The sequence below is a fragment of the Nicotiana tomentosiformis genome, chromosome 4, assembly GCF_000390325.3.
Source record: "Nicotiana tomentosiformis chromosome 4, ASM39032v3, whole genome shotgun sequence".
NCBI classification, from domain to species: domain Eukaryota; kingdom Viridiplantae; phylum Streptophyta; class Magnoliopsida; order Solanales; family Solanaceae; genus Nicotiana; species Nicotiana tomentosiformis.
Genome location: NC_090815.1, coordinates 103,187,716 through 103,259,804, shown reverse-complemented (window position 1 = coordinate 103,259,804; position 72,089 = coordinate 103,187,716). Strand labels below are relative to the sequence as shown.

Below are 72,089 nucleotides of genomic sequence, written 5' to 3'. Positions count from 1 at the left end.
TTTCGGGATGTTAACTGCCCAACTGATCAGTGATAACTTCCCGACCAGCCGTAGCGCGGTGGTAAATGCATGACTGTCTGACCGGTCATAGCTCGGTGGCAAATATGTAATTACCCGACCGGCCGTAGCTCTGTGGTAAATGAATATGCATGTTTTCCCAATTAGTCGTAGCACGATGGTAAATGTACGAAGATGCATGTAATATCATTATGAACATTAATATCTTTATCAAATACCTCAATAGGGAACTAGATACATACTTAGACATGCTTGAATATCATTTTACAGGAATGAATAACGTAGACCTTCTTAGTTACTAAGAGTAGAACCATTTATGAAATAATACTACGTTTACGTATTGTTACTTGGATCATGCCAAAAGGAAAGAAGGGATAGCCTTAACATACCTGAGTCGATTCTCTGAACAATCCCTCTAACACCTGTCTTTTGCGAAAAAACACGTGGCGGCAAGATCGGAGTAGGAAACTATTTGTATGATATTCTTGAGAAAGATTGCACCGCACTCCCTTAAAATTGCAAAATCTCACGTTTCTTAAGATGCTATGAAATCTTTGTCTGAATTATTGAAGATCAGTATCTTAGAGTCATTAATTGTTGAAAATCAAGTTGCTTAAAATTACACTGTACTTTAGAGTCTTTGCTATGAATTGTTGAAAGATATGTATCTCCCTTTGAATTAGAAAAGCTTTATATTTGAATGGGTGTGGTCCCCAATCCATGTGGTGGCTTAACCACCACACTTAATCCTTAATCTTGCCTCATAACCCATAATGACTTAAGAGTCATATATCTTGGGTGGCTTGCTGCCACGTGTGGGGGGGAGGGGGGAGGTTGTCTTAACCAAATTCTTTAATTAATCACCCACAACTCCTTAATTAACTAGGTAATCTCCCAATTACCCAATAATTAATCAATTATCCATATAATTAAGAATTATCTCAATTTACTTAAAATACTACTCACTTTCAACATACCTTATACACCTTACTATAATGGTCATGTAGTACCCTGTATGGCACTAGTCTATAAATACCGGGTATTATAGCTCGGACCGTATTTTATCCCAAATCGATAATCTTCAACGAAACTCATTTTCTTTGATTCGTTTACCCTTTAACCTTCACGGCACTTTACTTATCGCGTGTTATAAGTAGCATAAATACTTACAACCTCAAAAATAATCTCATCCCCGAGTCTACGTCGTTTAACTTGCGACAAAACTTTAACGTACGAAAACGCGAAACGTAACATCCTTCCCCCTTAGAAACATTCGTCCTCAAATGTTTAAACTTGCAAGATGTACATAACAAACTCATCAATTATAAATGTATATACCTTCCCGCACTATACCCCAATGAAACAAATATTGGGCTCTCACAGGATCAGGACATCGTCCCTCCATAAAATTACTTCCTAATCCATTCGTCACCTATGATTCTGTTAATCTATCTTCTAGGCGTTAACACCTACTAATTGTAATCTTAATAACCGTGTTCATAACTTTCTATTCCATTATACTAACTTTCCCAAAATCTTGCGTACTATATGTTGTTTCCTCCCTTAGTCCACTATCCTCGGGTTCTTACTTTGCTTTCAAGCTAGACTTGGTTTCCCTCAACCCTTCGGACGTAATGCCAACTCACTCTTATATTAATCATATTTACTAGGCAATTTGCATTAATAAGATTGAACATTACTCATAGTCATAGTACCTGACACATCATCCGGTATAGCCTTTGGGTCCTGATGACCTGCCAAAGCATACATGCACTTCTGACTACCGCCGGAGCTAGATGCTCCACCCCTGCCTCTACCTCTACCAGCCGATGACTAAAGGCCTCACTCTAGAGGGTGTACTGAAGAAGAGGAGACTGTTATAGATCTGGGCGGCTGAACCATCCCGCCTCTGTCCTTCATAGGACAATCCCTCATGTAATGACTAGGGTCTCCACAGGTATAGAATACATTAGATCCCTGACGACATTTTCCAGAATGCGCTCTACCACATTGACTGCACCGCGGAGGAGGTGCCCGTATCTATGCTAAATCCCTCCGATTCTGGAAACCAAAAATTCTCGAGGCCTAACCTGATTCAGAATAAACAGATCCATCATAATACGGCCTCTGCAACTGTCGGACACTATCAACAAGATATGGTGGCATAGGATTGCCTGAAAAATCCTCAGGTTGTCTAGCAGACCTAGCCTTTTTACGCTGACCCTTATCATGATTCTCGTATTGCTGCCGTTTCCGATCCTCCATATTCTGAGCATAAGCCTGGATATGGGAAATATCCATACTATCGAGCAGAGCGGCTGTGAAACACTCATTAATCAGGTGCGACCCAAGTCCTACCACAAACCAATGCACTCGGTCAGTCATCTCAGCCACAATCGACGGGGCATACCTCGCCAAGGAATCAAACTGGAGACTATACTCCCTCATACTCATATTCCATTATTTAAGAGCCAAGAACCTCTCTACCCTTGCCTAACGAATCTCTGCCGGCAAGTAATGACGCAAGAAAGTCCCGTTGAAGGTAAATTTGTCCCTCTAGACAATTCCCAAGTTTCATACCACTGAACCGCAACATCCTGCAATTGGTAAGAGGCCAACTCTACTGACTCAGTGTCTGATGCATGCATCACCCTCAAAGTCCTCTGCATCCTATCAATAAAGCTTTATGGGTCCTCGTCCTTGTTGGATCCGGTAAACACTGGAGGATCCAGGTTGATGAAGTCTCGAACTCTCGTGCTAATAACCATGTCAACGTAACCAACACATGTACCTACTAGCGCTGAGCCTGAGCGGCTACCAATCTAGTCAACAATCGTACCGCACTCTGCATATCCATATTCTCATCATGTGCAATAGGTGGAGGTACTGGGTTCCTCCTCATCTCCTCAGGTTCTGACGAAATAGGAGAACTATGCGTGGGTGTCACACTTCCCCTCGGGGCCTCACTCTGGCCCTCACTAGACATTGGTGCTCTACTCATGCCCTTATCTACCACTGCTTTACCCTTATGACTAGCTGTAGCTTTCCTGGTCATAGGCATCGCTATATATATAAAATAAGTCAAAGGTTAAGGGCTTTATTCCCTACGACTCTGCTCTATTGCACAATCTAATATCAAGAAGGAAGGGTAACCGGTCCCTAAATGCCATGTAGTTTTCTGTTTATACAACGTGGTGCACAACACATTTATAAATAATATTCTACTAGACACGGCTTGCAGACAACCCTAGGACAGATCTGCTCTGATACCAAGTTTGTCACGATCCAAATCGGAAGGCCACGACTGGCACCCGGTGCCTACTCAACCGAGCACCGTGTACCTTATCTTTCTTTACTATAAGACTCATCACGGGCCATGATAGGCCACATCTATATATATAAGTAACAATATTAGAACTAAACTCACATAACTAATTCAAAAAGATTTACATAGGGTCTGACAAGGCCGTTGACATGTCATACCTAAAACTATACACAAGATAGTATCTGCAAAACCTCTAAGAAAACATCACCATAATATATAAGTCGGGACAGGGTTCCCGACATTCTCATAAAACTAAATAACATATATAGATCTTGACTCGGCAATACTCCAGGAAGAAGTGGAGCTCACCAATCAAAAGTTGATATCTGGAGGCAGCCTACAGTGGAGGGTCCTCACCTCGCCTATCTACACTTGCGTTGCATGAATCACAGCGCCCCAGAAAAAAGGACGTCAGTAAAAAGAATGTACCAAGTATGTAAGGCAGAAATGAAACGTAATAATAAGATACTATCCCGGGGAGGGATAAGAGTTAACTTATAACATCTGACTTGCCGCTGAGGGCCATAGCATATAAAATAAGACCCATCTCGTATATATAAATAAAACTACAATATAATAATTCTGATTGCATCATTTTCATGATGTTAACTACCCAACTGATCAGTGGTAACTGCCCGCCCGGCAGTAGCGCGGTGGTAAATTCATGACTGCCCGACCGTCCGTAACATGGAGGTAAATGTGTAACTGCCCGACCGACCGTAGCTCAGTGGTAAATGAATATGCATGTTTTCCCAATCGGCTGTAGCACGATGGTAAATGCACGAAGATGCATGTAATATCATTATGAACATTATCATCCTTATCAAATACCTCAATAGGGAACTAGATACATACTTAGACATGCTTGAATATCATTTTACAGGAATGAATAACCTAGACCTTCTTAGTTACTAAGAGTAGAACCATTTATGAAATAATATTACGTTTATGTATCGTTACTTGGATCATGCCAAAAGGAAAGAAGAGATAGCCTTAACATACCTGAGTCGATTCTCTGGACAATCCCTCTAACACCCGTCTTTTGCGAAAAAACGCGTGGCAGCAAGATCGGAGTAAAAACAAATCCATATGATATTCTTGAGAAAGATTGCACCGTACTCCTTTAAAATTGCAAAATCTCACGTTGCTTAAGATGATATGAAATCTTTGTTTGAATTATTGAAGATGAGTACCTTAGAGTCATTAATTGTTGAAGATCATGTTGCTTAAAATTGCACCGTACTTTAGAGTCTTTGCTATGAATTGTTGAAAGATATGTATCTCTCTCTTTGAATTAGAAAAGCCTTATATTTGAATGGGTGTGGGCCCCACTCCATGTGGTGGCTTAACCACACCCATAATGACTTAAGAGTCATATATCTTGGGGTGGCTTGCTGCCACGTGGGGGGTTGGGGAGGTCTTAACCAAATTCTTTAATTAATCACCCACAACTCCTTAAATAACTAAGTAATCTTCCATTACCCAATAATTAACCAATTACCCACATAATTAAGAATTATCTCAATTTACTTAAAATACTACTCACTTTTAACATACCTTATACACCTTACTATCATGGTCATGTAGTACCTTATTTGGCACTAGTCCATAAATACCGGGTATTATAGCTCGGACTGTATTTTATCCCAAATCGACAATCTTCAACGAAATTCATTTTCTTTGATTCGTTTACCCTTTAACCTTCACGGCACTTTACTTATCGCCTATTATAAGTAGCATAAATGCTTATAACCTCAAAAATAATCTCATCCCCAAGTCTACGTCAATTAACTTACGATGAAATTTTAACGTACGAAAATGCGAAATGTAACACTTTAACTCTGATGGTTCCATACGGTAGGGTGAAATAGAAATGGGCTGAGTGCCCTTTAGCAAGTCAATGCCAAAGTCGATATCTTTATTGGACGGCATGCCCGAAAGATCTGCTGGAAATACATATGGGAAGTCTCTCAATATCGGAACTGAATCAACGATAGGAGTATCAGCACTGACATCTCTCACGAAGGCTAGATATGAATCACACCCCTTCTCAACCATCTACTGAGCCTTTATAAAGGACACAAACCTGCTAGGAACATAATCCAATGTACCCCTCCACTCTAACAGCACCAAACCCGTCATAGCCAGTGTCACAGTCTTGGCGTGACAATCCAGAATAGCATGATAGGGTGACAATGGGTACATACCCAAGATCACATCAAAGTATACCATATTGAGTAGCAATAGGTCAACTTTGGTTTCAAAACCACCAATAACGAAAAAACACGACTAATACACATGGTCCGCAATAATAAAATCTCCCTCGGGCGTTGACACATAAACATGAGAACTCAAAGAATCACGAGATATATCCAAATACAGAGCAAAGTAAGATGACACATATGAATAAGTGGATGCCGGATCAAATAAGACTGATGCATACCTATAACAAATTAGAACCATACTTGTGATAATTGCGTCTGATGCGACCGCCTCTGTCCTGCCTGAAAAAGCATAGAATTTGGCTTGGCCTCCCTATCTAGGGTAACCTCCACCTACCTCACCTCTACCCCTAGATGGTTGTGCAGGTGGAGTGGCAACTGGAGCATCCATCATGGCCTGTAAAGTATGTGGACCAAGTGAAATCTAGGGAGATTGAGTAGTTTGTGGAGGCGCACCCCTCCGAAGTCTGGGGCAATCCCTCACCATATGTCTGGTGTCACCACACTCAAAATAAGCTCTCGGTGGATGTGGCTGCTGAAACTGACCCTGACCTAGTCGGTTATACTGACCACTAAACGCACTCTATGAAGGAAGTGCACTAGATAGTGGTTGAGCAAAATATGCAACTTGAGACCTCAGAATAGCCAGAGTACCACCAGAAGCTAGAATTGCTGAATGAACTGGGCGGCTCACATAGCCTCTACCATGACGGGCTGCAACTGGGGCGCGGGAACCACTATATCATCCAGATTCTCGAGGCCTCTTGGCCTCCCTGTCCTCTCTCTTACGGCCCCGCATACCCTCTAACCTCCGTGCGGTCTCTACCACTTGCTGGTACATATTATCTGTCTCCAACTCTTGAGCCATACTGAATCTAATACCATAGTTGAGCCCCTCGACAAATAGGCGAACTCGCTATCTGATTGTAGAAACCAAGGTAAGTGCATGTATGGACAACTCACTGAATCTGATGGCATACTCTGACACTATCATAGTATCCTAGCGTAGCTGCTCAAACTCCACGCGCCATGCATCCTGAAGGGTCTGGGGAACAAACTCTCTCAAGAACATCTCTAAAAATTGAGTCCATGTGAGTGAATCTGCATCGGCTGGGCTACCCTCCTCGTAAGCCCGCCACCACTGTTACACTGCTCCTGACAGTTGAAATATAGTAAAAGCAACTCTGCTCGCCTTCACATTACCCATGGTGCGGAGACTACGATTGCACTTCTCTAAAAAATCTTGCGCATCCTCTGAAGCTAGGCCACTGTAAGAGGAGGATGGTACTTCTTGAACATCTCAAGTCTAAGCTGCTCCTCCTAAAATACTACTGCCCTAACCTCGGGTTGAACTGGAATAATAGGCTGCGCTGGCATAACCTCCGAGACCTGATTAACATGGACATGCTGCTCTAGAATACGGTTCGCGAGAGTCTGAGATCCTCCCCCAGCATGAGATATGGCTGGTGCAAGTGGAATCATCCCCGCCTAAGGTAGAGTACCAAACATGCTCAAAAACTGTGCTAGGATCTCCTTAAGTGTAGGGGTGACAACAGGTGCCTCGGGTGCCTGTCCACCAACCGGAGCTACTGGTGGCTCCTCAGTCGTTGTTCGGGAAGGTGCTCTCGCTGCACCACGTGCGTTTCCTCGGCCTATGCCCCGACCCCGGTCTCTTGCGGCTCTAGCAGGGGGCGCAGGTGTTTGTTCGTCGGATCCAACAGTGCGTGTCCTCATCATCTGTGAGAGAATAGAAAGTCAAAGATTCAGATTTCGAAGTCAACAAATTCGCACGATAAGGAATCAAAGAAGTAGAGCTTTCCTAACAGTATTGTAGCCTCTCGAAGATAAGTACAGACGTCTCTGTACCGATTCGCAAGACTCTACTAAACCTTCTTATGACTCGTAACATCTATGAACCTAGAGCTCTGATATTAACTTTTCACAACCCCAATTTCCCACCTTAGGATGTCGCGATATTACCTAGTCTCTAAGACTAGGTAAGCCTAACATTCAATAATAACATAATATAAATAACCAGACTACGATACTTACAAAATATAACCTCAACAACATAACTTTCAAAACCAGTGGAACTGAGTCATAAGCTCTACTGAATATTTTAAAACGTTTGCTACAATACTGTCAGATAAAGAAAACAACAAAATGAAGAGATACTGAAAGTTGACTCCGAGGCCTGCGGATGCTGAACAGGTATACCTTGAATTCTCCGGAAGGTAACTAACAAGTCAATCACTAATATCCAGAACGGGCAGACGTACCTCGATCCGCACAAAAATATGCAGAAGAGTAGTATGCGTACACCATAATGACACCCAATACGTATCAAGTCTAACCTCGATAGAATAGTGATGAGGCCAGGTTAAGACACCTACTAGGATATTATAAACAGAATAAAAATATAATAACGAGAAATGAAAAGCAGAGAAATGAATGATAACAAGCAGTTTAATAACGTAAACAAATGATAGAATTGTAAGAAGAGAAACAACAAGAAGGAAACAATTAGCGAGCACCTCAAATAATCAAATACAGACAAAACTGGTAAGACAAGGAAGAATAACAGCAACAAAAACGATCCAACCAATAACTCATTTGCAATATGAAGTGCTCAACAAGAATCACAACCGAGATACCACCTCGTATTCACATTTTACAATTTCAATCACAATCTTTTCTTATATCACCGTGATCCTTACATTTAGTTTTGAAAATTATTTTTTCCGAAATAGCTACCCGCGTTTTAGCCCACCTTATCACACTACGTGGCTTTAAGTAGTTCCCCTACTAGCAACACGCATATTAAGCTCACCTTATCTCACCGTATGCGTATCAACCCCTAGCCTTATACCACCACATGCATATCAATATCATAGCATAATCAACACTCGCACCACAAGTGACCATATACCACAACTTTCCAAAAAAATCACCAATACTAATATTTCCACAAAATATAGCCTATGGCTCAACCACAATGTGTACAAGAATCTCAACAATTATATTATATTAAAAGCACGAAGGCCCTTAGCCAAATGTCGTTCGTCTTTTTTACCCTCTAAAATAAATTTTATATTGGATAAAATAGACATTTAATTATTTTCCTAATAATTAGGAGTTTTAAATCAACTAAATTTTAATTATTAATTCTTATTTCCATATTTAGATTATGTAAGAAATCTAATATTTAAGATCATTTAAATCCCACGAAACTAAAAACTGCCTTCCAAAAACCCTAACAAATCAACAAAGCATAATTCACCCAAGAAAGTTCTTGGAGGAAAAAAATCAAAGATTTATAATTTGGAACCCTCAACAACATAATAAGGTTGGTTATAAAAAAAGAGCATATGTGTTTTGTATATAGGTAGGTGCAATTCTCCTTATATTTTTGTATAGATAGTTATTTATTTGATAAATGTATAATTCATATATATAATTCTTTAGGACGGGAGTGTTGTTACAAATAGACTATATAACTACGTAAACTAATTATATTCATTAGCTTCTGACCAAAAATATATATATTCATTAGCTTGGAACATATCGTTCGTCTTTTTTACCCTTCAAATATCGAGTTCATATTGGACAAAATTATAATTTAATTATAATCCTAATATATAAGATTTTAGAATTAGTTGCATCCCTAATATTTAGGACCTTGTAAGAAATACTAATATTTGGAGTTTTAAATGAGTAATATTATTTTTCCACGTTTAGATCTTCTTGAAGTTGTAAAAATATTAACAACAAAAAAGAGTAATATTATTATTTACAAGTTTAGTCCTTGTAGAAGTTGTATAAATAACAACCATGATTCCCGGAAATATATACAAGCAAACTTTTATAATAGATCAAAGTGAAAATTCTATATGAGATAATGGGTAATACTATAGAAGTTACCCCTTTCTTGAAATCACCTAAAATATTTACTAAATTTTTATATTGGACTTTAAAACCAATTAATATTTTATTATCTAATTTTTTTTTAAAAAATTTAACAGTGTAACATTATTGTAATTCCTTTCACGAGTCGAATGGGGAGCCCACAGGCCAGCGCCCGGAGCGCGCAGATGCCGAAGCACGCCAGAGGCATAATTTATTTGAGTTGTGATTCTTCTATAAATTTTTTATTAATTGACGCGAGATACACGTGCAACGCACGTATACAAAGACTAGTAACAAAATAAAAGTGAATATCACAACAAGAACAATATCTCAACAATTAACAATTTCGCCTCAATGTGATAACGATTTTTACAACTTCAACACCAATAACTCAACAAGAAGATATTTCATGAAATAACATCTCCAAGTAAGTAATTCAACAATTAAAGAAGTAACAAGACAATAAAGAAGCAATAACTTCAACTAATGAATATCAAAGCAAATTAGCTATTAAGAGGTAAAACAAATGTTAACAATACCAAATAAAGCATATAAGGGTATATTAACACATGCAAGTGTGGATTAACAATGAAAGATATAACATGTTATGACAAGTCAATTAAAGGCATGAAAAGAGTCTAAATAGCCTAAATCGATCAAATACCAAATATAGCATGTAAACTCACTCGTCACCTTGCGTACACGGCTTTCACATAACATAATTAGCACAAACAAACTAATTCCTAAGGGGTAGTTCTCCCACATATTATTAGGCAAGATACTTACCTAAACTAGGTCAACTCTACCCTCGAAAATAGCTTTTTCCCTAAAATTCTCCTCCACATGGCTCAAGTCTAACCAAAAGTGACTCAACGTCATTAACATATACAAGGGAAAGCAATTACGATAGATAAAGCTTTGATCTTTACAAAATTTTTAAAAAGTCAACAAAAGTCAACCACGGTCTCGCCCAGTCAAAACCCCGTCCAAGGGTAGATTCCGACTACCCATAACCTGACGAGTCCATAGATGTGATTAGTTTTCAAATTCGAGTCCAAATCGATTCCCAAAACTCAAATTCTCATTTTTTAAAACTTAGGCAAAATTCCTCAAATTTTCACTTTGATTCACATGAATTTGATGTTAAATCTAAGATATGTTAATGAAATATAGTTGAAAATTGATTTGAATCACTTACCCAATATTTGTAGATAAAAACTATGTTGCTCGGCCTCTCCGAAAATTATACCAGGTGCATGTCGTATCCTCCAAATTTTTTTGGAGGATCCGACACTAGTGCGGCATCATTTTGGAGAGTCCGCGCAACATAGGATAAAAATCTCCTCTACAAATCGCCTCTTACCGAGCCTAAAATTTTAAAATATGAGAAATGAGACTAAATCCTGACTTTCTAACTTTTTGTTCAGTTGCAGATGTCGCAATTACAAAAAATTCTTCGCAAATACGACAACGCGAACCCTATTCCATCGCAAATGTGAAAATTTCATCGCAATTGCGAACTACCCAGCTTAGGCCTAACCTTCGCAAATACGAACAAGGTATCGTAATTGCGACACCTGAGACCCCCTGCTATGTTCACAAATGCGAGGCTGGTGCTCGTAATTGCGACATCAGAGCACCAGCACACCATATTTTTTGTTTTCAGTCCAAAACATTTCGAAGCATGTCTGAAACTCATCTGAGACTTCGGGGCTCCAAATCAAAGGTCCACACAAGTCTAAAAAAATCATACGAATTCACTCGCGATATTAAAACACAAAAAAAATATCTAGAACTACGAATCAGACACCAAAACGCATAAATTTCAAAGTAAAGTTCAAGAACTTGTAGAATTGCAAACAAGCGTCCGAATACTATCAAATCAACTCTTAACGATACCAAATTTTGCACACAAGTTCTAAATAGCATAACAGACCTATTCTAATTCCCAAAATCCAATTCTGAACCAGATAGCTAAAAGTCAATCTACGATCAAACTCCAAAATCTCAAATTGTTAATTTTTGGCAAATCAACACAAATCAACCTACAGACTTCTGAATTCAATTCTAGGCATACGCCCAAGTTCAAATCATGATACAAAGCTATCAGAGTCATCAAAATACTATTCCGGGGTCGTTTTCACAAAAGTCAATAATTAGTCAACATAAACAACTTAGACTTCTAAGCCAAGAATCAAATGGTCTAAATCAACCCAAAACCTTCCCGGAACAATACCGATCAACCCCGTAAGTCATAAAATCAAAATTACACATGTGTGAAGCATCGAAAGAAAAAATTTGGCACAAATACACAAAAATGACCGGTCGGACCGTTACACTTTATTTCTTTTCTTTTTTTAGTTCACGGGCCAAGTACATGACTAGATAACTGAAGCTTACTTCGTTCCAATTTATGCGATACAATTTTTGTTTAGTATATTTAAAAAAGTATAATACTCCCTCCATTTACTTTTAATTATCACTTTTAGAAATAATTTGACTTTGAACGTCATATTTTGCCCATAAAGAGATAATTTATAATTACATTATTATCTGTAGTATAGAATGGGAGCCTTGAATCAATAGTAAAGTTTTCTACGTATGACCTATAAGTTACGGTTTGAACTGAGAATAACCCACTAATGTTTGCATCAAGGTAGACTGCTTATATCACACATGTTAGGATGTGGCCCTTCCTCGAAATTTGAGACAGAAAAAGTAATTCCGTAATAAAATTAAATTATTACAAAATAAATTATTTAATTGAGAGGAGGTGAAGCAAAGTCATAATGAAACAGAGCAAGCTTTTGTAACCGTACTCCATTTGGGATATTGTTCTTTTAGGCGCATTGTGAAATTTGGTAAATACAGAATAATCGTACCCAAATAAAAAATTTTGGTATTTTATATTCGATATTTTGATATTTGGTTTAAGTTTATTAAAAAAAATGATACTATTAGGTATGATATTCAATAGTTAACAATAGAATACCGAAATACCAATATCGTACCAAAATATATACTAAGTTACACAATTCGCATATTATTTATAATAACATAAATATTAAAGTTCTAAATTTTACTTTTAGTTATTTTTATACTTTTCTTTTAACTTTTACCACTTTTTTCCCACTATACTTGTCTTTCCCCCTTTTTTTAGTTGCCTACTGATGTTTCAACCTTTCTCTCATCTAGGTTTAGTATTTTTGGTTTTCATTGTTTTTTCACTATATTATTTTCGCATTTTTGAGTATCTTACTTCAGAATATTACAATCTATGGCTTCATACACTAGTTAATATTCGAACAGAACAAATACAATTCACCAGACCGAATAAACCGAAACCGAAAGGAGAAAAGCTGAATCATATAGAATTTAATTATGTATAATATTGATATAACATTTTAAATTTTAAGCCTCAAACAAATGAATGAATCAAAAATTACAGTATTCACTACACTAGATTAGCTTCGTGTCCAATAGTAACCCTCTAGTCTACAGCGATCGATTTTCTAGACCAAAGTTGAACATGTAGATGTAGTAGGATCGTATAAAGCAGGAAGCAAGTATTTCCTTCCATTTGTACCGTGTGCATTGTAGCTTGCACCTGTAGTTTTGTCCACCAACAAATCTCCAGCATAGCCAGGGTAAGCACCTTTGGCATAGACACCAGGACAAGCAGAAGCAGCTTCCAGTGGTGCATCTGCCTCTCCCTGGTAATAACCATTTCCAAATGGGTTCGTCGCGGTTCCAGCCAATAAGCTAGCCAAGTTAATCACCATTCCGTCAATACCCACATCGTTGTTCGGTGCACCCAGTGGTGGGCTCTGTGGTCCGTAGATTGGCTGGTGGAATGGCCAGGCACAATAGCCAGGACATTGCGTCTCTGAATTACCAACCCAAATATAAGCAAATTTGTAAGTCTTGCCCCTAATAATAGAACCTTTAGAAGACCCATGGGTTCCACAGCGATTGACACAGAACCCATCGACTGCAACATCAGAGGCGGTCAAAACAACGTTAATGGCATCTTTTTGTTCACCCTTTGATGCCAATTGTACAATTTGTTTCTGGGTCAGTGATTTTCCTAAGGAGTAATTTTCGACAAGCACTTGTTTGCCCAAATAGAGGGAAAGGGATTTTTTGGAATTGGCGAGATGATAGTATTTTCCAGTGGTCTTCCACCATTTGGCTACTGATGGATCGGTTTTAGATGGAGTTGAAGAAGAAAGGGAAGTGATGAAATCAGAGACTATTGCTCTTTGGGATGGCTTGAATTTGCCATACCAAATTAAATTGACAGAGATTTTGCCGGAAAGAAGTGCACCTTTGTGGTACTGCAATAGTTGATTTTGTGGGTCTTGGACTAAAGCAGTAAGCTTTCTTGAAGCAAAGCACACATTGATGAAAGAAATCAATAGAAAGAGTTTTAAAATGAAATGGGTCGATTTCAAACCGAAGGAAGAAGACATTGTTTTTTCTTTTAGGTACTTAGTATATGTTTTTGAAGGCTATAGTGAGAAACTAATGCTTTGATGGAAGTTTTGTGTGTTGTACGTAGCTTGGATGAAATGCAAGGGAAGAGAGAGGGCTATTTATACAACAGGGAGAGGGTGTACCGTTTGTAATGAAGCTGCTGAGAAAGCAGGAAGAAAATGTGGAATAGTGGAAAATTGACTTTAAAAAAAACGCGTCATCATCTTCACCAACTGGACTACTTGAGCTAGCTGCTATGCAGCACAAGAGAGGTAATCTTTACTGCTTGACTTATGGGTTACTGTAAGGATGTACATAGATCGGGTTTGTTCGATTTTTATTAAAATTAAATTAAATCAACTATATCGATTTAGATTGATTCGGTTTGTCGGATTTTTTGAGTTTTTTGGATTTTTTGTCACATGAATAATATGTCAATCTTACTTTATTAATTTTTTGATAAATAAATATATATTTAATAAAAATTAAAAAAATTGACGAACATATGATCTATTAAAATATTCTTTTGGGAGAATTTTCTTAGTAGCACATGATTTATTTTTTAGTTGTCTCACAATAACTTTTCGTTGATATACAATTTCAAGGTTAACCGGATTTAATAATTAAATATAAAAAATAATATGATGCCTAAATAATGATATGTTCTATTTAATTTTCAATTATCGAAATATCACTTCAAGTTCGAAAAAGATATAAGAATTTAATAGATCTTGACATATGAATATGGAAGAACAAAGAGATTGACGTATTTCAATAACACTCGATAAGAAAGTGATCATACAAAATATTATTTAAAGTTAATAAAAATAGAACACTTCATATTCTATTAAATATTACATCCCATAAGAGAATCCGAAATATTTCTAGATATTTTTTGAAGAAAATTCTATATAAAGTTTTAAAAGTATATATAAAAATTATATATTAATATGTCTGTGAGCACCTAATTTTTGACTATATTTGAATTTTTATCACCTTCTACTATGTAAATATTTTCAGAATTTAATATATATTTTTTAGCTTATATATATTTTTTAGCTTATATATATATATATATATATATATATATATAAGAGAGAGAGAGAGAGAGAGAGAGAGAGAGAGAGAGAAATTATTAATAATTTAAAAGGTCAACTATTACTATTAGTATTATTTTTATTATTATTATTTTTATCTTTATTTTTAAATAAAATGAATTAAAACCGAAAATAAATAAAAAATAATTATTTTTTTTTAAAACAAATTTCGGATGGGAATTAAAAAATAGAAAAAGTAGAAATATAAAATTAAAAAGTAAAAGTAAAAGTAGGTTGAAATTGTTTAATAAAAAAAAGTAAGAGAAAATAAAAAATTAAAAAAATAAAAGTAAAAGAATGTGGAAATTTAAAAAATAAAAAGTAAAATAAAGTTAAAATTAAAAAATAAAAGTAAGGGTATCTGATTTTTTTTATTGTTTTTTAAGTAAAAGTAATGGGAAATAAAAAAGAAAAAGTAAAAAAGTGAGATTTTAAATATATTAAAAGTAAAAAAAGTAAGAAATTAAAAAATAAAAGTAAAGAAAAGTGGAAAAATATTTTTTTAAAAAAATAAGAAATATGGGAAGATGAAATTCTTTTTAATTAAAAATAAAATATAAAATAAAAAATAAAAAATAAAAATCTGAAAATTCCGAAATTTTTTTCTATAAATAGAAGAGAAATGTGATGAAAAAAAGAGGGGGAGAGAAAGGAAAAAAGAGAGGGGAGGGAATTGAGAGAAATATTTTTGCTAATTCTACGCTAAGAGAATTTCTATTCGTGTCATTCTTTCTTCGGCTTTCTTTCGAAAAATCTAGCAATCCATCACCCAAATCTAACCCCGAAACCAACTGGAAACCAAGCTAAAAAGAACGACAAAAACGAGCCGAAAACTCAGCAAAATAGTCCCCTTTTGTACAGAAAACAACAACTTAAAAGTTGAGTCGTCGAGTTCGAGCTCCGTTTATCGATTTTGATCGAGGCTCCATTTGCATCCTTGTCCATTATCCGAGCTTCAAAACAGTCTTGTAAAGGTCCATTTCTCCCATCATTGTTTTGTTGATATTACGCTTGAATATATAATTTGATCTTATTTAGCTTCATGCAGATTGATTTTTTTTTCTGTATTAATTGTTAGGTCTCATTAGCTTTGTTAAATGTTGTTACTTTCTTGTTTGATTAACATGAAGATTTATGGAAAATATGATTTTTGGGTACGTAGTGAATGTTTGAACTTTGGGGATAAAATCCATGTCTCCTAGTTGAAATTGAAAAATGAGGTTTGGACTTTAAAAAAAAGATGATTGGGCTCGGTGGTTGAGCTTTGCTTAATGAAACATGTACTACTACAATTGACTAATGGATAGTGGAGTAGGGCATACTCATTAATTGGCTTTTAAAAGTCAATTGTGCTATGATCAATTTTAAGTTATCTGGGCTAGAATAATTAAGAGCAAAAGGTGATCCTTTTCCACAATTGATTTCATAATTCATGGCCTCACTAATCTCAAATCTTAGGAGAATAAATAATATCCGAACCTCGTAGCTTGTTTTAGGCGTGATTCATAATAAATCATTGTGACTATGGGTACGGTTCCCGTGACATAGTCACGATATGTAAACCCCAACTCAAGTGCGCGTTTCACGCGACTTGACTTCAACTTCGAATAATAATAAAAATAAGCATGTTGTAAATCGCGGGTGCGTTTCACGTGACGCGATTCACAATATATACAAATATAAATGAGTGTGCGACATCGCGACTTGTTCAAATAAGTTCCACAAATAATTAAAAACGGCTGAAAGTTAAAAATGTATAATAGGTTTTAAGCATGTATTAAATAAGATAATTAGGCCAATCATTAATAGTTGAGCGACCGTGCTAAAACCACGGAACTTGGGAGTGCCTCACACCTTCTCCCGGGTTAACAGAATTTCTGATCTAGTCTTCTATGTTTGCGGACCATAAATAGAGTCAATTTCCTTGATTTGAAATTTTAAAATAAATCGGTGACTTGGGACACCATAACTTATTCCAAGTGGCGACTCTGAATTAAATAAATAATCTCATTTCGATTAATGTCACTTTAATTGAAAAAACTCCCCTACCCCTACCCCTTGGGAAAAAGGAGGTGTGACAACTTTGGCGACTCTGCTGGGGACGAACCCAGAATCTCTGGTTCAGGGTTCAGAATTCGAGCTTAGATGACTTTTATACTTGATTTTTGTTTATTATCTGATTTTTTTACGTGTTTGAGTATAATGTGCTAATTGCTGCTCTTTACCGCTTTGATATTGCCGTGAACCGTATATAAACTGTTACGAAAACCCTTATTCTCTCTCAGTCTTCTAAATCTTCTGGGAAGCGTGCGCTTCGCGTGACTTCTTTTCTGTTAGAATCATACCCTAATTTTAGAACGAGGATCGGACAAATTGCAAAGCCGGTGAAGCTTCTGTATTCCTGGTACGCTGTCCCACTTTGGCTCGAGTTGTCCGCTCGGGTAAGCCAGGTCTAGAACAATACACCCAGGATTTAAACTTAGAATGACATAACCTCATGCCGGATCCCTAGTAGATACGTTTGTTTGCATCACGCGCATTTGACTTTGGGGACTCAACATACGGGTTGTGTCCGTCTAGGATAGGTGTACCCAATATAAAAGACCATCCTGATGCATTTTTACGTGCTACTTGTGCATATGTTTGTTTCGGCTTGCATGTTGACCGGTTTCTGAAATAGGGAAAGAAAACTAAAAAAACAAAAAATCAAAAAAAAAAAAAAAGAGTGAAAGGTAAGTATTCGAAAATTTTCGAAACTCTGCAGAATTTTTTTCTTTAAAAAAAAGAAAAAAAATAAGCCAATGTTTACAAAAGTTATGTTTTCTTGTTGTGTCAAAATTGACCGAACTACGCGGTTCTGATTCTCACCGGATGTGAGATACGTAGGCAAACCTCATCGGTTCCGGTCCCAATTTTCAAAAATCCAAAAATATTTTTATTTAATTCCTTCTTTAGAAGTCTTTCCTTAGAAAATTCCAAATAAAAAAAATTAAAACCAAAAATATTTTCTTTCTTTTTAGAAGTCTTTTATTCGAAAAAACAAATCAAATCAAAATCCAAAAATATATTTTTTTTCTTTTTTAGAAGTCTTTCTTCGGAAAAAATAAAATATAAATCGAAATTCAAAAAAACAAATTCTTTCTTCTTTAGAAGTCTTTCTTTTCAAAAATTCTCAAAAAAAGAAAGAAATATATTTAAAAAAAACATAACAAAAAAAAAAATTCAAAATCCAAAAATATTTTCTTTACTCTTAAAGAAGTTTTCCTTTCAAAAATGCCCCTCCAAAAAAAGAATATCAAAAATTTGTTCCTATTAGAAGTTTTCGTGGTCTGTTTTGTGTATGAGTAAAAACAAATAAAGGAAAAAAGTGTTAGTTTGTTTACTTTATTCCTTATCTTTCCCGAACTACGCGAGATCTGATTCATGCGGTGTCATGATACGTAGGCAATCCCCATCGGATTCGAGTATAGCTATAAACAAATTGAGTGAAAAAATAAACCGAAAAAAATTGAGTGAAAAAGAAAGAAAAGAGTAACAAAAAAATAACAGAGAAAAAAAAGAGAAAGAAAAAGAAATCAAGATATGAAAAAAAAAAGAAAAAAAAAAAAGAAAAAAAAAAGAGTCTCCCGAGATGGAATCAGTTCACCCCTGTTGGTGAATCATTCTCGAGCTTATTCTAAAATCTAGTCAGGCTAGGTCTACTGCAGCCATTAGCCCCGAACAGGCCAAACCCCGAGTCCCCCTTGCACCGAGCTGATGCTAGATGTAAATACCACTCCGGAGCAGTGGAACATGATACTAAAGATTGTTGGACTCTCAAAAGAGCAGTGGAAGAAAAGGACCCTAATATGATGAACAATCCTCTGCCTACTCACACCAATGTGCCATTAGTCGGAATGATTTGTGAAGATGAAGAATTTGATCCGGCATGGAAGGCCATTGCATCCATTGCCGAGACAGAAGAAAAGCTAAAAAAAGTTCGCCAAGCCTGAAAGTTTCTCATCAGACGGGAGTCTCGGGAGCTAGTCTTGCTATCCTTTCTACGTCCGGATTATCTCAGGGTGTGATCCAGATGTTTTACTTTATTGTCTTACTTTTCGATGTAAACCCTTCTATCTTCAAAATTCAAAAAAAAAAAGAATAAAAAAAAATCAAATGAAATTAATATTTCATTGTCTAGGAATGTCTATTTTTTGTTTTTAATCTTGTCACTTTTCTTATTCTCTTTTTAGTTTTGATTCATGTAGATTTTAATAACATGACATGCTTGCGGACTTCATGACTAGATCCTAAAACTCTGTCAGACTTCGAAACAATGAATCAAGAAGCAGAATGCAATAAAAATGAGGTTAAGAAAATAAAACAAAAAATCGGAACAGTATGAGAATAAGCCTATGCCAAGCCCGATTGAAACCTGCAGAAGTTGAAATTCCCTCTCTCCGGGTCATTGTCGAAGCCGAGATTGAGGATAATGATTGGGTCACGAACCGATTGGAACAATTGACACTAATTGATAAAAATGATTGGCCACAATTTGCCACATGCAGTTGTACCAACAAAGAATAGCCCGTGTCTATAACAAAAAAGTACGGCCCATGAAATTTGAAATAGAACAACTCATTTTGAGACGTATCCTCCCACCTCATGAAGAAGCTAAAGGAAAATAGGCTCCAAATTGGAAAGGTCCATACATTGTAACGAGAGTACTACAAAAGAGAGTGTTGTACCTGGAAAGCAACAAAGAAAATGTCCCTGAAACAACTGTCAACGCGGATGTAGTCAAAAGGTATTATGTTTGACCCTCTATGTGGCATTAATGTTCTCTGATTGGGATGATGAAGGTTTTCATTCTCGCTATCCAAACATCATTAACCCTTTTGCTAACCATTTTGAGTCGGTTACCTTTCTTTGATTACCCTCTTCGAAACCTGAAGATGTTATTTAAAAAAAAAAAAAAAAAACAAGAAAGAAAAAAGAGAAGAAAAACAAAACAAAGATTAAAAAAAAAAAAGAAAAAAAAAGAGAGAAAAAAAAAGGAGTAAGAAAAAGAAAAAGAAAAGAAAACAAAAATCCAAACAAGTTCATGTTCCTTGAACTACGTTCGACTTGATTCCGAAAGGATACGTAGGCAGCCTATCTCTGGGGTTCAGTCACACCAAAACAAAAATTCAAATTCCCCCAAAAGTGAAACTGGGGCAGATGTTATAATGGTTTGGCGATGGTTTTGTCTGAAAGGTTCCAAAGTTGTAATTCAATCCAAATCCTTTTTACCCAAATCCTTTTCAAGTCCTTCCGATCAATCGGCAAAGAGATTCAAAATGGGAGGATACAATTACTCGGATCTGATACAACAAAATGAGAGAAATAAAATGAGAGAGTCTTATTGGTGAAAATCTCACGGGCACCATAAGGAGATGCTAAGCAGAGAAATTCGAAAATGAGATAGTCTTGTTAGTGAAAACTCGCAAAGAGCACTATAAGGCGATGGTGAGAAGAGAAATAAGAGAGGCCAGCTGGTGAAAACCCACAAAGGGCGCCGCTGATCGAAAAGAGGATCCTCACAGTCACTGACATCGATACAGTCCTAGGCAAAGTTTCTCAGTCTCAAAGCAAGAGTTGTGATGAATTTCTGAGAGTTGGACGGTTTACACAGATCATGCATCTAGTCCAAGAGGCATGTCATATTCATTGAAGTCCCAGATAAGTCCTTCTTTCTTTTTCCCGAAAGGGATACCTCTTGTCTTAATTCATTTGTCCATACCATTATTTGCTTTTCTTTGAATCCTTTTCGGTTTAACTTTGTTTTGAAACTAAGACAAAGAAGGGAAGGCAGGACTGATTTACAGGGTTCTCACTTGATACAAGCCAATATGCAAAAGAAAAGGCACCCAATCTTGGCAAGGGCATCAAGTTGACTCCAACTAGCCATGTTGGCCGATGTTTCGAAATCAAAAACTGTTGAAAGAGGAAATTCAAAGTCAAATGCCCACAAGGGCAAAATGAAAGTTAAAAAGGTTAAGTCCCACGTGACTAACCATCATGGAAAAGTCCGGAAAAGCCAGAGGTTCTACGAGGTTAGAAATTCAATCGATATTCAGGAAACAACCAGTTGCAACTGAAATGACTGAGACCAAGTGACTGAAACAATCAAGGCCACAAAACCAACTACCGTTTCAAACTGAAAAATTGTTCTTTGTTTGAAAAAAAATAAGGAAACAAGTGCAATCCAAAAGCAACCTTACAAGAAGCAGGTGTAACCAAAACGAAATTACGCAAAGGCTAGAAACAGTTTTGCAGCAACTACTGCAAAAGGAAAGTCTTCTCCAAACGCTTTCCCGCATTTTACTCATTATCTTAAAAAAATATATGAAATTAAAAAAAAAAAGAAAAAAAAATCATGGTAGTATAGGGTCTCCAATCCCTAGCTGCGTTTTTTAACATAGGGTCTCCACTCCCTAGTTGATGATTTTTAGACATAGGGTCTCCACTCCCTAGTCGTTTTTCCAATATAGGGTCTCCACTCCCTAGTTGATTTTATTTTAGACATAGGATCTTCACTCCCTAGTCGTTTTTCAACATAGGGTCTCCACTCCCTAGTTGATTTTATTTTAGACATAGGGTCTCCACTCTCTAGTTGATATTTTTAGACATAGGGAGTGGAGACCCTATATTGGGAAAGCGACTAGGGAGTGGGAAATAAAAAAAGAAAAGTAAAAAAGTGGGATTTTAAATATATTAAAAGTAAAAAAAGTGAGAAATTAAAAAATAAAAGTAAAGGAAAGTGGGGAAATATTTTTTTAAAAAAATAAGAAAAATGAGAAGTGGAAATTTTTTTTAATTAAAAAATAATAATAATAATAATAAAAAATAAAAATCTGAAAATTCCGAATTTTTTTCTATAAATAGAAGAGAAATGTGATGAAAAAAAGAGGGGGACAGAAAGAATAAAAGAGAGAGAGAGAGGAGGGAATTGAGAGAAATATTTTTGCTTATTCTACGCTAAGGGAATTTCTATTCGTGCCATTCTTTCTTCGGCTTTCTTTCGAAAAATATAGCAATCCATCACCAAACTCTAACCCCGAAACCAACTGGAAACCATGCTAAAAAGAACGACAAAAACGAGCCGAAAACCCAGCAAAACAGTCCTCTTTTGTACAGAAAACAACAGCTCCAAAGTTGAGTCGTCGAGTTCGAGCTCAGTTTATCGATTTTGGTCGAGGCTCCATTTGCATCCTTGTCCATTATCCGAGCTTCAAAACAGTCTTGTAAAGATCCATTTCTCCCATCATTGTTTTGTTAAGATATTGTGCTTGAATATATAATTTGATCTTATTTAGCTTCATAAAGATTGAATTTTATTTTTATGTATTAATTGTTAGGTCTCATTAGCGTTGTTAAATGTTGTTACTTTCTTGTTTGATTAACATGAAGATTTATGAAAAATATAATTTTTGGGTACGTAGTGAATGTTTGAACTTTGGGGATAAAATCCATGTCTCCTAGTTGAAATTGAAAAATGAGGTTTGGACTTTAAAAAAAAAAAAATGATTGGGTCCAGTGGTTGAGCTTTGCTTAATAAAACATGTACTACTGCAATTGACTAATGGATAGTGGAGTAAGGCATACTCATTAATTGGCTTTTAAAAGTCAATTGTACTATGATCAATTTTAAGTTATCTGGGCCAGAATAATTAAGAGCAAAAGCTAATCCTTTTTCACAATTGATTTCATAATTCATGGCCTTACTAATCCCAAATCTTAGGAGAATAAATAATATCCGAACCTCGTAGCTTGTTTTAGGCGTGATTAATAATAAATCATCGTGACTATGGGTATGGTTCCCGTGGCATAGTCACGATATGTAAACCCCAACGCAAGTGCGCGTTTCACGCGACTTGACTTTAACTTCGAATAATAATAAAAATAAGCATGTTGTAAATCGCGGGTACGTTTCACGTGACGCGATTCGCAATATGTACAAAAATAAATGAGTGTGCGATATCGCGACTTGTTCAAATAAGTTTCATAAATAATTAAAAGCGGTTGAAAGTTAAAAATGCACAATAGGTTTTAAGCATGTATTAAATAAGATAATTAGGCCAATCATTAATAGTTGAGCGACCGTGCTAAAACCACGGAACTCGGAAATGCCTCACACCTTCTCCCGGATTAACAGAATTTCTTACCCAGTCTTCTATGTTCGCGGACCATAAATAGAGTCAATTTTCTTGATTTGGGATTTTAAAATAAATCGGTGACTTGGGACATAACTTATTCCAAGCGGCGACTCTGAATTAAATAAATAATCTCATTTCGATTAATGTTTCTTTAATTAGAAAAACTCCTCTACCCCTACCCCTTGGGAAAAAGGAGGTGTGACAATGTCGGTTTGGTTCGAATTTTTTTACTCAATACCAAAGCAAATCAAACTAAACCACATCGAATTTTTTAATCGATTTGATTTGACTTTTCGATTTGGTGCGATTTTTCGATTCGGTTTGTACACCTCTAGTTACTATTCTCGTGGCTAATCATTGACTTCTATCTTTAAGTGTCACTGAACAGAAGATTAGAGCAAAACGAAACAGTGTACTTATGCTAATTTGTGTTAAAAGAAAACTACCCAACTTCCCCCAATCAAACCTACCACCTACAAATCGGAAAATTTAAAATTATAGTGTATTCGAATCCTACATGACAACTAACAAGTAGCCTGATTTACTTGGAAATTTTCGTTTCTTATCTCTTAAAATTATTTTCGTATCTTCTTCATGAGATTTAACCCATTTGCTTGTCAAGTAAAAATGCAAGGTAAGATATATGACATGCTAAATTTATATTTCCAAACTAAGAAGAATAAGAAATATGAACCTTTGAGCTATGATATTTTGAGCAACTTAGGATTGATCGACTTGTTACTCCACTTTAAGTTAGAACATTTGGTCTAACTTGAGTGTTAATCTTCGGTTTCATCCTTCTCGCTTTCGAGTCCTGGTATGGAATCGCCTTTGTTAGGGAGCTTTTTATCCTCCAATGTGGTACTTCTCGGTGCGAATCCGAATTTAACCCATTTGCTTGTCAAGTAAAAATGCAAGGTAAGATAAGGTTCAAATATGCCCTTGTACTATACGAAATTGAGCACATTTGTCCTTCGTTAATACTTTAACTCAAAAATGCTCTTACTGTCACATAGTTGATCCATATATGCCATTAGAGTCACATAGTTGGCACATATATGCCATTTTCGAAACGAAATCCATCCAAACTAATTATCTCTTTCGTTAATTGTATTAAAGTGTATTACAAACACACATTAAAGGAGGAGGTTAGTGAAAGGGGGAAAGCTGGTGAATGAAGAGGAAGTGCCTCTGGCACTTATTGTATTGATGACGAGGTGACTAAGGAACCTGGTTCCTTAACTCGTAAGTCCTCGAAAAAACCTACAGTTCCAAAACCTAGGAGAGAATCATCTATGAGCATGATGGAGGCTAGTAATGTTGAAGTAGAAAAGTTTGGGGAGAAGGTAGCTGAGGAGTCTAGTGAGAAAGTGTCTGAAATGTCTGGTGACAAGGTGCTTGAGAAGTTGTCTGAGAAATCTGCATAGAAAGGGAAGAGTGTGAGAAAATCTGTGAAAAGGAAGGCTGGTGTCAATGAGGAACCTGGTTCCTCTAAGAAAATCAAGGTGGATGTGGTAAAAGATGAAGGAAGAGAAAATCCGAGACACCAGAAGGTGCTGTGGGGCAGAACATTTTCTCCTGATATTCTTGACATGAGAGGGATGCGCCAACTGGTTAATATATATGAATTTCAATTGTGGACACATTTGTTCACTACTGAGAGACCTAAGGTGTATGAGGCGGAGGTGCATAGTTTCTATGCTGATATGTTCACTGTAGAAGATGACAACATATGCCTGAAGGTGAATGGTGTTGATTTTGTGATGGATGAGGTTGTGCTGGGAACAATTCTGGAGTGCCTACTGGCGACATATCATCCATTGAGGGGACTTGCTCTTCAAACTTCAGAAATGCCATTTTGAAGGATGATGTAGTACAGTAGGGGGAATGGGTACACAAGAAGGCCCTCCTTCCAGTGTACTAATTATTGTTCGAGATGGTGAACAAGGTTTTGCTCCCACGCGCAGAAAGACATTCTATTACGTCACGAGCAGACCTGTTCCTCATGGAAGCACTGGATGCTTACTCCACTATCAATCTGTCGGGTATCATGATTGAGCACATGAAGCAAGTGGCAGATTTTAAGGATAGTAATTATGGGCTGCCTTGCAGGTTCTTACTCACTAAGATATTTGAGTTCTTAAAAGTCCCTTTAGGAAAGGCTACAGTGGGTACTCTCAAGCAGACCTTCTCCAAGACCACCTTAGAAGAGTGTGAGTGTATCGATAAGAAAGGAGGGGTTGGCAGCAATTCCACTATCTCTCAACTGATTGAAACTCAGAATATTGCCAATGAAGAGATAAGGAAATTGAAGGCACGAAATGTCATTCTTGAGGGTCAGCTTAGTCAGGTCCAGGAGGCACCTAGTTCTAGCAGTTCACAAGGCATAGAGGTTGCCCGTCTGACCAAGGAAAATGCTGATCTCAGGAAATAGGTCGAGGACCTGAAGGAGAGGTTGCTTAATGAGCAAGTGTCAACAAATGCTCGAATGGATATCCTCCTTATAGCCCTTGCCTATTCATGTCTGCCTCCCCCTTCCAGTGCTCCTTAAAATCTCTCCATTCCTAGTGTCCAGTTCAAGTTATCTGTCCTCTATTTTGGTCCCCTTATTTTGCTGTGTTTAGTGGCTGGTACTTCTTTAGCTGTTTTATTTTGTGAATGGTTGTGTAACAAATGGTACTGCAAATTCTGCTCCCTTTTTGAACAAATTTATGAGCATCCCGTCCTTTTGCCTTGCATGCTGTACTCTTATACTCTATTTTTAGTCATATTTGTGTGCACACACATGGCATGAGTTAACTATTCTAGACTTCTTTTTACTTATTACTTGTGCCTAATCTTTTTTATGATGCCAAAAGGGGGAAAACTAATTGAAGGGGAACAGGTTCAGGGGGAATACAAGACATACTGTGGTACTTCGGTTATTTGGCTCTCATGGGGAAATGTTCTCAGGGGGCACTTCTATTACAAGTTTGTCATCATCAAAAAGGGAAAATTGATAGGTTGTGTACCCTGTTATGTTTTGATGATCTAACAAATTTAATGATAAGAACCAGATAGGGAACCTATTCAACATCCTCAACGTGCTCAAGATCAACAAGTCTCAAGTCTGGGACATGTTCCAACACTTAGAGTTAAAGAAATAACAGAGGGAATAGATGGACATTAGTTCCCTTGCTGACTGTACCAGTCAACTCCCCACGGCTATAAAGTCGCTGCAACTGTTCCTCATGCACGCACGCAAATATGCAAACAGTGCAACAGTCACTTTATGGGGAATTCCCTTGTACCAAATATGCTTGCATCATTCAAGTGATGTCACTTGTGTAATATTAACATGAAGCAAAGGGAAAATAATTCGCTTGCACATTCCAGATTTCATCAAGTTCCTCTGAAGTGTGTGGCGGACTTGCAAGTGATTTTCAGGCTTCAAAAACAAAGAAAAACATAACGAAGGACCAACTTCCAATATTGTATCATTGCATGTCCCTAGTTGTGTTATACCTTTGTTAGTGTGATTTAATTGTAATTCCTACTTAGCTTAGTTAGAAGCATTGTGTAGGAAACAAATTGTAAAATCATAAATCTTGTGTTTGTGTCTTAGCTAGAGTTAGTCGAGTTGTGAACTTTGTAATAGAGTTATTACAAAGAGGCTTGTAATAGAGTTATTACAAGTGAGTGAGGGATTACGGTTTTAATTTCTAGATTATAATAGGTTGTAATCTGAACTTTCTCGGTTAGTGAAGTAGAAATCCGACGAGTGTAGGTCGTGGTTTTTAATCCCGTGAGCTGGGAGTTTTCCACATAAAACTTTGTTGTGTCATTTACTTATCTCCTTGTGTGTGTTCTGTGGGAACAGATAGAGAACCCGATTCTCTATACAGTTTGGTGGACCCTCAATTTCTATCTGCAATGGTAATGTTGTCTCAGTGTGACCTATATGTCCCGGGTTTGAGCCGTGAAATCACCATCAATGTAGCCTACCTACATCATACATGTTAGGGTGTGCCCCATCCCCGAACCCTACATGAACATGAGATACTTCGTGCACCGAACTATTCTTTTTAATATCCGTAGTATATTTTCAGATAACGATTTCAAAATCTTTCTTTCTTTCCTAACCTTTGTCGAGTCAATTAACATCAAATAAATTGAGACTAAGGTACCAAAACTAAATTTTTACAAAATGAATTATTTAATAGAGAGTAGGTGAAGCAAAGTCATAATGAAACAGAGCAAGCTCTGGTAACTGTACTCCATTTGGGATAATGTTGTTAGACGCATTGTGAAATACTAGTGTTTACCCGTAAAATAGTACAATTGAATTTATAAGTGATTTCTAGATAAGTAAATTAATTTGATCCTAAAATAATACAAGAATTGAATAAATATGCAATAATTAGCCTTGAGATAAAAATAAAATAGCAGAAATAATAGTTCCGGGATCAGAGCTTCCGGGCACAACAATGATGAAATCGAAAAGCAAGAAGATAAAATTGTATAAAGCTTTGAATAGATTATAGCGTAAGTTTGTCAAAAAATTCGTGTCCTTTACAATGATAACATAGCTCACTATTTACAACTACATATAGGGAACAAGGTCCTAGGATCATGCCCTTCTTTAATGTCAATTATGAGGTCATTGAAAAATGTGTAACAGCGGGCATGAATGACAAATTCTTTGTAACGGGCAGTGTACTAAATGCTGTAGAATATTCTCCATTAAATGCTATCAGGTGGCAGACATTTACTGCATCTTTATGATCATCATTCTTTCCGGTAACAAATAAAACAGTTGTCTTCGGTTTTAGCTATCCTCTACTTTCGGCTCCATGTGTCACTCTCATATGCAATTACTTAGCATATCATATTTTACCCCATACAGATAGTCCCCCTACTTTCTAGTGACATAACTTTGTGTCACCGGAAAGTTGGTAGAAACATTCTTTTTGGCGGAAATTTCTCTGACCCCCTCTGAAAAGCTTCTGACGGTTGATTAGACACACGTCTGTCTGCATTTAATGCCTCGAACACGCGTCATCCCACGATTCAGCATAACGTTTCCCGATTATCGATGTAATTATGGCACGAATTTAGTCGCTTAAACCTTTACTTATACGCATCAATATCCTTTATTTACACCCCATAATTCTCTCAAACTCTCTTCATTTAATTTGTACTATATTCTTCAACCTTTATTTAACTCTTCTCATACGATAAAAGCTTTTCGTTCTTCTATAAAATATAATGGCTTCTTCTTCAAAAGATATCAATTCCTCAAAGAACAAAAATAAAGCTGATGAAGCCGCTTCTCCTACACTGAGCACCATCATCCCTAGAAGCCTTGTCACAACTAAAGACTTCGAAGAGAAATTTCCTTCTGTTAGCCCTCGTACGTGGGCCGTTAGCAGATATTATTCTTTCATCCGTCCTTTTAGTATTTCTGATATGAAGGAAGATTGTCATTGCCAAGATTTAGACATTATTGCTCCTGATCTGGCGGAGTGGGTAACCTTACCCAAGAAGGGTTTTACGTACTTCTATACGTATCCCTTCACTTTGGGAACATTTTCTCTGAGTGGAGAGCTTGACTCTGTTATTGTGGAGAGCTTGACTCCATTATTGTGGAGCTTTGCCTGCGCTACCAAGTATGTTTGGCGGAAGATTGCTTTCCTTCGGCACATGTGCCAAGAAACGGGGGAGGCCCTATCCGTAGCTCACGTGATGAACCTTTATTCCCCCAAGATCTTCCGTGGGGAGTGATTAACTTTAGCAAGCGGGGCCACTATGAATTGATATCCAACATGGATGATGATAACGACCGTGAGTGGATGGAACTGTTAATTTCAGTTACCACCAGTGACATTATCCCAGCCTCGGCTCCGTTTTTCCCGGAATTATGGAACCGCACTCGTAAGTATTTAGTTTGCTTTTGCTTCTACTAAAGACCATTCCTCGTCATTATTAACTTTTCTCCCTTTACATGTCTCAGCGACTCAGTGGGTTCCCCCTAGGGTTAAGGGCTTGGACCAATGGGTACAGAAAAGTTTGGACGTCATTACACCCGAAACCCGCACGTGAAAAGAGATGTCCCTGAAATATGGGTGAAAGGCCAAAAATCACAGTAAATTAAACTCAACTTGACCTTATCTTTTCTTATGAGAAAGTTGTCGGATTCTTCTTTCTGGCTGAATATAGGTATACCCCAGGGCTCAGTTGTCGTCCCTGAGGAGGATATTTTGGTTGATCTTGTTGATACTGCGAGGCTGCTGCAGAAGGTTTTTTCACAGACAGGCATCTCCGGGCCTGCTTCTAGTGCAAGTTCTTCTTCTCGGAGTCCCCAACCGGAGAACAAGCAACCAAAAAGAAGGCGTTCCTGTGCGGTCGGGGGAAGGCCGCAGAAAGAATAAGAGGGTGAAGAATGCTGCCCCCGAGTCATCTCTGAAGTCGTGGTGACGATCCCTCCGCCCGGGCCGGTCATAGTTACCGTGATGAATGACGATGATGGAGAAGCTAGCGAGGAGGGACCATCTCTACATAGAAGACAACGGCCTTCCTCAACTCAACAGGCTGCTCAATATGTTGAGTTAATTACAACAACCGAGGACGATGCATTGGCGCTCCGGGGGGAGTATGAAATGGTAGAAAATGCCAACTCCAATTTTCGGATCCTAGTCATTGCGCCTGGCATTATGGGTCTGAGTACCGGATCTCAGAAATATGCGTTTGTCGCAACTGCTTCTCACCCTTCAACACCATCAGCTTCATCCTCTTCTTCACCAACCCTACCACCAGTAATTGCTACACCATCTTCATTGGCCGCATCTGTCCTAGAAGAGTATGTTTCTCTCCCCCAGTCCCCAGTCTATGGGAATTTATGGCAAAATTATGAAGCCCCCTCAGAAGATCTGCAAAGGAGGAGGAACGTTACTCTCTCGGTCTCTACCGGATGCAATTTTCTATCTCGGCCGATGGAACTTGCTAACTATCTCAAGCCTTTGGCTTCAGAAAAAGATTGGGAAAAGATACAAGCTCTCTCTCGAGAGTGTTTGTTGAACAATGCCATGCACAATGCCACAACGGTACATTTTTTATTTCCTTTGTCATTTCTCGTGTCTTTGATTTAGTAATAATTTGAGTTCGCCTTTCATGTTTTGTAGGCCAATTTCCTTGCTTTCGAGGGCCTCCGGAGGTTGATTCGGGAAAAAGAAGAACTTATCTCCGGGCATGATCAACGTTTGGTCGAGCGGGATGAAACCGCTGCTCGCCTCTTGGAACTGGAAGCCAAAGATGCTAAGGCCATTATGTTGGAGGCCCGTTTGTAGCAATGCGAGCAAGAACTAGAAATATTTCCCTGTTGAGGGTTTAATTTGAAGAGGCCAAGGCCAAATAGGCTGAAGTCCATAGTATCGTTCTTGCAGCATCCGATCACGAGGTTGCCTCCGCTGAGAGATTGGCCAACTTGGAGGTAGCCTTGAACTCCAAAACCGAAGAGCTTGTTGCTGCGGGGGTGAAATATGCCCAATTAGAGGAAAAGTGTAAGAAGACCATTGAGCATAATAGAATTTTCAGCTCTACTGACCGCGAGCTCGATGTTAGCCTCAAGTCCATTAGATTCGCCCTGGAAAACCTTTCTTCCGAGGTTATCCAACTTAAAGAAGAACTCAAGCGCATATCGGCTTTCCTTATTGTTGAAAAAATATATGTTATGTATAGCATGGGGAGAAAAACCTTGGAAGAGACCAAAGTGAGCGTTATTGACTTTAATGCCGAAATGGCTAAAGCCCGTGAGCTAGAGTCATCCACTAAAAGGGGTCTCCCAGCATGGCCCGATGCTTCCAGTACTTCTGCTTCCGGTTCCGAATCTTCGGGAACTGAATCGGAGCCGGAGGGCGAAGATGTCTAAGGCCAAACTGATGAGGGTCAATATATTGAGTCAACGACGGATCTACCCACTTCCCCTAGGGACGCGGATGCTTCTCTTCCTTCGAGTTCCGGAGATGCAGCAATTTAGCTTTTCATTTCTTTTCCCAAATTTTGTATGTGTGTCGATTTGGCACATTTATTGTGAATAAAAACATCTTTTGCTCAAGTATTGCATGGGTGTTTCTGCGTTCTTTAATTTGAACACTTATGCAAGTTTTAATCTTTGCGTTGTTTCTTGCTTAAATGTTTTGCGCAAGTTTTACTATTTGCGTCTGATTATGCAAGGTTTTCAGGTGTATTTTCCCTCGGGTGCATTTAGATTTCGGGCATAAATTATTCCGAAATCAACCCTTTATGGTGAGGGTTTTTATAAGAGATGGCCCTCTTATGTTTACAACGCTCTTGAAGAGGACGTCTCTTGGTCATTATAGCACTAGCATTTGAAGTACTTGTTTAACTTTCAAATGACAAAATCAATTCATTGTTCAGACAAGAAACAAGATAGAAATAAAAGGGATTTAATTTATTCCTTCTTTTTTGAAAAAGTACATAAGCATTCATTATGCTCAAAAGAAATTACCATTTCTTGTGGCTAACTTATACAACTTGTTTCTACGGGGGCTGGCTGCGTAGTCCCCGGTCCCGATGATACAACTATGTTTCTGGATTTTGTATTCCGGTTGACGTGGCAGTCAATGTTGTCGTATTCTCATATCATTCCCCCTAGTGTTCGAATATGAAGAATGCGAATTAGAACACTAGAGGTTTTGCATCTTCAAGGACTCCACTAATGAATTGCTAGATAATCTTCAGTCCGGTAACAAACTTCACTTCCTCTTAGGAATTTATTCTATAGAGCCAAAGAATATCTAACAATCCCCTAGTGGTTTGCACTTGTGAACGGTCAGTAACCTTTGCTTGATAGCAAACTTAATTTCTTTGCGGGAGTTTTGCTATCGAGCCAAAGATTATCTAACCGCTCCGGAGTGGTTCTTCGCTTGTATGCCTTGCTATTAAAGGTCTTATTGATGTTGTTGAAACCTTCTTCGTAGTATACTTTCCGTTGCTGCCTCGTTAAAAACCTTACCAGAAAAATCAATCGGGACAAAAACAGGACGAAGGGAAAAAGAGTGCAGCACATACTTTCAGTACATGTGATGTTCATCAGCAATAATTTTTCTTGAGGTGTGCCACATTCCAGTTGCTTGGCAACCTTTATCCATCCTAATTCTCCAATTCGTATGAACCTTTCCCGGTGACAGCTAAAACCCGGTAGGGGCCTTCCCGGGTTGGACCTGCTTCCCTGCGTTGAGTTCCTGAGTGTTTTGAGTTACTTTCCTTAGAACCAAGTCTCCCACTTTAAAATAACAGATGTTGGCTCTTCGATTATAATATCTTTCCATTCTATGGTTTTGGGCTGCCATTCTTATATACGCCAAGTCCTTGCGCTCATCGAGTAGCTGCAAGTTGACTAACATCGCTTCGTTGTTCGTCTCTTCACTTGCCTGGAAATATCTCAAGGTAGGCTCTCCTATTTCCATCACAATTAAGGCTTCTGCTCCATACACAAGGGAGAAAGGAGTTTCTCCTGTTCTTGATTTGGCCGTTTTTCGGTACGCCCATAGCACTCTAGGCAGTTCCTCAGGCTATTTACCTCTAGCCGCTTCCAACCTCTTCTTGAGATTTTGTATAATTACTTTGTTCGTTGATTCCGCTTGACCATTTACCCTCGGATGATAGGGCGAAGACGTGATTCTTTTGATTTTCAAGTCTTCAAGGAACTTAGTGATCTTTGCGCCTATAAACATTGGCCCGCTATCGTAAGCTATCTCTTTTGGTATTCCAAATCTGCAAATTATGTTCCCCCACAAGAAATCCACCACCTCACGTTCGCCGATCTTCTGATAAGGCCTTAGTTCAACCCACTTAGAAAAATAGTTAGTTAAAATTAAAAGAAATCTTACCTTACCAGGGGTCGGCGGCAGTGGTCCGACGATATCCATTCCCCACTTCATGAACGGCCATGGAGATAGAACTGGGTGTAATGGTTTATCTGGTTGATGTACCAGTGGTGCGTAGCATTGACACTTATCGTATTTTTGCACGAAAGCTTTGGCATCTTGTTCCATTCAGGGCCAATAGAATCCTGCTCTTACCAATTTTAGTACTAAGGAATCTGCACCGAATGATTTCCACATATCCCTTCGTGTACTTCTCGCATAACATAATTAGCTTCGGACGCTCCCAACCATAGGGCCAGCAGGCCTTGGAAACATTTCCTGCACAGTTGGCCTCCTTTGAAGCTATATCGTGCTGCTTTGGCGCGCAGTGCCCAGGATGCCTTGGAGTCTTCGGGAAACTTCCCGTGCTCGAGATAATCAATGATCTCATTCCTCCAGTCCCAGACCAAATTAGTCGTATTTACCTTATGGTAGTTATCTGCATCCAGAACCGAGTGTGTGAGCTGTACTACCATACCAGAATCCTATCCCTTCATTTTCGTTGATGACCCGAGGTTAGCTAATGCATCCGCTTCTGCATTTTCTTCCCTCGGGTTATGAGTAATTGACCACTCCCGGAATCGAGCAAGCAGAGCCTGAACCTTCACTACGTATTGTTGCATGCGCTCCTCTTTGGTTTCGAAGATCACGTAGACTTGATTTACCACCAGCTGGGAGTCACATTTGATTTCTATGACCTCGGAATCTAATCCCTGAGCCAATTCGAGTCCTGCAATCAAAGCTTCATACTCTACTTTGTTGTTAGTCAAAGGGATCGTTCTCATGGCGTGCCTTAGTATTTCTCCCGAAGGCGTGGTTAATACTATGCCAAGACCGGACCCCTTTACGTTTGAAGCTCGGATCGTAAATAAGGTCCAAATTCCCGATGTTGATTCTGACACCATCGTTGCTTCTTTGGTTGTCGGAGGCAGCTATCCCGGACTGAAATCGGCCACAAAGTCGACCAAAACTTGTGACTTAATCACAGTCCTAGGTTTATATTCTATGTAAATTCACTCATTTCGACGGCCCATTTGGCCAACTTACCCGAGAGTTCGGGTTTGTGAAGGATATTCCGCAGGGGAAAGATGGTCACCACAGCTATCGGGTGACATTGAAGTAATATCTCAGCTTCCGAGCGGCGACTACGAGAGCTAAGGCCAGCTTCTCCAAATACGGGTAGCGAGTATCTGCTCCCGTTAAAATTCTGCTAACGTAATAAATGGGAGATTGCGTACCTCCATTCTCACAGACTAAAACGACGCGTACCGCTACCTCCGAGCTACTAGGTAGATTAACAATATTTCACCTTCCTCCGGCTTTGATAATAACAGAGGGCTTGACAAGTACCTTTTCAAATTTCCCAAAGCCTATTGGCATTCCGGCGTCCATTCGAAGTTGTTTTTCTTTTTGAGTAGTGCGAAGAAATGGTGGCATTTCTCTGATGACCGTAAAATGAACCTGCTCAAAGCGGTCAATCTCCCTGTGAGCCTTTGAACTTCTTTCACGCTTGAGAGCTGGTCTGGGATGTCTTCGATGGCTTTGATCTTATCAAGATTTACCTCAATCCCCATTTGTGATACCAGAAATCCTAGGAACTTGCTGGAGCTGACCCCGAACGCGTACTTCTCAGGGTTAAGCTTTATGTTAAACTTCCTTAGGATGTCAAAAGTTTCTTGTAGATGCTTAAGATGACCACTTGCGTTCAGAGAGTTAACGAGCATACCGTCTACATAAACTTCCATGGTTTTCCCTATATGTTTTTCAAACATCTTGTTTACGAGCTGTTGATAAGTGGCTCCGGCGTTCTTTAGCCCGAAGTGCATCACATTATAGCAATATGTGCCGAAATTCGTTATGAACAATGTTTTTCCTGATCCTCCGGGTTCATATAAATTTGATTGTACCCGAAATAAGCATCAAGGAAACTCACTAACTCGTACCCGGCCATTGCATCTATTATTTTAGCGATGTTTGGGAGTGGGAACGAGTACTTTGGGCACGCCTTATTCAAGTTCTTATAATCTACGCACATGCGAAATTCATTGTTCTTCTTAGGAACTTCTACTACGTTAGCTTGGTAATCTGGATACTTTACCTCTCGGATCGAACCGATATCAAGTAGGCGACTTACCTCTTCTTTGACGAATTTATTTCTGCCTCTGCAATAGGGCGTTTCTTTTGTCTTATCGGAGGGATGTTCGGATCCAAGCTTAACTTATGTACGGTCACTTTCGTCGGGATACCTGGCATATCCGCATGCGACCATGCAAAACAATCGGCATTAAATTTAATAAATTCAATAAACCCAGACCTAAGCTCGGGGTGCAGTCATGTCCCCAAGTGGAATTTCATCTCCAAGAACTTTTGAAATAATGCAACTTGCTCAAGGTCTTCCGTTGTAGACTTCATTGCGTCCGTCTCTTCTGGTACCTGGAAGTATCTTGGCACCTGATAAGATTCTGATGCTTCTTTCCCAGGTTAACTTCACTTGATTGAGGAGCAGGCGCCGGTTCCTGTAATTGCTATGTCGCATGATCCATCCCTTTGCTACTGGACATCGTAATCACATTCATCTCCTTTGTCGTCGGTTGATCACTCTTAATCTGCTTAATCCCCTCGGGAGTTGGAAATTTTAGCAACTGATGATATGTTGAAGGCACAGCTTTCATCTCGTGCAACCATGGTCTTCCCAAAATAATGTTATAACCCATATCACTGTCCACAACTTCGAAAAGGGTCGTCTTTATCACCCTTTTGGCATTCGTGGGTAGCAGGATCTCTCCTCGGGTTGTCACGCTTGCGAGGTTGAATCCAGCGAGGAGTTTTGTAGCCGGAATGATGCTTCCGATAAGTTTGGCTTGCTCCAATATCCTCCATTGTATGATATTGGCCGAACATCCTGGATCCACTAGAACACGTTTGATTTTCAAATCTAGTACATTTAATGAAATTACCAATGTGTCGTTGTGCGGTAGCAAGTCCGTCTGCGTCCTCCTCCGTGAAAGTGATGTAGTCTTCAGTGACTTCCCGGAGTCTCTTGCTATGGGTTACTGATACCTTCGTCTTCTTTGCTGCCGAGAAGGTAACCCCGTTGATCTCGTTCCCCCGAAAGATTATGTTGATTGTCTGGAGCGGTGGATCTTCTCTTATTTTCGAGGGCTCCGCGTTATGATAGTTACGACCGTAATTGTTTTTCTCCCGGTCACTTAAGAATTCCCTCAGATGGCCATTTTTCAGTAGTGTCACCACCTCTTCACGCAGATGTCAACAGTCCCTAGTCCAGTGGCCATTCGCACCGTGGTATTTGCACCACAAATTGGGGTCCCTCTGGCTCGGATCAGACCTTATCGGCTTCAGGAACCGTGCTTCTTTAATGTTCCTCATAGCCGATACCAACTCTACTACACTGACGTTGAAGTTGCATTATGATAGCCTGGGATAGGAAGGATCTCGAGAACCTGACGTTTCTTTGTCCTGTAATGATCTGTTTTTCCAACCGCGATAAGTTCTTCTGTCGGTAACGAACCTGTCTGCCGACCGAAAACCTCTGCCATGTCTTTCGGCCCGTTCGTAAGGCAAAAATCAGCCCCTCAAAGACCGTCTATCTGTGTCGAAATCATCTTTTGATTTTTCTTTATTTTTCTTCCGGCCTTTTGCCGATGCCGGGAAGCCAATCTGATAATCTTCAATCCTGATCTTGGACTTGTACTGGTTGTGAATATTTGCTCAAGTCGTTGCTTGGAACTCAAGCAATCTTTCCTTCAATTTTTGGGAAGCATCAGAACTTCTCGGATTCAGACTTTTGGTGAATGCTTTAGTGGCCTATTCATCCGGAACAGCCAGGAGCAACATTCTTCCCTTTTGGAACCGGGTGATGAATTCTCGTAGCAACTCGGACTACCTTGTGCAATTCTGAATTCGCGAGCATCTCATAGGAATCTATGGAATGCTCGGGCAACAATGAATACCATGCCAAGGCTCCCCTCGTGAGAGTCTCTCCGAATTTCTTCAGCAAAACAGATTCAATCTCGTGGGGAGCTAAATCGTTTCCCTTCACCGTCATTGTATAAGTGGTAATATGCTCCTAAGAGTCTGAAGTCCCATCATATTTCGGCATGTCGGGTATTTTAAACCGCTTCGGGATTAATTATGTGCCACGCTTGATTTATACGGTAACTTAGTATACTTCTTTTAGTCCGGCCCATTCAGCACCGGTGGTGCACCCGGGATTTTATCCATGCGGGCGTTCACTTCCCTCATAAACCGTAAGAGATCGCTTTTGAAGGGATCGCTCTCTTTGTTGTGACCGGACCCCCTCCCATGGCCTCATCGAAGCTGACCTCGCCCCTCGGTGTGTTGTTGTTGACCCTCTGCGTTGTTTGATATGCGGGAGCACCGGGAGGAACTCGACATCGTCCATTTGCATTATTGGAAGCACCGACATGTCGCGGGTACCGCCTGTCGTGGACTGGCGTGACATTGTTTCCCTAATTACGGGTATCACTGATTGAATCTTTGTGCTGAGAATGGTCTCCTTGGGCCTCAAGATTGTGTGTTATTAACACCATTATGTGCCATTTTCGTGATTTTTTTCTAAGAACAAATAATCAAAACACGTTAGTAAAAAGTGGCAAGGACGAACTTAATTATACGACTGTCTAGGCCCCACGATAGGCGCCAAATTGTTTACCTGTAAAACGATACAGTTGAATTTATATGTGGTTTTTAGACAAGTAAATTAATTTGATCCTGAAATAATACAAGAATTGAATAAATATGCAATACTTAGTCTTGAGATGAAAATGAAATAGCAGAAATAATAGTTCTGGAAGCAGAGCTTTCGAGCACAACAACGATGAAATCGAAAAGCAAGAAGATAAAATTGTATAAAGTTTTGAATATATTAAAGGGTAAGTTTACCAGAAAATTCGTGTTATTTACGATGATAACAGAGTTCACTATTTATAGCTACATTTAGAGAACAAAGTCTTAGGATCATGTAATTTTTTAATGTCAATTAGAAGGGTCATTGAAAAATGTGTAATGGCGGGTATGAATGACAAATTCTTCGTAGCGGGCAATGTAATAAATACTGTAGAATATTCTTCATTAAATGCTATCGGATGACAAACATTTATTGGATCTTTATCAACATTTTCGATATCAAATGGAACAGTTGTTTCGATTTTAGGTATCCTCTACCTTCGGCTCTAGCTTATGCAATTATTTAGTATGATATATTTTACCCTATACAACTGTTCTAAGAAATACGCTTTTCAAGTAAATTACCCAATGAAACAGTAAAAAATCCGAAAGCAGTGAGAATAAAAAGAATTGGACAAAGATATTTGTGAAAGCAAACCGAAGCAATTTACTCTTTTAATTTTAAGCCTCAAACAAATGAATGAATCAAAAATTACAGTATTCACTACACTAGATTAGCTTCGTGTGCAACAGTAACCCTCTTGTCTACAGAGATCGATTTTCTAGACCAAAGTTGAACATGTAGATGTAGAAGGATCGTATAAAGCAGGAAGCAAGTATTTCCTTCCGTTTGTACCATGTGCATTGTAGCTTGCACCTGTAGTTTTGTCCACCAACAAATCCCCAGCATAGCCAGGGTAAGCACCTTTAGCATATACACCAGGACAAGCAGATGCAGCTTCCAATGGTGCATCCGCCTCTCCCTGGTAGTAACCATTTCCAAATGGGTTCGTTGCGGTCCCAGCCAATAAGCTAGCCAAGTTAATCACCATTCCGTCAACACCCACATCGTTGTTTGGTGCAACCAGGGGTGGGCTCTGTGGTCCGTAAATGGGCTGGTGGAATGGCCAAGCGCAGTAGCCGGCGCATTGAGTCTCTGAGTTACCAACCCAAATATAAGCAAATTTGTAAGTCTTGCCCCTAATAATAGCACCTTTAGAAGACCCATGAGTTCCACAGCGATTGACACAGAACCCATCGACTGCAACATCAGAGGCGGTCAAAACAATGTTAATGGCATCTTTTTGTTCACCCTTTGATGCCAATTGTACAATTTGTTTCTGGGTCAGTGATTTTCCTAAGGAATAATTTTCGACTAGCACTTGTTTGCCCAAATAGAGTGAAAGGGATTTTTTGGAATTGGCGAGATGATAGTATTTTTCTGTGGTCTTCCACCATTTGGCTACTGATGGATCGGTTTTAGATGGAGTTGAAGAAGAAAGGGAAGTGATGAAATCAGAGACTATTGCTCTTTGGGATGGCTTGAATTTGCCATACCAAATCAGATTAACAGAGATTTTGCCGAAAAGAAGTGCACCTTTGTGGTATTGCAAGAGCTGATTTTCTGGTTCTTGGACTAAAGCAGTAAGCTTTCTTGAAGCAAAGCACACATTACAGAAAGAAATCACAAGAAACAGTGTCAAAATGAAATGAGAAGTAGCCATTACTGGTTTCTATAGAAGTTTAAAACAAGTATTAGAGTAGAGCAAGAGAGGAGCTGAGTGAGAAGAGAAGTGTTTTGAGTTTTGGATGAGATGAGCTGTGAGGAATGGGAGGTATTTATATAGGACAGTGAGAGAGCCATTTGGGGTTATATTATTTAAATGTTAAAATTTTCTTGTGAAGATGCATTAAAACGAGACATGGAGGAGCTTGCTAAGAAAATGACATTTGCTAAAAACAAACGCATTACACTTTTAGGTGAGGAGGAAAAATTAGATAGGTAGATAACAAAAGACATTACAGCTTAGTTACAGCATATGCTTTTGGTCCATAAAGTCATTGAGAGAGTTCTATTTTCTCCAAAAAGTGGGTGGGCAGGTCCATATGAAAGTAACACAAGTGACCAAAAATGCAGAGGGTATGTTGGGGATTTAGAAAGTATAGAATTTTAGACGTTGAGGCTACTGCTACTTAGAGAAAAAGAAAATAAAAGGCTATTGGGTACAGGCTGGATAATAAGAGGCAGTTATTGGGAAACGTGTGTGGAAATATGGCGAGAAAAAAAGAGTCTAGCTGGCAAAAGTAGTATTGAGAAATGTGAGTGAACAGTCTTGTTTGAAAAACTCTTTATAATTATATTCCATTTGTAATTTCTTAAATATGGCAATATATGACTAAATATAAAAACTTAACAATATTTCTTTAGTCCAAATATATGGAACATATCAAAAGCACACTTTGTATTTAATCTACAACGTAAAAATATAAAAACATGTCCCTAACGATAAGAATTCAAGAGCGAAAAAGTAATAGTATTTAATTAGTTTGAATTTTTCCTGATATAGGGATGTAAAATTTGTAGCTTATTACACTGATTTGTTAAGGTCCAAACCTATCTCTTAAAATGATAGAGCAGTAGTGGTAATATTATTTTTCCTATCCATTTAATTAATTTCAAATAACAGAGAAGCATCCTAGGCTAGCTAGTTAGTGGACACACACAAGTCTCGTGAGATATATATAGCTGCAGCCCAAGAAAGAGAGCTGGAAAATTTGATAATCCAGCTGGATCAAGCTAATCACGTGACAACTGTTTTTTCTATATTTTAATACGCTTTTATCCACTTCTCTTTTTTTCTTTTTAACCTTTTATGCTTTACGCTCTTTTGCTTTAGCAGTGCATTTCTTTGCTATGTAATTTTAAAAACAGAACAAGACAGGAAATCGTAAAATCACACTATCAGTAGCAAAATAGTGGAGTTTTTTGAAGTGATATCGAGGAAATGAAACTTAACATAAGAATTCTGACTTTTTGTTATAATTTTTATAGAATAATTACTATATTATCACAACCCACTAGAAATATTGTTTGTTTTGGGCTTATGCGCGCACAGTTTTAGAATATGTTATTAGAGTTTAAGAATTGTTTACTTATATATCTTACATTTTTCCAATGTTTTATCGGTATAGGATTCTCTACGGTGTTACATATACCCTCTAGAGAATCAGCATCCTCGTTGAGATTTGCTCCACCACATTCTCAAATATGTGAGATTCACCTAAACTCAGTTGACCATTAGATTTCTCAATGGTCCAGTCCACTTGTGTTATTGTCTGTTGAGTCTAGGCTCGCATGACTTTAAAAACACATCACTAAGGTTTAAGACTTGTTTACTTATATACTCAGCATCATCCCGTATTTTATCGGCGTGGAATTCGTCCGGGGTGTCACAACTAGAAATCTTCATGAAATTACTCTCGTATATGTGATGTGCTTCCTACGTTATTAAGACCCTTCATAAGTGATATTAAAGGACAACTACTGAAATCTAATGGGAAGTGAGAACCATTTATCACTTTAACCCACTTACTTTATGCAATAGAAGGAGAAGCTATAGCTGAAAATGACCAACTTCAACACATGTAAATAAAAACAGGCAGAAGGTTGTTTGTAAGACCAGAATGAATTATAGGTCCAATAACTCATTTTAAGGAACAGAAATTAATTCAAAGACCTTCATAATAAAATATACATATTCGCCTTTTAAAAAATATTCTTTATTAATTTTACGGCTTAAAATTTGGTCTAGGCATAACACTATGGGGTGATTGCTAGCAGTTACTATTTGTATTTCTTGCAATTTTTATCTTTACAGATTTATTTCAATAAACAATCACACCCAATCGAACTTTAGAGTATATCAACTTAGTACATTACGGAGTATATTAAACATTTTACATGAATAAATTCAAAATAAAAGCATTTTACGTCCAAAAATGATCTCCTTAGGTTATTCATCAAATTACAAAATGCAGTTAAGCCAATTATAAAATTTTAGTAACTGTATGTTGGTTTCTCAAGGAAGTATTCTGTAATCCCACAATAAAGTAACGGGGTTAGAATATTATATTATGCATATATATATATATATGGAACGGATAAACTAGATGTTAATTTTCTGCACACTATCCAGAAAGGTGCGCATCCAATGAACTCCACAAATCAAGAATGCTCAACTTCTTTAATTTTAAACCTTTAAATTTTCACACCTAACAATTGTTAGTTGCCAGGTACATTGCACACCATGTCAGCTGACACATCCATCACTAAGATATATCGGAATTAATTAATTATTTTAATTAATTAAACTATCATTCATAATTAGGCAGCTGAACAGGTACAGATCAATGGGTAAACGGCGTATTGAAATGAGATAAAAGCTACTCCAATAGAAATAGTTCACAACGGAACAGTCACAGAAACTTTACGGGCAATTTTGTCACGATCCAAAATCCAACTAGTCGTGACGGCACCTAAATCATCCCGCTAGGTAAGCCAATTAACAATTATTCAATTTAATGAGATTTGTTAAGCGAAGAAATGATAATACAACTGCTTTTATACAAATAATTTTACAAGGACTGTTAGCACAAATCATGAGCTTCTAAGATTTAGATTTTTACAAGACTCAATTGAAATAATTACAACATCTGTTTGAAATGTAAATGAACAGAATTCATATCTAATGCTACCAAGGACAAGTGATAGCCATAACTGGAACACAGGTACTTCTTCAGATCCAGCTCTCGCCGTATGCAGCAACATCACCAACCAACATTTGCACGCAAGGTGCAGAAGTGTAGTATGAGTACAACCGACCTCATGTACTCAATAAGTAACAAACCTAACATTAGGTTGAAATTAGTGACGAGCTAAGATAAGGGTCACATTATAACTCCAATAATCAGCAACAGTTCATAACAATATAATAATAATGGTACAAGAAATAACTCACATATATGATGCTCAACTCGTTCACAATTACGGAAAATAGACATGCTTTACAAGTATAATAGTAAATCCCAAATCTTTCACCGGAAACACTAAAAATATGAGTAAGTTTGAAAACTCAAATTTTTCCCAAAAACTTTCAACAACAGTTAAGAAGTCTCATTATCATATGGCATGAGGAAAGTACATTTCTATGCCTACATGTCAATGTGCACGTTAAATCATGAGTGTCACCAAAATCGTGTAGCGTGAGAAAATACATCGCTATGCATGTATGTCAAGTATGCATGTCAAATGCAATGCATCATAGCGATAAACTCGTGTACTCACACTCTCAGAGTACTAGATCCCACTGTCTCATACTATTCACTCATCACGCTCAATCACTCGATGCACTCAGTCACTCAGCATTGAACATGGCAGATCCAGCCCAGGGCAGATCCGGCCCAAATAAATCAATAACAACTGCGCTCATTATAGATGTGCAGACTCTGGAGGGGCAGATCCAGCCCAAGCGCTTTAATAAGCCAATCATGGTATGAATCAATAATACATGCCGCGGCGAGCAGTTCGATCAACCGCACGAACAACTCATGTGCTACAATATCAATATCTGGATCCGCACGGACAACTCACGTGCTATAGTATCAATATCTGGATCCACACGGATAACTCACGTGCTATAGTATTAATATTATCACAATGAGGCCCTCGGCCTCACTCAGTCATCAATCTCCCCAGTCTCTCAGACTCACAATGTCATGAAAATTAGCCCAAAATGATGATGTGATGTATCAGAGACTGAGATATATTATGCAAAGGAATGTGTAGGACTGAGAATGTAATTGTAATGTAAATAAATAACTCAACAGTGGGGAAGACTTCAGTAGGTCCTAATAGTACCAATATATAGCCTAAACATGATTTCTAGCGTAAATTACACCTCAAGTGCTCTAACACATAGAGTACAGTAAAAATGTTCAGATAAGATAGTTACACAGTTCCATGGAATCGACTAAATCACAACTCACACGATGCACACCCACACGCCCGTCACCTAGCATGCGCGTCACCCCAACATCAATCACATAATACGTAATTCGGGGTTTCATACCTTCAACACCAAATTTAGAAGTGTTACTTACCTCGAACAAGCCAAATCCAACACTAAGCAAGCCAAACGATGCTCCAAAAATGCCATCCCGCGAGTAATGACCTCTGAATGGCTCGAAACTAGCCAAAATCAACTTGAATACATCAAATAATGCCAAAGGAAACAAACCCAAAGTCGAATCTTTAATCAAAAGCCCAAAAGCGACCAAAAAGGCAAACCCGGGTTCGTACCTCGGAATCCGACAAAACTCACAAAATTCGATATACCCATTCAATTACGAGTCCAACCATACTAGTTTCACTCAAATCTTACTCTGAATGGACGTTCAAAACTCAAAAATTCATTCTATGAAACTTTAGACAACCCCCCCCCCCCCCCCCCCCCTCTCTTTTGAAATCATCAACAAAAATAGCAAAAACGAGGATAGATTCATGAAATATATTCAAAAGTGAGTCAAGAATGCTTACCCCAATTCACATGGTAAAATTCCTCTCCCAAGTCACCCAAACCGAGCTCCCAAATCCGAAAATGATGAAAAAGAACCAAGACTTCAAAAATATAGTTCTGCCCAGCATTTCCGCATATGCGGTCACACTGTCGCATCTATGACCCCCGCTTCTGCTGTACAATTCTTCGCTTCTGCGAAAACAGCTTGGCCCAGTACCCCTCGCACCTGTGGTAACAAAACTCTACTTCTGCGAAGACCTTCGCGCCTGCGCTCCAATTCATCGCACCTGCGCATCCGCACATGCGCTAAAATCCTCCGCTTCAGCGATCTTCCTCACCCAACCTCTTCTCGCTTCTACGATGGACAACCCGCATCTGCGAAGTCTCTTCTGCAACTAAGACTCCGCAGATGCGGCTCACTAGTACCAGAAATTTTCAGCAATGCAACAAGAGGAAAAATTATGTGAACCACGTCCGTAACTCACCCGAGCCACTCGGAACCCCATCCAAATATATCACAAGTCTCACAACATAATATGGACCTACTCGAGGCCTCAAATCACACAAAACAATATCGAAACGATGAATCTCACCCCAATTCAAACTTAAATGAATTTTGAACTTCCAACTTCCAAAACTTGCGCCGAAACTTATCAAATCAATCCGGAATGAACTCAAATTTTGCACACAAGTCCTAATGACATAAAGAAGCTATTCCAATTCCTGAAACCACAATCCGAACCCGATATCATCAAAGTCAACTCCCGATCAAACTTATGGACTTTTCAAATCTTTAAATTTCCAACTTTCGCTAATTAGTGCTGAATCCTTCAAAAAATATCCAAATGCAAATCCGAGCATACACCCAAGTCCAAGATCACCACTCGAACCTAACAAGACCATTAAAACTCCGTTTCGGGGTCAAATTCACAAAGGTCAAACTTGGTCAACTCTTCCAACTTAAAGCTTCAAACACGAAATTCATTCTTCCAAGTCAATTGCGAATAACCTGAAAACCAAAACTGACGATTCACACAAGTCATAAATTCATTCTTCCAAATCTATCTCCAATCCGGTAAGCTGTCATGTTCGAGAATTTAAAATTCATAAATTTAGAATTTTGAAACCACTTCTGAACGAAAAGGATTATGTGATTCAAAAATACATAAACTTTAAATTTTGGATCCGTCTTTAAAACAAGAAAGATGCATAAATTCACGAGCTGGAATAAATAATACGTGGAGTTCTACAAAGTAATTAAGAATATATAAATAAGACTATTATGTGTCTACTTGCAATGCCCTAAAACCCCGGTAACTGTGACTCCTTAGCTAAGATCAGCGTGTCTCACGGATGTTTAATTTATTTTCTTCTAAAAAAATATTTCCAGCTATGGATAACAGTATTCTAAGTACTAAAATGCCGCTGTTTCATTATTCGTGAACATTGCTTACCTCATACTTAGCTAACTAAACAAATTTTTATGTTTTTGGCTGCAAAGACGATGGAGCCTTTGATAATCTTTGGTCTATACCAAGATTAACTAGTATAAAAATTAAAAGGATAAAAAAAAGGATCAGCAATAAAACTATAGAAAACTAAAAGGTCTACGACTTTGAATTGAAACTTAAATTTTTTACTACTGCTGCTTGATTATCATCTCCAGCAGCATCTTAGCTGTAAATGGTCCAAGAATTTAGGAACTTTTTGACTATATCTACACAATAAAGTTCTGGAAAAACTCAATAATTATGGAATTTTTAGCTTCATATAGTTTGAGCAACTGGATTGAAGTATCCCTAGTGTAAGATATCCTAATATAACTTTCTATTCCAGCTAAGCACATGAAGAAGACCTTCTATTGTCAAACTAATTGAGTTAAATACAAGAAAATGTCAGTTTTGAATGGAGAAAATACAGTTCATGCATAGAGGGATCCAAGGAGGGAATATCGTTTACTTTGCCTTATACCTTCCCTAGCATACATTATATCTCTGCAATTTTTAGCTAGCTTCGTCTGGTCTTCTTCATTTTTTTTAACTACACAACATGTTAAGTTAAAACATCTTGCTTCTGAGCACTAGTGTGACCCAGACATAACGTTGGTTTGAGTTACCTAAATATTCTTTTATGATGTGATAATGTTTTATTTGGGCAAGTTCGTACAATTTTCATCGAAAAGTCACTTAAAAGTATCCTTACACTTATATATGTAACATATTTATTTTTAATCTTCCAGTTGTTCGCACACCCTACACATAGAACCGTGTTGTAAATTCTGCTTTAACTAATTATAAGAGCAAAACCATTGTATTAAGGAAATTAAAATTAATAAAATCGGTAACTTTGCTCAAGCCTGATGCATCACACGAATTCGTCTATCAAGTTGTGGAGCTTCTATTTTAATTTAGCCCTAAAGTATTACGTTACTCCTGTAAAAGTGAATTGCGATTTGTTTTGCCTAACAAAAAGTATAGTATAAATGACCTACACTTTTTCACCTTTACTAAAATTTTACAGTTTTAAACTTCTTATTGAAATGAAACTTACAACCTATAATTTTGTTGGCTTAACTTATTACTATCAAAATTTAATTTCTCTAAAATTTAATCCTAATAAATCAGATAATTTAAGCAAGAGAGTATTAACTATCCAGGGAACAGTACAGACATCTAATGGTAATCTGGTAATTAATTGTTATCCATAAAATTATCAATATTCATCTCCATTCATCTAATGGCCGGTAGTCGAAATGATCAAACAATCATTTTGCTTATGAATATAACTAATAGAAATTTTCACGTATATCCACTGACAGTACTACAATGAATTTTACACTATTGGTGCAATTTATTCTCATGTAAAGAAGATGATACATTTGCCTTATTTTAATTTCAAGTTATTAATTCCACTTGTTTTAAATAATTACCTGTAATCATCTTTCACAGTGACTTAATATCATAAATAAATTTTAAAATAGAACTTAGCATATAGAAGTTGAACTCCATACACTATCTGATGTATTTGCCTTTCTTTATTGGAATTTTAGGCGATCGAAACCCTGCACCACATAAGCTTTAAGAATTTCCTAACCAACTTTATCCCAACATTGTGATGAGTTGTTAATGTTAGAAGTCAAATTCTGGTTCTTCCTCCACTTGCAATGGCTAAATCTGTGGTCTAATCAAAGATGTGTTTCTGTTTGTACATAAAGAAGGGTGGAAAAAAGAAGAGTTTTTTTCTGTCCGACTAAAACTTTCTTGTTTCTTTTCTTACTAGCAAACTTAGCTTAGAAATATAGTTGCTTAGATATGTAGACTGCACGAGTGGCCTTGTCGATTTTGGAACTTGATATTGCTATGTAAGGGTTGGACATGCATGCATTAAATATGCTGTTTTTCATTTGAATACGTAAAGAGGACCTGCACTACTGTGCCTCTATTTAGAATCTATGACTTTGTGTGTAGAATTCTCGTGAATGAAAGTTCATGGAAGGGAAGATAATAGACATAATACTATATTTTATAATACCTCAGATGTTTGACTTCAAGCTTCATTAATCACATCTAGCTATAACTACATGTAGGTTTTGACTTCTTTATATATATATATCAAGAGTGGAATATGGTAGGGGGAGGAACCTATCAAAGTACTAGGCTGGTCAAAGTACTAGGCTGCCCCAAGTAACACCTTTTCTTTTACAAGACATTTGGATAAGCTTCATGACGAGTTGGCGATGAGTTTTAATAGTTATAAATGGTGACTAGTTCAAGGCGCACCAATTGCAAATGACTAGTGGCAAAGCTATAATTAAGCCAGAGCAAGAGTTTAGGTTACAGTTGGGCCAATGCAGTTTATTTGTTTTAAATAAGAAATTAATTCATTAAATATGTATAGATTAATTATCAATTTAAAAATTAAAATCAATAACTTAAAAGGGTTAAAATCACAAATTCGTGAACTTTAGCTTTCTAGCTAGCTTCGCCTCTGGCTACAATTGCACTGTAACGTTATTACTTAATCATATACATTGAAAATGCATTTCTCTTTTGAATCAAAAGAAAAGGGAAATATTAAAGCAAGAGGCTTATAATATCGAAGAAAACCAGTGCGTACGTGTCTGAAGAGTGTTTCTGTGTGTTGGTACAAATCAAAGCTGTCTGGTTTCATTTCCTATTAGCAAACATAGCGTAGAAAATAAATGGCGTATGCCTCTCCGTAGAATAGTACACGAGTGGGCTTCTCAATCTTGATCTGCAAGCAAATATATATATTACTATATACATACAAATATTAGGACTTCTTACTCACTCTTTTATTTGGACATGTTATATATAATTATATTGCAAAATTCGAATACTTGTTGTCACAAAGACTGGACATTTAGGCTTTTGACATATTTTTTTTTATTTATATATATATTTTGCATTTTATACTAAAAGCTATGCCAACCAATAAGTAGAGGCTATCGGTTGCTCAAGAATTAAAGTAAATGGTTATGAGTAGAGGCTATCGGTCCCAATCCACGCCAAAAATTGGAGTACATGCAGGGATCGTGCGAGAAAATTAATGTTGAAAAAGAATAAGCACGGAACTAGTTCATTAGTCAACTCAAATGCAAAGATGGATAGTGTATCAAAAATTTATGGAATTTTGCTATGGTATGGCCTTATTTACTACCCATAACTTTAAGAAGAGGATATGCCATTTTCCTTACTTGAAAGAGAAAGACAGAACATTAAAAGAAGTGTTGGAAAAGAGTGGAAGAAAAAAGGACCCCTCAAGAGTATGGGGAAGCAGCCAAACACTAGATGCCCATAATGCCCAGATTCAGTGCACTTTCATAGCAATTCTAACTTTCAGTGAAACTCAAAAAACGAAAAGAAAATTTTATATTTCGGGATTTTCAAATCGAGTTGTGCAATAGAAAATTGGTTTATTTAAAAGGAGATTTATTTGGACTCCATAAATCCACCCCCAAAAAATTAGAGGCAATTTATATGGCAAAAAAACAATTAGTTATATTTCTATAATTAAAAAATAATTTAACTTTAAAATCCTCATTTTATTAATGAAATGAATTATATTCATACAAATACCTACGATAAGCTTTGGATCACCAGTTTAATTTCAAAAGTTTTCCAATTTTTTCTTAAATAATGCCTAGTCAAACCGTGTCGTATAAATTGAGACGAATGTATTAATATATATCCCGTCACCATAAGCAACTCCAAGGTCCACCGTCCCTGGTAACTTTCATCTGAAGTCGTGCATTAAGAAATTGCAGCTATTAGATCAAGATTATGGTACTGAGTTTACATTTCTTAGGACAAATCTAATACCGTGTTTGCATAATGTATACGTCATGCGCGAGCTACATACTTTTAGAAACCAAGGCTTCTTATTAAGATACTATTAAATCTTTTTGAGATACTTGTAAAGAACTTGAAAAATTACGTCAAGACTTTCTTGGGAAGAGCTTCGAACACATGCAAGCAAGAAGCTGGTACAGTAATTGCCCACTTGATACACTACCAAGAACCAACCAGGCCTCTATCCGGTCATTAATCTCCATGCAAGATTTATGTTATAACTCATCTACACTTACTTATAATATTTATATCAAATTAAATAATGTAATCCGTTTTAAATTACAATGAGAATACATGTCACTTCGCTACAATATTAAGTGAATAGGCATTTTTATTTCGTACAAGAGACATGTCTTTCATTCATTGGTTGAATCCATGTAATTAGGAGTATATATTTTGCGATAATATTCCTTCATCCTCCATGATAATTTAAGTTCAAGTGTAGCATACCAATGTTGAATTAGTTATTGGAATATAAATGCGAGCTAGCTGCTCATTAAAGCTACATATGAAGCCCCTACTGTCACATATTCATGCACCTCATCACCTATATATATATCCACAACACTTCACTCCGTAGCTATCTCATTTCACAATCCAACCCAAAATCTAGTTATTATCTTTAAACGTTTCTCAAATATGGGTTCCTTTCAGTATTCCAGAATCCCTTATCCACTTCTTGTTCTTGTTTTCCTCAGCTTTATCCACTTTACTTGTGGCACAAGAAACTTGCTTTCACTTTATCAACCACCTCCAATGGGTCTTACGTACCATAATGGTGCCTTATTAGAAGGAGAGCTAAAATTATCCATCCTTTGGTACGGAAAATTCTCACCAGCCCAAAAATCCATTATTGTGGATTTTCTCGATTCTCTAAATTCTGCTAAGAGAAGGGAGTTACTTAAAACACCCACTGTTTCAAAATGGTGGCAAACCATTCAAACCTACTTGACAAAAGCGGGTAAAAAAGAAACCCGACTTGTTTTATCTGATCAGTTCACAGATGAAAATTGTTCCATTGGAAAAAACCTAAAGAAATCCCAGATATCTGAGTTGGCTCATTCAAACTCAAAAAAAGGTGAATTAACCTTGGTCCTAACAGCCCAAGATGTTGTAGTTGAAGGCTTCTGCATGAGCAATTGCGGGTATCACGGGTCGGGTCAAGGCAAAAAATCCGTTTTCATATGGGTGGGTAACTCGGTGACCCAGTGCCCCGGTCAATGTGCATGGCCATTTCACCAACCGATTTATGGACCACAGGACAAGCCATTGGGTGCACCAAATGGAGACGTGGGTGCGGATGGCATGGTTGTAAATATAGCGAGTCTTATGGCCGGAGTTGTAACGAACCCTTACAGAAACGGCTACTACCAGGGTCCGGCTGAAGCGCCGCTAGAGGCGGCTTCAGCTTGCGCCGGGCTCTATGGTAGAGGAGCTTATCCAGGTTATGCAGGTGAGCTGCTTGTGGATTCTATAAGTGGTGCAAGCTATAATGCGCATGGTACAAACGGAAGGAAATATTTGTTGCCTGGGCTTTTTGATCCAAATAAATCAGCTTGCACAACTATTGTCTAGAATAATATATATAATTCTTCTAGAAGATTGAGCAGTTCACATGTTTACTTTTAGTTATGTAAATTTTGTTTATATGTAGTTTTAACATCTACTTTGAGGAAAATGTAATTTTTGTGCCTTATATGGTCCTTTTAGTTTATATATTTAGTTTTGTGTATCTATTATTACTCCTTTCTTTCACTTTTATCCGTTCGCTATATTAAAAATATATTTTCAATTTTACTTGTTTATTTTAGCAAATTAAAAGAAAGACAATTTTTTTCTTTTTTTTATTTTACCCTTATTATTAACTATTCATAAGTGAACGACTAAAAATGAACGGAGAAAGTAATTGACTTTTCACAATTAGCTATTAGTTTGTCAAATCTAGGGATTTGGTCCAACCTCAATTAAATTGACTAACCCCTAACGCTTCCGTTAAGTGTTACTTCTAATTAAGGGAAATGTTTAAGTTTCATTTTCTAGAAAAATAGAAGTAATATTACTACATGATTACCTCTTTGAAACGAACATCCGGGGAGTAGAATAATGAGTCGTTATTGTAAGTAGTTCTATTTTGTAAAGCACAAAATCTTCCTAGTTTTGATAAACTAATTTCCAATGTATTAATGTCGAAAAATAGAGGGCTGCTATAATGGGCCGAAGATGCAATTTTCTTGAGCAAAATTTATTTGTGGCCACTCGCTGCAAACTTATATCATATGATAACCACAAGATTTTATATATATTTAGTTGCCTAAAAGATATTAGAATGGCCAGCCCAAATTCCGCCAACCCCATCGCATCTACCTTTTCTTTTTCGCTATTTTGTCGGACATCCATACCAAAAAGCTCCACCATTGCCCTGCTGCTATTGCACTGCCGCCACCGCTACCACCTCCACGCATTGCTGCCATAGCACTGCCTATCTGATACCCCTCAAAATAGATTATAAAAAGTAAAACTTACCCACCCCCAGATCACTCTCATCCACCCCAAAATTCCACCACCGTTCCTGCTACCACTACACAACTGCTATCGTATTCTACTCACACGTCAAAAAGATAAATCATCAAAAAACGGACTCACCCACCACGGGACTAGCCTCATCCAGCCCAATTCTATCACCAACCCTAAAGAATTAAGGACTAAAAGAGAGAATAAAAAAAAGTGGGAAGAAGAAAAAATAAAAGGCAGTATAAACAGAGAAATTGAACTTAGAGAAATAAGATCTAAAAGAGAAAACAAAGAATGATTGAGAGTATTTGTGAGAGAAAAATTATATACTTTATATCCGGAAGATATATTAATTATTCACTTTATATACCAATTATAAATTCTATGTGCACTGCATATATACATTATATACTATTATACACTTTATATACAAAATATATACAAAATTATATAAACATTGATTTTGTATAAAAAGTGTATATACATTATATCAGTGTAAATACACCTTTCATATAAATGTGCGTACATAATATACACATTATATACAATATCTTTAACACTCACCGTAGCCACTATAATCTTTCACGTCCAGTTTTGTATAATACATGTATAATAAATGTATCGTTAGTGTATAATGTATATACACTGATTATACACCATATTATACAATTATTATACATTGATTACATAGTGTATAAATAAAGGAGCACTAGCGGTAACAGAGGACAACGAACTTGGCCAGAAAAAATCTTTTCGCCAACAGTGGCTATTTATTTTCTTCATTTCTTATTTTCTTACAAAATTCATTCGAAAAATATTATGTAATACTATATCTGGAAGTGGACAGAAAGCGGCAACCACCGCCAAACTTTTTCCGAAAATTATTCAAAAAAGATAGATATTTTTGCATCTAAGTAAAGGAGGAGGAGATCACAAAGAAAAAGAGAAAATTAAAAAAAAAATATGTCGGTGTCGCTAAAGGAGAAGAAAAGAAAAAAAAAAGGAGGGAGTGAAGAACTGAAAAGATGAGAAGAAAAGGAAAGATGAAAGTCACTGGTAGATTGAAGAAGAGAGAAGATGATGATAGAGAGAAAGAGATGAGAAGTAGGTGGCTGAAAGAGGGGAGAAGTGCATTAGAAATAGTGTCTATAACTTGTCAAAAAATTGGGCTTAAAGGTTATTTCGGGTCTATGGGAAAAGACATGGGCTAATAAAATTTTCAGGGGCTATAGAGGGTCATTTCTCAATTTTCTTCGAGCACAATTCATTTGTAGCCACTCGCGCCAAACTTATATTACCTGGTAGCCACAAAATGACCTCATATAAGTCATAGCCTAAAAATAATAATAAAGGCTAGCAACTGAAAAACCTGAAACTATACGATCAACGTAAACAGAAAGGAAGTCACTCCTAATCGATTTTGGATCCTAAATTCATACGTTCAAGATGAAATCTTCAACCCCCAAACAGTATAAAAGTCGCCCAAATATTCACATTGTAAAAAACAAATTAGGGTTTCTGAAGATTAAACCCAGAACAAAGCTCTAAAAAAATCACGCTGAAATTCAAAGTGTTTGCACAATTACGGGCCTACAATCAGATTAAAAGAGTTGAGATTTCGTTCTGAAATTGTGAAATTGATATAAAATCGACAAACTCAACTAATGTCTATTGAGATTGTGAATGTTGGAACTATTGTTCCAATTTTGATTCTGATTTTACTTAAACACAGTGATGAGTGGGTAAGTGAGAGTAAATTTATTAATTTCATTGTTAATGGCGTACTGATCAATTCGGACCGTAACTATGAGTATTTTGTTGATGATATATATAAGCAATTGGGTAGGGATTCGATTACAAGTGATGGAGATAAAATATACAGTGAAAGATGACTATATAGCAATTCCAATATACAATGATATTAGTGTGAGCTTGTATATAGAGATGAAAAAGAAAAACCCGAATATCTCTGAATATTCATTATGCATAACGTTGAAAACTGTGTATTCAAGTGTTGAATGCTCATATTCAAGTTCATACTTGGGTGGTAACTTACTCGCAATAACTTCAGCCGGTTTACAATGTCAGAACGTAGAAGAAGTACACGGAACTAATATTGTTGAGATGATGGATAATCATGGAAAAGAAGACAAATTTGAGATAATGAAGGGAAATTGTATAATAGACAACCCACAACATGAAGAAATTGTAGAAGGTCAGTTGTATTGGGACAAAAATACAACTCATTAGTGTAATAATGCACTACGAAATACGAGAAAAATGTCAATTTATAGTGGACAGATCATCTACAACAAGGTATGATTTCTACATATGAGATTGCACTTCTATGTAATTTTGTGTTTATTGCTTGTATAAAAAATGTATAATTATTGTATAATGAGATTGTATAATCAGATTGCATATATGTAATGCTTGTTTATTTGAGACAAAAATGTAAAAACTTGAAAAAATGCATTATCATAACACTATATTTTAAATAGGTATTGTCTTACATACGTGGATGAAAGTTGCAAATGGAGTCTTAGATCTTCAAGTCTACACAAATCAAACGTCTTCAAGGTTAAACGGCTCAATGATGTTCACACTTGCCCAAAAATGGGTAGACTGTTTTCACAATGTCATGTTACTTCGTCAACCATTGCAAAAATAATTTGCAACAAATATGCCAATCCAAAAATAATATACACTCCGGCTGGCATCATAAGCGACAAAAAACAACAATATGGGATTAATATGAGTACGTAAAAACTTATAGAACAAAAGAAAAGGTACTTAAAATGCTAAGAGGGATACCACACAAATCTTATAGTAAACTGCCAAGTCACTTGTATATGATAAATATGACAAATCCTGGTTCTGTCACAATATTACATAAATCAGAGGACGGGCGTGTCATGTATGTTTTGTTGCACTAAATGCATCAATCATAGGATGATAATACTGCTACCCTATTGTAATGATTGACATGACATTTCTTAAATCATCACACATGGGGATAATGTTAACAACTAGCGTACAAGATGCGGCAAGTGAATATATCTCAATCTCGTATAATAATTATATATGGTATAAATAATTCTTGTCTATGTATAACAAAAATAACATGTGGATGCCTTTTTTTTTGCCTAGTGGCTAATATATAAATAAAATCCTAAAATAGGTCCAAAGCTTACAAGATGTCCAAACCAAAATAGAAGTTGTATGGAGCTACTAGCTATTAAAAAGATAGAAAAGCTAAAATCTAATGAACTAGCTATTACAACATGATAAATTGAATACTTTCTTTTCCTATTAGTGTATGTGAATCCAATTGTCATTGGCAAATACCAAGCAGCACCTATCAAGCTCTCACGAGGCGCCAAGGTATATTGTCCATAGGCTAAAATGAATTCCAAACATCTCCACCACAGAATTGAAGCCAACATAGTCTTCTAAGTGTAGCTACTATATGATCTCCATATGCAGTGGACTGATTTTGTTCAAGTATTAATCATGTGCTCACTCATCAAAATTAATGTGTAGAAGAGGAGCCTGACTTTAGTCGGGCTTTGCCAGGCAAAAGGCAGGCTTGAGCTGGCTTTAGGCAGGCTTTTCAAGGTAAAGGCCAGGCATGAGCTGGCTTTAGGCAGGCTTTGTAGGGTAAAAGCCAGGCTTGAGCTGGCTTTAGCCAGGCTTTACAGGGCAAAAGCTAGGCTTGAGCTGGCTTTAGGCAGGTTTTACAAGGCAAAAGTCCGGCATGAGCTGGCTTTAGCCAGGCTTTACAAGGCAAAAGCCAGGCATGAGCTGGCTTTAGGCTGGCTTTGCAAGGCAAAAGTCAGGAATTAAGCAGGCTTTGCAAGGCAAAGGCCAACCTTTGAAATTGTGCCTTTTTGTGATCTTATAAGCTCAGATCCTTCCCTACTAGAACCTTTAATGTAGATATCATTCTAAACATTGCTAAACCATCCTTAGATTGAGCATTAAATCATGCTAATACCACTGAGAAATGATTCAACAATCTCCAAAAATACCATATGATGGGTTCAGCATTTGGACATATCAGTTTGTGCAGAGTCCAATCCTGTGAACCCATCAGTCCCGGGTTCTTCTCTTTGCTATCCTAACCCTAAGGTTAGGTGATTGAGATTTGTCTAGATTGATCAACCTTCTCCCTGTACTAGGCAGTTCAGAGAATGAATGAAACTTAGATGTGCCTACAAAAGAGAACACAATGTTAGCTATAAAATCCGCCACTGAGTTGCCTTCTCTGAACACATGTTGAAAGATCATATTGAAGTTGTCCTTCGTCTTTATAATTTTCTTCACATCCTATGCAATTACCCAAAGAGGATCCCATTCCCCTTCTATCGCCTTCTTCATCACCAATGAATCAGTCTCCAGTATGAGAGGGTGAAGATCATGCTCCACACAATATTCCAACTCTTGAAGAATAGCCTTAGCTTCAGCCACCATATTAGTTGTCACTCCCAGGTCTACTGCCCTAGCATACATCACATCACTTTTATCATCCCTCACACAAAAGCCTAGGGAGCTAGGTCCAGGATTGCCCTTTGAAGCTCCATCGGTATTACATTTGTACCAACCATGAAAAGGAAGCTGCCATGTTACTCTTGTAGTGATCAATATAGGTTTATATCCTTCAAAGTATTGAATCATGCCTGGCCATAACAATGGAATATTAGGGATCCAAGCATACCTCACCCTTGCCAGTTGATGCAATGTCCTATTTATCTCATGAATCACCCTATTTGTGGACACTGAACCACCATGTTTATCTGTATTTCTTCTCTTCCAAATCTCCTAAGTGATGATAGCTGGTACTGCTTGAAATAGTGGCTTTAATTTTGGATAACACTAAGCATACCACCAATGACTTATAATTTGCTTCAATTGAATCAATTGCACAGAAATTCCAGCAGCCCCCATGAACAAGTTCCATACCTTAGAGGCAGTAGGACTTGTGACAAATATATGCTCAATGGATTCCTCTTGGGGCTGCTCACAATACCAACACCTAGACATCACCATTTGCCCTTGCCTCCTCCACATGTCATCGGTGGCTATTTTCTACCTCTACAATCTTCACAAGAAGAAGTATATCTTGAATGGCAAACCTTTATTCCACATTAACTTGAATTCCTGATTAGGATCAGCCCTATGCCTTAATATTTTCCAAGCACTGCTAACACTGAACTTTCCTGAAGGAGTTGGCATCCAGTATGGCCTATCCCAATATCCCTCACTACCTTCATAGTGCACATTTAGCCTTATATGTTCTGCAATTTCCTCATTGAAAGTTTGATTTAGCAGCTGATCATCCCATGCTTCCCCTTGCCGCAGTTCTGCCATCTCCTGAAGACCTTCATTGATTGGAAAATCTTCAGGTAATACGTGATAAAGTGCACCCAATCCAATCCAATTTTCATGCCAAATATTAGTTGTTCCACTCTTCAATTCCCATACGATCTCATGTTCTACTTCTTCCCTAGCATTCGGCATTTGTCTCCAAACATGAGACCCTCCCCTAAAATGTACCATTGTTGGTAGCTCCTTCTTGCAATACTTATTCCACATGAAATTAGACCACAAAGATTTTGTGGTCCTAAACCTCCACCATAGTTTAGCAAACAGTGCCCTTAAGACATCATTTAAGGACCTAAAACCTAGCCCGCTTACCTCTTTAGGAAGGCAAAGATTTTGCCATGACGCCCAGTGTCTTCTTCCCCTTCTTCCTTTGTGCTCCAAAAGAACCTTGCAAAAGTCTTATGTAGATGCCCCAGGATGCTACTTGGTGGATTAAGGACTGATAACATGTAAACTGGCATACTTTGCAACACACTAGAGATAAGTGTTTCCTTTCCTCCAAATGACAGCAGCTTTCCTTTCCATGAATGCAATTTAGCCTTCACCTTCTTGATAAGATCCTCATAATAGTCCTTCCTCCTTCTAGTGTAAAAAATAGGACACCCTAGATATGTGAAGGGGAATTTACCTCTTGCAAATCCTGTAATAGCTCCAACTGCCTGAAACAATCCATTAGCAACCTTTGAATGCATGTAGTATGAACTCTTATCTTTGTTGATCATCTGACCTGATATCTTCTCATAGTTCCCCAACACTGCCATAATCTTGCTCAAAGAACGAGGATGAGCAGATGCAAAGATTATCGTATCATCAGCAGTGGTTTAAAGGATCAGACCACTTAGGCATTCCAAATCCCACAAATGACTTGTCTTCAAAGAGCTTATTCAAAGACCTGGAAAGTACCTCAACTGACAAAATGAACAATGCTGGAGATAGGGGATCCCCTTGTTTCACACCCCTTGTCGACTTAAAGAACCCTGAGGACTGCCCATTCACCAATACTGAATACCAGTTATTTGACATCAAGTCCCACACCATGTTGATGAAGTGTTCAGAAAATCCCATCTTCCTTAGCACATGCAATAAGTACTTCCATGAAACCCTATCATAGGCCTTAGCCATATCAAACTTGATCACCACATTAGCTGGCTTTCCCCTTAACCTTATGTCAGTGACAATTTATTGAGTCAATAAGATGTTCTCAAATATACTCCTACCCTTTACAAATCCGAATTGATTAGGAGCTATTAGAGATGGCAAAAAACTCTCCAATCTGTCATGTAACACCCTAGACAAGACCTTGTTAATAAAGTTGCTCAAACTAATAGGTCTTAAGTCAGAGAAGGTCTCAGCTCTAGGTTTCTTGGGCAGCAACACTAGATTAGTGTGAGTGATGGATTTAGGCAATGCAACTCCTCCATAGAAGTGTAGCACCATATTGTGTATATCAGCACCAATAACATCCCAGCCTGTTTGATAAAACAAGCCAGTGAATCCATCAGGACCAATAGCACTCTCCCCACTAAGCTCAAAAACTACTTCCCTTACTTCTTCAATTGTTGGCAATCTGCTAAGTTCTAAATTCTGATCCATAGTGACCATTGAAGGTACATTATTTAGCAAGGAAAATTCAGAAGCATAACCTTCATTTGTGAACTGTTTTTGATAGAAGTCCACTGCAGCTGCAACCAATTGCTCCTGCTCTTCAATCCATACCCCACTGCCACTTTTGATCCTCTTCAGTTGCAATTTCTTTCTTTTGCCATTGACATGATTGTGAAAGAAACTTGTATTCCTATCTTCTTCAGCAAACCAAGTCATCCCAGCTTTTTGCTTCCAATACTGCTCCTCAATACTCAAGTATTTCTTCAATTTAGATTGAGCCTTTTGAAGCACAATCCTATTCTCAGTTGTAGGCTCTTCTTCAAACAACGTCTCCTTCACCCTAACAATGTCCTCCAAAATAGCCAATTGCTTGAAGATATCACCAAATGTTTCCCTACTCCATTTTGAGAGTGCCGCCTTCACCCTCTTGATATTCTGCTTGAACATAAAAAATGGATCCCCTATGAAATCAGCTTCCCAATTCTGCCTCACCACATCCATAAATGTAGCATGCTTTGTCCAAAAGTTCAAGAATCTGAAAGGCTTGACAAAATTAGTTGTCTGCACCTCACATGTCATTAGCAATGGTGCATGATCTGATCCAGTTCTGATTAGATGCTCAACTTCAATAGTTGGCAACATGTTCTGAAATGACAAATTCACAAAAATCCTATCCAAACTCTTGAATATACACTCAACATTGGATCTCCCATTCCACCATGTGAATGAACTTTCTTTGTACCCTTGCTCAAACAAACTACAAGAGTTTACACAAAATGCAAAATCCTCACATTCAGGGGGGTGTACTGGAAGTCCCCCTATTTTCTCATATTCTTGCAATATCACATTGAAATCCCCTCCTACCAACCATGGTAATTCCATATCACTTGCTAAGTAATACAAGTGATCCCACAAATCCAACCTCTCTATTGCTGAACATTTTGCATAAACAAATGTCATCATCATGTGCTGCCCCAGGTCATGGTGAAACACTTTCACAGTCACCTGTTGCTCAGTATCCTCCACTAATTCCCATTCCACCACTGCATCAAAGAACAACCATATTTGCCTATTAATATCTGCATTAGCAGTCTCCATATTCAACCTCCTTTTATATCTATCAATGAGTCCCTTCTTTTGAAAAGGCTCCATCAATGCAACTACACAAAACTTATGCTCCCTATTCGTGTTTATCACCCTAGGAAAGGCTTGTTGTATATTCACAGACCTTATGTTCCATATTAATGTTTTGATCATCATCATTTAGATAGAGAGGCTACCCTCCTGGCATTATTCTTGAAAGTTGTGGTGGATCTTTACTCTGATTCTTCTTAGTTTTCTTACCTCCTTTAGCTGTGGGTGATAAATCCCCTTCCCTAGCCACTTGTTTGAAGTTTTCTGCAGTTGATTCATCTTCTCCTTCATCCTCAATTGGATTTTGTCTCAATAAGTCTTCATCAATTGGTGTCACATTGTGTGTAACTAAATCATGTAACTGTTGTAGAAGAGGCTTAATTGGAATATTAAGATGTAGTTGCATAATTTTATTAGTGCCAGATTCCATAGGCACTTCCTCTATTTCCCCATATGCTCTTGTAACAATTGCCCGCTCATCATCCTTTTCATGCTCCTTGAATTGTAGCTCATAGACACTGCCTAGCCTAGGAGTTACTGTAGCAGTCTGCTCTGAAAGCACTGTTCTAGTGAGATCACCACACTTCCCATTGCCTGAAATTTGGTCTGAACCCACTATATCATCCCTAATCTACACATCAACAACTCCATCAAGTTTGTTCTCTGATGCATACCCCGGAACACCATCTACATAGGCCAAAATCTCTCCAATGGCTCTAAGGTTGGGGTTTACTGTAGCTGCCTCATCAAGTGAACCTGGATTTAGGCCTGGCGTCGCCAGCATAACGCTTGGGGAGCCTGGATTTAGGCCTGGCATCGCCAGCCTATCACTAGGTGAGCCTGGCTTTAGGCCTGGCGTCGCCAGCCTATCGCCAGGTGAGCCTGGCTTTAGGCTTGGCATCGCTAGCCTATCGCCAGGTGAGACTGGCTTTAGGCCTGGCGTCGCCAGCCTATCGCCAGGTGAGACTGGCTTTAGGCCTGGCGTCGCCAACCTATCGCCAGGTGAGCTTGGCTTGTTGACCTTCTTCACCTTGTCTTCTGTTATCTTTGTTTTGCCCAGCTGGTCATCCTTAACCTCAACTACATCGCTCCATAAGACATTTATAGAGTTTACCTCATCAAGATCCTCAATCTGCCCAGAATCTTTAAATGTTTGAGATGGAATCGCATAACAAGATTGGTTTATGATCACATTGAGTTGTTTTAGCTCCTCTTTTCTAGTCCCAAACCTTCTATGAACCCAGTCGATTATGGACTGAATCCCAGAAGGAGTAGGACCATCTTTAGAACTGAAAACTGGTTTTCCCCCACCAAAACCAGTTGGTTGTTCTCGTTTATATCACTTTGTTCCTCCTCTAATACTGCAAATTTATTCCTTGTTTGTCTGATCTTCTTCGACCTCCACCAGTGTAAAGTTATTGTGCCCCTGCTGTACACCAGCATTCACTGGCACGATTGCATTGCCAGTTTGCCCTTGTACCTGGGTTTTGTTATTTTTGTTGGTTCCCCGAACTTCCTTCCACTGTTTACCTACGTTCCCGACTACTTTTTCACTCGTGAGAATCATTAAAGGGGTAGTGTGATTTTTGGTTTTTCCTTGGTCATCAGCAATAGTATTCCAGTTGTTCAACTCAGCAAGATCATTCCTTTTCTTGCTGCTTCGATACTCAATAAGCTCGGGGTGCAAATGCCAACATTCAATTTCATCATGTCCTTGTAGTTTACATTCCTTACAATATTTTGGTAGCATGTCATACTAAATTCTCACCCATTCTGTTCGAACACCACCATAAGCTTCATCATCAATATCCAATCGCACCTTTTTAGGTAGTTCGGCCAACAAATCGACAAGAACTTTTACTTGCGCAACTCGGCCTAATTTTGTTTGTAGTTACCGCGTCAAGACACATTGTCCTTCCCACAGCTGTAGCCAAAGAAAAATGAGTTTCCTTTATAAAAAAGGTAGGCAACAGTACAGTAAAAGAAATCCACACCATCGCCATTGGAGTTTCTTCACTCGCCTTAAATTTTGCATCGTAGATAAGATTACGCAATTGGTATTTGTACCCATATTTGGGTTTGATGTAGTACGTACTCTTAGATATGAAATAGAGGAAGTCTTGCCATAGAGTTAATCTAATTAACACATGACGATCTCTAAGAAATCCGATATTACACTCACCTTTGATACCACATTGAGTTGGAATTATTCGGCGAAGCTCGTGAATCTCCGGAGATCCATATGAAAGCTTGCCAACGACAACATATTGGAGGCCTTCAATCACGTTCATTCGATCTACTTCTGCCTCTGTGAATTTAACAACTGGTTGGCCATTCAAATACACTGCTTGTCGCAGTGGAATGGGTTGAATTGAAGCTGCAGCAGTAGCCATCGCCGGAGGATTTAAAGAATTTGGTTTTAAAATCTTAGAGTAATCTAGATGAGCTGGGTTGGAGTTAGTTGTTGTATGTTATTGTGCAACGCTGGGAGAGGGCAGACCAGCTGGAAAAGATGGCTGGTCGCCTACCATTGTGGCCATTGAAGCCTAAAGCTCCAGCTTGTCCGCGATGAACAGTAACGAAGTAACTGTTCACGGTACTGTTTGGCACTGCTACAGTGACTGCGGAAATTTGAGAGAAAAAATTCTAGAGAGATTGTGTATCTTTGGTTGAGTTTTCTGACTGTATTTATTTTTATTTTTAAAATGTGGATGCTTTCTTATTTGCTTAACCAGGTAAAACATTTTCACTAGCATATGCTGTTGTTTATTCTGAAAATGATGCTTCGTGGGAATGATTTCTTGAAATGTTTAGATAGGCTTTTGGGGAAAGGGAAAGGATGTGTATCGTATCCGATTGTCATGCAAGAATATTGAGGGGTGCTTCGGTTGTGTATCCAGAGGTATCTCACTATGTATGCATCTTCCATCTTTGGAATAACATAAAGAAGCAGTTCAAGAAGAACCATGACCGACTGAGGGAAGTATTTGTTTGCAATGGCTAGAGCATACAAAACTGAAGATTTTAATCGCCTCATGCAAGATATGGACAACAATGATAAGAGGGCAAGGGATTACCTGTTCCAAGTAGGTTATGAAAAATGGTCCATAACGCATTCCACTGTTAATAGATTTATGGTGATAACTTCAAATACTGCCGAGTCACTCAATGCAAGAAATAGAGAGGCAAGAGAGCTACCAATCATGAGTTTTCTAGATTACATGATGAATTTAGTTATGGAATGGAATAATACAAATAGAATGACTACAATGAGTACATTTACTGGCCTAGGAAAAAAATATAATGAAGTACTAAAGGAAAATCGCAGTTTGTCGCAGAAGATGACGGTAAATATTCTTTTATCATGTCTTACTTCATACACCTGAATAACATACTTTGACAAAAATGCATTAATACTTGTTGTACACTTGTTTTACTAATGATATCTATTTAAATTTAGGTGAGGCCTTGAACCGATTATATATATGTAGTGATAAATACTGAACAAAGGCGGAACATAGTCTGCATGCAAAAAAGGGAATGCTCGTGCAAATGATTTCAAGTGGATGAGATTCCTTGTCCACATGGTATGGCAGTATTGGACTACACACACATAAAAGTACCCAAATATTGTTCTGCCTATTACACCAAGGAATACTTCAAGAAGACATATGAAGTTCCAGTTAATCCACTTCTAGATGAGACTACATGGGACCTTCCAATAGAGGAATGTGGTCCTACCACCGATAGCGAATGTGAAATCAGGAAGACCGACAAAGTCGTGACGCAATGAACTTTATGAATATATGTATACTGAAACAGTTATCTGTGGACTGTGTAAAAAATAAGGACACAATAGAAGAACATGCAGGAATGCTCGAGACAACTAGTAGATGTTGCTATAATGATTTAGTGTTTTGTTACTTTTTTCCTTGTGAATGTTACAATTAGAATATTGAAAAAATAATGAGATTTGCAATCAGATTCTCTCTGATGTATGAACAAAGATACTACTTTTGTCATAATGAAAGTATTGGTAGAAGTTTTATTCCAAATACTATCAAATTGATATTTGTATCCTTTAAGCTGTTATTCTGCTTGCCAAAAATTGTGCATGTATAAAAAATATGTTTATACAATATAGACTGTCACTATATAAAACAATATATAAATAGACTGCCACTATACGAAAAATATACAAAATAGACTGCCACTATATAAAATATATACAAAAATACTATCACTATATAAAAAATATACAAGGTATATTATCACTATACAAAATATATACAAAATAGACTGTCACTATACAATATACAAAATAGACCGTCACTATACAATTTATATACAAATAGACCTACTATATAAAAAATATATATAATAGATGTCAGTATACAAAAAAGACTGTCACTATATAAAAAATATACAAAATAGATGTCACTGTACAAAATATATACAAAAAAGACTGTCACTATACAAAAAATATATAAAATAGATGTAACTATACAAAATATATACAAAAAGACTGTCACTATACAAAAAATATACTAAATAGACTATCACCTTATAATTTATATACAATAGACTGTCACTATATAAAAAATATACTAAGTAGACTATCACTATACAAAATAGACTGTCACTATACAAAAAATATAAAAAAAATAAACTGTCACTATACAATTTATATACAGTTTAGCTGCCCCAAAACTTCATTCACAAAACTGCCTATGACAACCTAGCAACACCATCTAAATTTGCAAAATCTGTCGAAATAGATTAAAACTGTAGATATTACAAAACTACAAAAAACTTAAAACTTTCAAAATTTCACTATTAACTGAAAACAAATAAGTCGCAATTAAAAGTAATATTCAACATTAGCATTTCAAACATATTGTTCAAAAACATCCCAAACAAAAAGTATAAAATGTGTTATAACTATGCAACTGTATCCAATAATAAGACAATATCATAACCAAAATACTTCATCTTAAACTACATGTGAATTTTTCACTAAACTTTCCCAAACTACTTCATCTTTCCCTTCAACTTGCCCTTTTTCTTGATATCCTTCAATGTTTCGTCATTACCAACGGTATGCGACTTTCCTTTTTTCTTGTTATCCTTCAAAGCCTTGTCATCACTAACGGCATGCGACTTGCCCTTTTTCTTGTTATCCTTCAAAGCCTCGTCATCACCAATGGCATGTGACTTCTCCTTTTTTGCCGGATCCTTCAATCTACCAGTAGACTCGTCATAACTAACTGCACGTGCTCTTTGTTTATTCACTCCATAATCCCAGAGCAATATACCATATCGGTTCCGTATCCCATCACTATCAATAGCTTTAGGAATACTGTTGCCTTGAACACATACAAGGGCGCACATAAATGTTGAATAAGTTAGTATAATATCCAAATAGGAATTCATGTACAAAAATGAATAAGAATTAGAGATATTCAATAATAATTTACGTGTTATCTTGCATTGGCAACCCACCAACGACATGAATCTCAAAAGGATCAATGGCGGGAATTCCCATAGGATTCTCCTTTGTGTTCCAGAAACCAATACGATGAAAGAAATATAGGAGCAACACTAAGTATGTCTCAATTGATCTCCGAACTACACTATTCTGCTGTACGCCACTCATGGAATCATATACATAAATGCGCAGATATTTGAGTGGCAGTCTCGCCAATATCCAGTGTCACTTATTAGACAGATTTATAGGGAAAAGGACTTCATCAATAGTATACCAAGGAACGTTACATCTTAAAAAATACCCAAGTATATACTCAACAATTGGATCTGTTTCAATAATCAAATTCATGTCTCTGTTTTTCTCCAAAAACTCTTTGTACAAATTCCAAATCAAGTAGTTAAACCAATAGTCGGTAGTTGTGAATCTTACTGGAACATCAGCACCGTACTTCCATTTCTTTCTCAAATAGTAAAAAATAACATTAATATATATGCTGAAATATGAAGAATAAAAAAAATTATATTATAAGAAAACTAAAATGTATATTTTATGTATAAACCGATCATACATTTTACTGAAGATACTACAAATATACATAAAAGATACTCTTCCAAGTTGATACTTTTCTATTCCCATTATTGTTCTAGTTCTTTCTTCTGCCTACTATCCAAGGGTTACCAAGTCCCATTTCTCATTTTATTATAGATAGAATCTATCTGTAATTGCAACATGGATAAAAGAAAAAAAATAGCATTTATGTTAACAAATTAATATAAATAAACTGAAAATGTGAAGAACCATTATAGTGTTGACTTACTGAATCATACAGGGGTAGGTCGTGATATGCAGATGTGAAGAACCATTTTTTTCCTCTAATAGTATCAACTCCAAATTCAAAAATTTTATTTAGCTTATTGTAAATCTATGTCCCTGATAAATCATGATAAAAAGATATGATTCATAACACAAAACAAGAAAAATAAAGAGAAAAAAAAGCAGAAAAAACTGAAACATAAAACTTACAACGCATTAGTCCTTAAGCCTCTATTGATAAAATTGTTCCACTTACACAATATTCTGAAATCAACAGGATTGTCAACATTTCCCTGAAAAGGATACTTTATAGTAAAGATGGACTTATTTGGCTTATTTGTCAAGATGGGCTCCTTTGACTTAGTTGGTTTATTTAGAGCAACTTAGATGGTGCCACCAGAGTCAAATGTGTTCCTGAATGATGGTTTCATGACCCCTACTGGTTTCCTTTTTCTAGGGATCATTTCAGGTGTGTCATGATCAACAATAACTATACGATCTTCCTCCATAGTAGCAACATTTTTCTCCACTCCTAAACAATCACCATGTACAATATTTTGATCAAAATACTTTTGGGTAATTGCAGTTATTTGATCCTCGACATCGCTAGTCCAGCCATTGTCCTCACCAACTTCCTCACAACTATTTTTACCAATAACTTGTACATAATCCTCCACCAAGCCCCCCATATTAGCAGTATGTTTCTTCACTTCTGCAATATTAACTACGCTATCACCATCTACATTATTTTGTCACAAAACTTCTGGGTGATTGCAGTGATTTCAGACTTGGCATCCTTAATCCAGGCTTCGTCATCACCAACTCCTTCATTACTTTTACCCGCTCCTATAGAATCCTTCACCACACCCCCATAGCATCAACAATTTGCTCTAAACTTACTTTAGTGCCAACATTTTTCTTTACAACTTCCTCACTGCCAATATTTTTCTCCATAACTTTCTCACTACCAAAAGTATTCTCTGCAACTTCCTTATCACCAAAATAATCATTATGAATATCACTAGTATCATGATGGCCATGACTATCATGATGGTCGTCGTCTTTTCTATCACCCTGTTCAGGAAAAATATACAAAAAGTTGTTAAAATTAAAGTAATAGGTAAAAATAATAAATAAGCATAGTCATGAGAATTCCTTTGAAGCATCGCGTTCACCTAGAGCTTTAAAACCCTTTTCAAATGAGGAAATCATTAACTTCTGCAAAGATGAAACCTTCCCGTTTACCTATAAAAAGAAAAGGTGAAACCGAATTTCAATTGAGTTGGCAGAACTGTTCAAAACCAAAATAGAATTGTACCTTGTTGATTTCACTTCTTAGAAGTGACAGCTCATTGTCACTTGAACTCACATTACTGGAATGTGAATCCGGATTGTTTATAGGTTGTGATTCCAGCTTATTTTTGGGATGTGGATCTGGATTATTTATAGGTTGTGATTCCAGCTTATTTTTGGGCTGCTTCTTAGCATTTTTTTTAGGTCGAGTGTTGAAATCATCAACATCGTCTCTTGGATTAACTTCACGCACAACACCAGATTCGATATCCATCTCATTTTTATCTTCATATACCAAACAATATCATGCAATTAAAGCCTTATTTGTTCAATATTTGTTGGAGCAATGTTACCAAACACCAACTACAAATAAAAAAATAATAATTTAGCAATCATGAAATTTTGAAAAAACAAAAGACAACCATTATATAATTTGCAAAAACTACACATCATATAGTTAATTGATATTATGTATATTAAAGGTATAAAAAATATATCAGAAATGTATAATTTAGATATAAAAAATGTATAATTTATGTATCAGAAGTAAATTCATATACATTGCTACAAAATGTTGTAAACTAAATAAAAATATTTTTTACCTGCTCATGACTTAAAAGAAATTTTTTTTTCCTCAACCTCCTGAAGGTCACCTTCTTCTTTACAGTTCAGTTTAGTATGCGTGACAGAAGATCTCCAATCCGGTAAGCAAGGTTTTTGTGAGTATAGGGGCAACATTCATAAAACCAACACTGGAATGCCAAAGAAAAACTACCATATCGGGACATATCTCTCCTACTATGAACCTTATCCTTCATTGACTCCAACGTAGCATTGAAAACTACTTTTCCCTAAGGGAATGTCTCAAAATCACTAGATTCAACCAACGAAAAATCATCCTTTATTATGAAATCGTCATTCGTAATTGAAAATAGGAAATTGTGAATGAAATACAATACTGCAATCTTTAATGCGTCCTCATCAGATTTCCATATTTTTTTAAAGAAATAGTTAGTCAATAATTTCTTAGACACTTTCGACATGCTTGGAAAGTACAATTCCATCAACCGACTCGATTTGACAAATTCATAATCCTTATTGGGATCACCATTACACTTTAAAACTGTGATGGTACAAAATTCTACAAGTCCAAAGCGCAACTTGGTGCTATTCACTTTAATCTATAACTTATCATCTTTAGGTGACACCACTTTCCTAAGCAATAGTGAATGTATAAGTTGATTCTGTATTGTTTAACCAAAAATAAATTTCTCGGTCAAAGTCAATAACTAGAAGAAATCGGGTTACTGATAACCAAGATTTACTTCACTTTCCCAATAATTTTGGAAGAATAGATCAAAGAATGAAAATGATTGACAAAGGAAAATAAGAAATGAACTGATAATCACTCCCCAAAATTAAGGCTAAAGCTTGGAGAATAAAGCAAAGAATAATAGTGTAGATTTCGATAATAATCATAATTTGCCCTTACAAAATGATATTTTTGTCCTTATATAAGAGCATACAATTATTCGTAACTTGCCCTTACAAAATGAGATTTCTGTCCTTATATAAGAGCATACAATTATAACGGTTCCCATACTTAATTTGGGCTCACTACTGGTATTAATTGTATTGATTGCCCGTTACCATATGTTACCGTAACGCATATATTTAGGACTAAAGATTCCTTGTAACTGTACCGATTTTCCTCTTCATATTTATATCAAGTTCGTCTATCTTCCCTTCTTTGTAGCTTTCATTCATTTTGCTCCTATTTCTCCTTTAATAACTGCCAGGCCCGGTTCTTTCCTCAATGTAATCCCTTGGGTGTGTCTCCCCTGCCTTTTCTGCATTCTTTAATTCGTTTAATTAAGAGTGTCACTTATCCTTACATCGATGTTCTACATGTCATGCCCCGTAAGCTTGTTGATAGTCCACGTGTCATATCATTTTTCCACCAATACAGATAGTCCCCCCACTTTCTAAATATTCTTAACTGAATATTCTGAAAGTGGTAATTTTTTCTGGCAGGAAGTCTTTTTCGCCGTTTCTCGAGTATCATTATGCCTCATTCAGAATCGATGCGACATATGTCACATTCATTTAATGCACATGCCACGTGGCTTCTTATGATTAGATCTACACTTTCTCAATGCTTTTTAGGGTTTTTTCTGCGGCTGCATCAGTCACGAAGTGACGATTCCATTATGACGCTTCATAATGACCAATTTTAATGACGTTTGCATCTCCTTATAAATACTTCATTCTTTTTATTTTCTTGAAACCTTCTTCCTTCTTTATCTATTACCTTAGCCCTTCTTCGTATCTCTGTAACTTTATTCTGTATTTCCATTATTAAACATGTCTTCATCAAACCAGACCCTCGCAAAGTTGTGATCGTTGACTAACTTGCTCCTTCTACTGCTTCTACTAGAAGTAGGAGAGGTGGTAGGCTTCGTAGTCTCAGTTCGTTATCTAATTGCGGTTCCTCTTCTCAAAGTAGTTCTGCCAAGCCATCATTTTCTAGACTAGGGCTCCTCTAACCCTTAGATCTTCTTCCAGAAATAGGGACCTGAATGAACCTGTGCGTGAACCTACTGTTGCTGAGATTGTTCCTTAATAATTTTCTTTTGTAACAGACCGTGAGACCATGAGAAATCGAGTCTCTTCTATAGCTTCCATTAACCTTGCTGAACTTTATTCAAGTTTAATCACTCCCGGTCTTCTTTCCTTAGTTTGATGAGAATGTCATTGAAAACCAGATTTTCCAGTTTTAATCCCTAATTCTAACCAAAGAATCACCTCTTACCATGCCGGTTTTTCTTTTGTTTATACTTTATACCTACCCTTTTAATTTAGGGTCTAATCTTCCCATTGATCCATTGATCATCGAGTTTGTCATTATTTTAACGTGTTCCTTGGACATATTGGTCCCATCGTATGGAGGGCTATAACATGTATTCGTTATTTGTTAGATTTGATTTCCGTCCCTTTTACCTTTCGTCACTTACTTCATCTTTACTCCCCCAAGTTATTTTGTGAAGGAGTCTTTTCCCTCTTGTCTAGAAGTAAAAGAGTATTAGTTAGCCTCGAGGATGATCAGGACCGTGGCTGGTACACCCGCTTTGTTGCTGCCCCCACTAGTGGGTTAGTGGGTCAAGAAAATATCCCTTTTCTAGAAAAATAGAACTTTGCACGTAAGTTTTTTTATATGTCTTAAATTCTTTCATGTAACCATATACCCATTTTATTAGCAACCATTGAAGTCTTTGAAGAAATTCATGACTTCCGTGCTTGGGTAGAAAAGATGTTGTCTGCTGCTCTTATGGACAAACGATTTTGAAAATTTCTTTTGTCACAACCCAATTTCTCCTATAGGCCATGATGACGCCCAACTCTGCCGTTACGCAAGCCAACGGTGAATTAGTCATGTATTTATTCTTTTTAAAAATTCCAGCGTAGTCGACTTTTATTTTATTAAGTGAATGAGAAGTGAAAAATTTAATAAAGTACAACGAAAACTAATTAAAGAGCAAATATAGTGAAATAAATGCTCAAAAGCCATAAAGTGTCTACTTGCATATTTTCAAGACCTGGTGTTATAAGTGTATGAGCAACTAGTAGAATATACAAAATACTAAGTTACTGTCTGAAATAGGATAGACAAAATGTAAATACAAAAGAGAGACTGCGGGTGCTGTAGAACGACGTTAGAGAGCAGCTAACCACTAAGCCTCGGGGTAACAGGGGTGCACATCGGGATGATTGCCAGATGCACCTGCCTCAGATCCTTCACGATTAGTGCAGAAGTGTAGCGTGAGTACATAAACAACATGTATCCAATAAGTATCCAGTCTAACCTCGAAGAACTAGTGACGAGGGGTCGACATTGACACTTACTATAGGTCAATAATATAATACAGAAATTCTAAATAGGCATGGAATATGTGAATAATAAAATAACACAAAAGCAAGCAACAAATAAATGATTCTTTAACTAATTGTAAATTCCAAAATCTCCATCTAACACATACTAATTCCAAATCAATTTCGGTC

At 37.3% G+C, this 72,089-nt stretch overlaps 4 protein-coding genes and 1 long non-coding RNA gene across 5 annotated transcripts; 2 read left to right on the top strand and 3 right to left on the bottom strand.

The window, feature by feature from the left end:
* Positions 1-12,838: 12,838 nt before the first annotated feature.
* On the bottom strand, positions 12,839-14,051 carry LOC138909052 (protein PHOSPHATE-INDUCED 1-like). The gene has a single exon (XM_070200080.1). It carries the CDS (start codon positions 13,941-13,943, stop codon positions 12,984-12,986), a length of 960 nt encoding a protein of 319 aa, XP_070056181.1. The 5' UTR covers positions 13,944-14,051; the 3' UTR covers positions 12,839-12,983.
* A 24,446-nt stretch (positions 14,052-38,497) lies between these two features.
* Positions 38,498-39,831, bottom strand: LOC104110636 (protein PHOSPHATE-INDUCED 1). Its single transcript, XM_009620163.4, has one exon. The coding sequence runs from the start codon at positions 39,576-39,578 to the stop codon at positions 38,637-38,639; it is 942 nt and encodes a 313-aa protein (XP_009618458.1). The 5' UTR covers positions 39,579-39,831; the 3' UTR covers positions 38,498-38,636.
* A 10,462-nt stretch (positions 39,832-50,293) lies between these two features.
* On the top strand, positions 50,294-51,535 carry LOC104110635 (protein PHOSPHATE-INDUCED 1-like). Its single transcript, XM_009620162.4, has one exon. The coding sequence runs from the start codon at positions 50,441-50,443 to the stop codon at positions 51,374-51,376; it is 936 nt and encodes a 311-aa protein (XP_009618457.1). The 5' UTR covers positions 50,294-50,440; the 3' UTR covers positions 51,377-51,535.
* Positions 51,536-63,432: 11,897 nt separating this feature from the next.
* LOC138910264 (uncharacterized) lies at positions 63,433-64,229 on the top strand. The gene is made up of 2 exons (XM_070201493.1): positions 63,433-63,763; positions 64,033-64,229. The coding sequence occupies exons 1-2, from the start codon at positions 63,433-63,435 to the stop codon at positions 64,227-64,229; spliced, it is 528 nt and encodes a 175-aa protein (XP_070057594.1).
* Positions 64,230-66,955: 2,726 nt separating this feature from the next.
* On the bottom strand, positions 66,956-68,144 carry LOC104110634 (uncharacterized). Its single transcript, XR_011415818.1, has 3 exons — positions 68,056-68,144; positions 67,913-67,982; positions 66,956-67,811 (listed from the first exon to the last, which is right to left on the bottom strand). It is a non-coding gene; the product is annotated as an uncharacterized lncRNA (long non-coding RNA).
* Between the last annotated feature and the right edge of the window lie 3,945 nt (positions 68,145-72,089).

What these genes read in the sequence shown, in the direction of transcription:
- LOC104110635 (XM_009620162.4), top strand. Translation starts at nt 50,441, where the DNA reads ATGGGTTCCTTTCAGTATTCCAGAATCCCTTATCCACTTCTTGTTCTT.
- LOC138910264 (XM_070201493.1), top strand. Translation starts at nt 63,433, where the DNA reads ATGGCTAGAGCATACAAAACTGAAGATTTTAATCGCCTCATGCAAGAT. An exon ending in AGTACTAAAGGAAAATCGCA is followed by an intron (nt 63,764 to 64,032) that starts GTTTGTCGCAGA and finishes ATGGTATGGCAG; the next exon opens with TATTGGACTACACACACATA.
- LOC138909052 (XM_070200080.1), bottom strand. Translation starts at nt 13,943, where the DNA reads ATGTCTTCTTCCTTCGGTTTGAAATCGACCCATTTCATTTTAAAACTC.
- LOC104110636 (XM_009620163.4), bottom strand. Translation starts at nt 39,578, where the DNA reads ATGGCTACTTCTCATTTCATTTTGACACTGTTTCTTGTGATTTCTTTC.